The sequence below is a fragment of the Conger conger genome, chromosome 16, assembly GCF_963514075.1.
Source record: "Conger conger chromosome 16, fConCon1.1, whole genome shotgun sequence".
Lineage (NCBI taxonomy): Eukaryota > Metazoa > Chordata > Actinopteri > Anguilliformes > Congridae > Conger > Conger conger.
In genome coordinates, this window is record NC_083775.1 from 10,265,580 (window position 1) to 10,329,005 (window position 63,426).

Consider the following 63,426-nt stretch of genomic DNA (forward strand, 5'->3'; position numbering starts at 1 on the left):
CAGCATGGCGTTGAAACAGACCCCCAAAAGATTGAGGCCCTGAAGACCTGACCTAGCCCAAAGGACCTCAAAGAGTTACACTCATTTTCAGGTTTTGCTGGGTATTACCGGCGATTTATCCATAACTATTCTAAGATAGTTAAGCCGTTGAATGACCTCACTGCTGGGTACCCACCCCTTAGAAAGAGCGACAAATCCAAAGAGAACACCGGCCAGTACTTCAAAGCAAAAGAGCCTTTTGGAAAATGGTGGACTGACAGCTGTCAACATGCATTTGAATCTATCATTGACAAAGTCACCACTGCTCCAGTGTTAGGATTTGCTGACCCAAAGCTGCCATATGTGTTACACACTGATGCGAGCACAACTGGATTAGGAGCAGCCCTATATCAGGAGCAGGAGGGAGTCATGCGTGTTATAGTTTATGCAAGCCGTGGATTATCGAAGAGCGAATCCCGTTACCCAGCTCACAAACTTGAGTTCCTAGCCCTCAAGTGTGCTGTAACTGAAAAGTTTGCTGATTACCTGTATGGGGTCCCATTCACCGTGCTCACGGACAGCAACCCGTTAACTTACCTGCTCACCACAGCCAAGTTGGACGCAACAAGCTATCGATGGTTGTCTGCCCTCTCCACCTTTCAGTTCCAACTGCAGTACAGAGCAGGGAAACGCAACATTGATGCGGATGGTCTCTCGCAACGTCCACATGCTGAACCAGTGAATGATCTCATCTCTCAGAAAGAAGAGGAGCAAATCAGTCAGTTCATACACCACCACTTACATGAGTCTGACAAAGTCACTCGTATCTCCTCCAGCACTGTCGATGCAGTCTGTGAAAGACATCTCGTCTGCCCTCCTACAAACATTCATGAGAACGGCCCCATCAACCCTCTAGTTGCATCTCTTGCTATGATGGCTAAAGCAGTTCCAGACAGCTTTGAACACTGCGATGGGTTTCCTGTCATTTCCAGTATATCGGAGGAAGATTTGAAACAACAACAGAGAGCTGACCCTGCCATCTGTGAGATCCTCCGTCTGATAGAAATTGGAGAAACCCCTCCTCCAGCTGTTAAGAAAGAGCTGCCAGAACTTCCCATCTTCCTGCGAGAGATGAACAAGCTTGAGTTGAAGGATGACATTCTCTACAGGAAGAGACAAGTCGGAGAAGAAACTCAATGCCAGATCGTTTTGCCTGTGAAGTTTAGAGACATGGTACTGAGAAGCCTTCATGATGACATGGGTCACATGGGTTTCGACCGAACCCTTGACCTCACACGATCCAGATTCTTTTGGCCTCGAATGGCTACAGACGTCGTAAAACACCACCAGAAAGGGCAGCGCCCCTGGTCAACATCCCAGTCACAAGACCTCTGGAGTTAGTCTGTATGGACTTTCTATCAATAGAACCCGACAGAAGCAATGCAAATGTGGCCATTAGCAACAACAACCCAGTTCCATTATACCACCATATGTTATGATTACGCCACTCCCATCTATCTGACGGGGATGGGAGAACCCACTGATACTCTACAGTAAAGATCCCTCCCCACGCTAGTGTTATTCAAATGAATGAAAGGATTGGAGGCTGATGTATCAAAAGCAATACAGTAATACTTTATTTATAACATTCGTTCAGAGTAATTAAAATATTTGTTGTGTAAAGGACCAACCTTTACTTAAAGCAGTGTATTAGGGGTATATACATTAGTTCTCGTAAACACAAGTTTATATGAAAGATTCCAATAAATAATGTTGGGCAGCACCCCAATGCTCAATATTGACAGGCAACCCACTTTTGATCCACAATAAGTACAGGGCTCCCCAGTGACTCAACACCCCAAGCACCGCAACCAAGGTGACACCAGGTTAACCATAAAAGGCTTGGTCAATACACACCAATCGTAATCTCACCACACGGGTGGTCCCCGTAACACATTGAGCATCGAGCCCAGCCCACTAAATATGAGAACCCAAGCAAAGCCAATTAAGATTTAGAATAAGTAATGTAGTAACAAGTAAAGAGCATGAAGTGCCAAGATAATCAGTTAGATAGACGATTGTCCAAATTACACCTGCCCACTGGCACCTCCCCTTGTCCCAGCCTTGATATTGCACACTGCCTCCATATAATGGTTGATTACAATAGTACAGCCCACCCTTGGTATTGCACACTGCCCAAACACAACAAGTTGCATCAATAGTAAAACATCAATGATTAAAAGAGCTTATTTTCATAGACATGATATAAATAAATAAACATATACAAACTTCACATGTGGGAAAACAGTGGCTAGCTGTCCAAACAAAATGGCAAAAACGACGAGTGGCGGGGTTCATTCACAAGCCGGCTCCCAGGCCATCCGCCCCCCCCCCACACGCAGCAGAAATCACGATCTGTTGAAAGACATTAAATATGAATATTCTCAGCGCGCACAGCAGGGCACCACTTCGATGCTTTGTTTATCATACATCCCTTACTGCGATTAAGAGGGAATCACTAGCGGAGATTTACGTTCTATTTACCTACAAATTCCACGAAACAGACCATAGCAAAATCACATTACGGCCCATCCCAAGGCTCACATCAAAACCACACACTTTATGGGAAGCATACCTACCCTCGTTAAACCCAACAAAATGCCTCCGTACTTAAGTTACCGGTGACTGCACACACACACCCTTTAACACACGGAACACCAATGCCCGGATTGTCTTTGTCCGTCTGTAATCTACAAGAACCCACATACTTATAAGCGTCGTACTCTATTATAAGGCAGCTAATGCTGGCCTAATATAACAGCATGCCAAACAATTCCAACTTACCGCACTTTCCACTCCGCTCCCCTGGCTAAGCAGCTGACTGATGACGCAAGAATCCTGCCCCTATGCACACCTCGTCATTTAAGCCCTTACTATTCGCCCCTGGGTCCTAAAGTCCCACTGGCTACACAAAGGATATGCTCGTGATCACCGACTTTTGTACTAAGTATGCACTGGCAATTCCAACTCCTAATCAGAAAGCTCGAACAGTAGCCAAATGCCTGTGGGAAAACTTCATAATCCATTATGGCTTTCCTGAAAAATTACACAGCGATCAAGGGCCAGACTTTGAGTCTAAGACAATCAAAGAACTCTGTGATCTAGCAGGCATTACAAAAGTTAGAACAACACCGTATCATCCCAGGGGAAACCCTGTTGAGAGATTTAATAGAACTCTACTAAACATGCTGGGAACTCTAAAAGCTCAAGACAAAACTCACTGGAAAGACTTCGTAAAGCCAGTAGTGCATGCGTATAATTGCACCAAACACGAGACGACCGGGTTCACGCCATACAAACTCATGTTTGGCCGATAGCCTCGGTTGCCTATTGATCTTGCCTTCAATGTCCCATTGAACAGTCGCAATCAGAAGTCTCACCCTGAGTATGTTAGAGCTCTGAAAACCCATCTTCAAAGGAGTTACCAGCTTGCTAGTAAGAATGCTGCCAAGACTGCAGCACGGAACAAAGTCAGATTTGACAGACGTGTCACTGAATCCACCTTGGACGTGGGTGATCGTGTATTGGTCAGGAGCGTTCGTCTGAGGGGAAAACACAAGCTGGCTGACAAGTGGGAAGAAAGTGTGCATGTCGTTGTTAGCCGGAAAGGAGACCTTCCGGTTTACACCGTCAAGCCTGAGAACCAAGACGGTCCCCTCAGAACGCTGCACAGAGATCTCTTATTACCATGTGGTTTCTTACCAGCTTCTGAAGAAGAACCTCCAGCTGTGTCAGACAAACCCTCAAGACCAAGAACACGTCAACATCCACAACCTGATCCTGACGAGCAAGAGACAGAGTTTTACTCTGTTGAAGATGACTTTGTGTCGTATTCCTTTTACGATCCAGTCTCTGAACCGATAAGATTCACCCGGGAGTACAATAGGAATGTGACTTCCAGAGAGCAGCCCAGTTCTTCCGTTGAGCCTACCTGTACTAGCACTGCAGCAGTCTCCAACAGCGCTCCAGAGGAATTTAGTGAAGCCTCATCTGGAAGTCCATCCATACCTGACACTGAACACTTACCTGAAAAGGAACCTGAACACTTACCTGAAAGGGAACCCGTCACCACAGGTGACCAACCTGAAAAAGAAAACTTACCTAGACAATCAGCAGACCCATCTGTGGAAAGAACAGAACCTGACACAGAAGCAACTGATTCTGAATACTTACCTGAGACTTCCAATAGAACAGATACAGAGAGATGTAGTGAGTCAGAACCTGCAGAAAATGGTGAAGCCACACATCAAGTCGAAACTGTGATTGATGAAGAAAGAAATGAGGAAGATGGAGGTGAGATTCAGAATTCAGTAAGGAGATCTTCAAGACAAAGAGAACTGACAAGATGACTGACATATAATGACTTAGGAAATCCCTTAGTGACCATTGTACAAACACTATTTCAGAGTTTGAGTACAGCTGTCACTAAATCCCTTCTAAAGCCTAGTTTTACACCATTATCCAAACCAAAAAGGAAACTATTAAAATATGCAAAGGGACTTGCATAGATTTAAGAGGGGAGGGTGTAACCTAGGTGAAAATAGGTTAAATAAATACATACTTGAACTAATAATAATAAAATACACCTGAACAAATTTCATTATATTGACTGCAATTCCTGTTAATTCCGTCAGATAAATAGGATTAAAATTTATATTTCATTTTTATTAGTTCAACCTGTAAGTTACCATGTTAAAATAGATATCCTGTCACTTTAACAAAGTGCAATTGTCCCAGCCAATCAGAATGCCTGTAATGTTCGCTCACGCGTGAATTCAAAAACTGACGAGATCTATGGTAAAAAAGAAAGACGCCATTGAAGTCGAACCAGTGAGCAACAAAAAGTTAAGACCTGAAACGAAACTGATTGTTGTAAACCTTTATTTTCAATTTTTGGAAGTGTTTCATGTTACCGTTCCGTCTATAGAGGTAGACCGTGTTTTATTTGAACTACGATATTGTTTGTTTGACTGAAGAATCGTTGAGTAGCCTAGAATTGCTGAAGCCGCTTTGCGCTCAACGAGAGAAGATGGCGAGCCTTTCCCAGTAGGAGAAGAGCCACGGACAATCGTTGGCATCTCCCAGCTTCATCTGCATTCCGGAGAAGGAGACACACACTGTTCAAATAAAAGTTGTGGTAGGACTGCTAGATGCCATCATTATCTCGACTACGAACGAATTTCTTTTTCTTTTGAGATATATCGCGGTAAGGGTGGACTCATTCACTCAAGACACGGATGGACTGCATAACGTGGTCAGCTGTGAGCATAGGTTGATTGCACCGACTACAGTGTAACTTGAACTTTAAATTTAAGCTCGAATGCATTTACTACGGCTGAATGTTATTCTTGAATTGCTGAACTGTGAATACTATCTGTGAATGTTATCTTCACGATTGTTATTTTTCTTTCATTGCTATGCTTGCTGGTAATGCAAATGCATTTGATTATGTGCTAGAACTAAACTGAAGCTCACTGGTTTCATTAGCAGATAACTAGCAAAAGCAATACTTGACGGTCAAAGGAAGGAAAATTAGGTAATTTTATATCTGTTCTAATAAGTGAGGTGACCATTTGGGCAAAATTATGAATTCAAATGAAGCTGAATAACAGGAAGGAAATAAGACATTTATTTCCCAAGAGACCTAGCTTCATTGTGAGTCTCATGCGTGAATACCTATTCTTGCATTTGTTTGGGTGGCACAGCTTGAAATATTTTACTTAATTGCCACAGCACCATTTTGAGCATCAAGTGTTGAGAACGCGGTCTTCTGAAATGGCGAGTTCGACTGACCCCTGTGAGTAGTTACACAACTGTTGACTTTGTGACCTGTTCTGCCAAGAACAGAAAGCTGAGGCTGCAGTGGGCACAGGCTCACCAAAACTGGACAGTTGAAGACTGCAAAAATGTAGCCTGGTCTGCCGAATCTCAATTCTTTGCTGAGGCATAAAAATGGTAGGTTCAGAATTTGGCGGCAATGGCATAAATCCATGGACCAAACCAGCCTTGTGTCAACAGTCCAGGCTGGTGGTGAAATGGTGTGGGGAATGTTTTCTTGGCACACTAGGCCTGTTAACCCCTTCCCTGGCGGAGACAAGTATATCCATTTTTTTTATTTTATTTCAACCACAAAAATGAGGAAAAAAATGAAATGCAAGTTCTTTTTCATAATCAGCATAAAAAATACTATATAAATTTTTTTTTTTTTTTTTTTAATCATCTGAAAATGACAGTTTTTTTCCAAAATAATTGGCAGGGAAGGGGTTAATCAATCATCACTTTAATACCACAGCCTATTTGAGTATTGTTGCTGACCATGTGCATTCCTTCATGACCACAATGTACCCACCGTCTAATCGCTACTTCCAGCATGATAATGCAGCATATCACAAAGTGAAAGTAGTCTCAAACTGGTTTCATGAACATGACAATGTCTAAAGTGGCTTTCCCAGTCACTGGATATGAATTAAATACAACACCATTGTGATGTGCAGCTGCAGAAACTGTGCGATCCAATCATATCAACATGGAACAGAATCTCAAAGAAATATTCAACATATTGTCTTTTGAGAGCAAAGGGAGGCCCGACCAAGTATTAGTAATGCAAAAATTCTCAGTGACTGTACAGTGGGAGCAATAATTATTTGGTTTGTCCACTTACAAAGAATGGAACTGTGTATAATTTTAATAGCTACAAGAAAATAAGCAAGCAGCTTGGTGAGAAGTTAACAACTGTTGGAGCAATTATTAGAAAATGGAAGAAACACAAAGTCACCGCCAATCTCGGTCTGGGGCTCCACGCAAGATCTCGCCTCGTGGGATATCAATGATCATGAGAAAGGTCAGGGATCAGCCCAGTACTACACAGGAGGAGCTTGTTAATGACCTGAAGGCAGTTGGGACCACAGTCACAAAGAGAACCATCAGTAACACACTATACCGTGAAGGATTAAAATCCTGCTGCACGCGCAAGGTTCCTCTGCTGAAGAAGGCACATGTACAGGCCCATCTGAAGTTTTCCAAAGAACACCTGGATGATCCAGAGGAGGCTTGGGAGAAGGTGATGTGGTCAGATGAGACCAAAATAGAGCTATTTGGCATCAACTCGACTCGCCGCGTTTGGAGGAAGAGAAATGCTGAGTACAACCCCAAGAACATCATCCCCACTGTGAAGCATGGAGGTGGAAACCTTATGCTTTGGGGGTGTTTCTCAGCTAAGGGGACAGGGCGACTTCACCATATCGAGGAGAGGATGAATGGGGCCATGTACCAGGAAATTTTGGGCGACAACCTCCTTCCGTCAGTGAGAGCACTGAAAATGGGTCGTGGATGGGTCTTCCAACAAGACAATGACCCAAAACATACGGCCAAGGCAACAAAGGAGTGGCTCAAACCTCAAAGAGCACTTATTTTGGAACCGGAAGTGATTTCCCTTGCTTTTTTTCCTCATACATTTAATTTTGAAAAAGAGATATTATCAGGTGATGTCTGAGCTTTGCCCTGTTAAATGAAAAATATTTATCTTTATGAAAGGGAAAAATGTATGTAAAGTACAGTATGACTAAGTGATGATACAAGACCTTCACGTTGTCTTACATAAAAAGATGTCTCCTACATTGCAGTGTCTGATCTGAAGATTGTGCAGCTGGGGAGATCTGGAGAAGAGAAGAGTAAAGTGGGAAATGTCACCCTGAGGAAAGAGGTGCTTTCAGTAAAAGAATCAGCTGCACTTGGAGGGATGGAGGGCTCACTGACGGGGACTCAACAGAAGATGGAGCAGAAGCCACAGGAAATGAAAGGTAAAAAATCAGTCAAAGAAAAGCCATGAGGAAATTAGTTGTGAACTAATTATGAAAATTGATATGAAAGATAACTTAATCCTTAATGCTTCTAAACACTGCATAAAGATATTTTGAACCTGAAAGAAAACCTGGCCTTTTACTGGTGAGAGAAAATATAGGTGCATCACATTGAATTGAAAAGAAAACACAGTAAATGCATCACAGGTTATAGAAAAAATGGTCAACTCACATTGACAACAAATTAATTTCATATTCTTGTTTGTTAAATTTTTGGAGGAGTTTACCATTTGAGATTTACTGCTAAAAATGAATGGAAACTCAACTGACAAATAATTCCTGTGTTTAACTGAAGATGTACTGAAAAGCATACTGGGGAACTGACAATGACAATAATACAGTAAGATACGACTAAGATAACAGACTCTTCCTCTTTATTCCAGTGGCTGGGGGTGAGCGACTGAACTTGGTGTTGTTTGGGAGGAGAGGAGCTGGGAAGACTTCTGCAGTATACGCCATCCTGGGACAGAGGGAGTCCCGTGTGAATCCCAGCCCCTCTTCAGTGTGTGAGAGGAGAGAGGGAGAAGTGTGTGGTCACCTGGTTACTGTGGTGGAAATGGCAGCAGATACCTTTGAGAATCGACAGTGTGCCTCTCTCTGTGGCTCTGGAGTTCATGCCTTCCTCCTGGTCACACCAGCTGGTCCCCTCAATGATGAAGACAAGGCCGAAATCGCAAGGATTCAGGAGTTATTTGGCTCAAGAGTCACTGATTACATGCTGGTCCTATTCACCCATGATAATCCAACTGCTAAACCTGTTCTTGACTTTCTGCAGGGGAATAGAGATATTCAGAAGCTTCTAAAGATGTGTGGCAACAGGTTCTGTGTTTTCAACAACCAGGCCATTGTGAATAACCCAAAAGTTCCAGAGCTTCTGAAGGCTATAGAGGAGATGAATAAAGCAACAAAAAGCTGCTTTTCCCTGGAGATGTACTTGGAGGCACAGCTGGCGAGGAAGGTTCGAGATATAAAGGGCACATCACTGCGTAAGTGTGGAGGGTTTTTTTTATTTGTTTATAATTAATTTTGTGAACAATGACATGACATGTAGTACCCTTATTAAAGTATTGACACCATCTCAGACTAGTACTGAATATACAGTGGGCTCTAGAAAATTCTGGAAACAAAAAAGTAATACCACTGAAGAACTTCTTGTTTCTTCTTCAATACTATAACTGTTTTGTTGCTGGTACTTTGAATCGCGTTTCAGGAAAGAAAGAGTCGTTACTCGAAATTTGAGGGTGTAAGACAAGTTTCAGCTCTTTGTTCGTGGTTCCAGTTAGTGTGCACGTTCTCCTGAGCTTTCACCAATCTTACACAATCATTACTGGGAATGACACAGTTTATATCAGTATCTGAAAGGAAGTGCTTCATCCATTGTGACAAAACACTCCTTTAGATATGATAATGTCTATTGACAGGTTTCCTGGTTAGGCCAAATGGTTGTGCAGACAAATGGTTGTCGGCACCTAGACCTCAAATCAACGCCAGGAAAGGAAATAGAGTGGGGGAAAACAGGGTGATTGTTGGGATATGCATTTGAATAGGAGCAGAACTTGCGTGTCAACTTTTTAGCTGTCACATCTTGAAAAACACCGAAATCTAACACCACTATTGAACTAAACTTTATTTTCCAACATGTTTAATAAAGTTAATGATTCAATGGACATTACATTTAAAAATATATATATATTTCCCAAAAAAACAAGTGCCACAATTATTGCCACCCCTGATTTAATACCACCTCTGGAAAAGATGACAGTCTTTTCTTATAATCTGTTAGAAACAGATTCCTCCATACAAAACTTTTCATAATCGCTGGTTTCAGGGAGCTGCAATGCAATGACCTTTTTCCCTTCAGCCGAAATGGCAAACGACCATGAGCCTATTTGAGTGATTTTGTCTTTAAATTAGTTTTAGTCATGGTAATTCTCTGCATATTATGGTAAGTACAACCAAAACCTAGTCTTAAATCATGTCTCAGTTTCATCGCTAAGCATATTATCAGGTGGTGTGAAAAAGTGTTTGCCCCCTGACTGATTTCTTATTTTTTTGCATGTTTGTCACACTTAAATGTTTCAAGATCATCAAACTAATTTAAATATTAGTCAGACAACACAAGTAAACACAAAATGCAGTTTTTATTAAGGGAGAAAAAAAATCCAAACCTACATGGCCCTGTGTGAAAAAGTGATTGCCCCCCCCCCTGTTAAAACATAACTGTGGTTTATCAAACCTGAGTTCAATTTCTCTAGCCACACCCAGGCCTGATTACTGCCACACCTGTTCTCAATCAAGAAATCACTTAAATAGGACCTGCCTGACAAAGTGAAGTAGACCAAATGATCCTCAAAGGCTAGACATCATGCTGAGATCTAAAGAAATTCAGGAACAAATGAGAAAGAAAGTAATTGATCTATCAGTCTGGAAAAGGTTATAAAGCCATTTCTAAAGCTTTGGGACTCCAGCAAACCACAGTGAGAACCTTTATCCACAAATGGCGAAAACATGGAACAGTGGTGAACCTTCCCAGGAGTGGCCGGCCGACCAAAATTACCCCAAGAGCGCAGCGACGACTCATCCAAGAGGTCACGAAAGACCCCACAACAATATCCAAAGAACTGCAGGCCTCACTTTTGCTGCTTCAGGACCTGGAAGACTTGCTGTGATAAATGGAACCATGAATTCTGCTGTCTACCAAAAAATCCTGAAGGAGAATGTCCGGCCATCTGTTTGTGACCTCAAGCTGAAAGGAACTTGGGTTCTGCAGCAGGACAATGATACAAAACACACCAGCAAGTCCACCTCTGAATAGAGGAAAAACAAAATGAAGACTTTGGAGTGGCCTAGTCAAAGTCCTGACCTGAATCCTATTGAGCTGCTGTGGCATGACCTTAAAAAGGCGGTTCGAAAAGGCTCGAAAACCCTCCAATGTGGCTGAATTAGAACAATTCTGCAAAGATGAGTAGGCCAAAATTCCTCCACAGCGCTGTAAGAGACTCATTGCAAGTTATCGCAAACGCTTGATTGCAGTTGTTGCTGCTAAGGGTGGCCCAAGAAGTTATTAGGTTTAGGGGGCAATCACTTTTTCACACAGGGCCATGTAGGTTTGGATTTTTCTCCCTTAATAATAAAAACCTTCATTTCAAAACTGTATTTTGTGTTTACTTGTGTTGTCTTTGACTAATATTTAAATTTGTTTGGTCTGAAACATTTAAGTGTGACACATGCATTTTACATCTTAGTCATTTGGCAGACACTTTTAATCCAAGGCGACTTACAAGTGCATAGGTTCTTCCACAAGTTAAAGCATCAAATCCATAACTGGTAAAATACACATGAAGTGCTGTTCGAAACAAAAAATACAGTCATCGTAATTTTATTTTATTTTTTTGGTTAGACGAGGGATATCAGAAAAGGGGGGGGGGGGGATCAGGAGAGAGGACTAAGGTACAGTTTGAAAAGATTCTTGGCCATATAGGAGGAGGATACTACAAAGTCCTCAACAGTCAGTGAGAGGTCGTTTGTTGGAGAGGACTTAGCAGGGATGTAGAGAAGCTCAGTCTTGGCAAGGTTAAGCTTCAGGTGGTGGGAAGTCATCCACACAAAGATATCAGCCAAGCAGGCAGAGATCTTTGTGGTGACCTGGGTATTGGGGGGGAAGGAAAGAAAGAGTTGGGTGTCATTGGTGTAAGAATGGTAAGAAACACCATGGGAAGAGATGACAGAACCAAGAGACATGGGAGAAGAGGAGAGGACCAAGAACTGACCCCTGCGGGACTCCAGTTTGTAGGGGGTGGCAGTCAGAGACTGAGCCTCTCCAAGTCACCTGGTAGGAACGACCATAGAGGTAGGAGGAAAACCATGTCAGTGCAGATCCTGTGACACCCATCCCAGTCAGCGATGAGAGCAGAATCTCACGGTTGACTGCATCGAAGGCAGGCGACAGGTGGAGGAAGATGAGGACAGAGGAGAGGGATTTGGCTCTAGCAGAGTGGAGTACCTCAGTGACCGTGAGCAGGGCGGTCTCAGTGGAGTGGCCATTTGTTACGACCCAGGTTCGCGATCCGCTCTGGGTTTTTCTCTTTGAAGCACGGCTTCACCATTCTGGAGGAAGCTCACGTTAGCTCATGGCTGCACGGCGAATGCTCCTTCCTTGCTCTGGCATTGTGTTTTGTGTTTTGTATTTGGTTGTTGGCTTGGACACTTGTTAAAAAGGCCTGTATTTGGTTGTGGGTTTTGACACTTGTTTAAAAGGCTTGCATAAGTCTTCATAAAAGAAAAAATTGATAAATATCTGTAAATTCCTTCACCTTGTTGTTGGTGTCCATTTGATGTTACGGCCAAATCGAGCCTTAGGTCATAACACCACTCTTGAAGCCGGCCTGGATGTGATATTACTTTTATTTGAACATTTAAATCACCTTTAATGCATTTTTCAAATCACCTACGGTCCCAGTGATTCACTGCATAATGTTTTTCATTTGGATACGATTAGATTCATTCAAATTACATCATTTTAACACATCAACCCTTTTCTTAGTTCTTTGCAGTTGTCGAAATTACAATGACCAGATTAACATAATTTGAGATGTTAAAACACTTGTAATTTAGCTAGTTACTCCATAATTGAATACAATTATTCTAAAAAGTCAAGTCAAATTAAGAAAACTTTTAAATAATCAGAAGTGAAAACAAATGTGTACCACATACAATTCAGACAATGTGCAGGTGCAGGTCAAAGGTAAACCTAGGCTTTCTAAATCCGCCGTCATATTAGCAATCCGCCAAGGGGCAAATGCAGTTGGATTTAATGGGAATGGAATACGGATTGGTATATTGTATATTATGCCCAAGAAACACCTATTCATTCATTAAGCCGCTCAGTCTAGCCCATTTGAACCTTGTGCCTACTTTGCACTTGAACTACCCACCCTGAAACTAGCCAAAGTGCATCTGACCATGCACATACCAAAATAGACAACTAACTATGAATATATGACCCATTGTCTGAAACATTGAATTTTTTTTTTTTATGTTTCTCTTAGTTTCCTGTAATTTCTCTCTGAAATATACTGTTTCTTCATTTTGCAGCTCAGAGATCTGACTGTGTGAGGATAGTGCTTGTGGGGAAGACAGGAAATGGGAGAAGTGCCACAGGAAACACCATACTGCAGAGGAAGGAGTTCCTGTCTCAGCCCAGTCCAACACCAGTGACTACCTGCTGTAAGAAAGGAGTAGGGGAAGTAGCTGGCAGGCGTGTTGCTGTAGTTGACACACCAGGTCTCTTTGACACATCTACTAATGAGGAGTTCCAGCAGGAAATCGCCAAATGCATCTCCTATTTGGCCCCAGGACCTCATGTGTTTCTCCTGGTGCTACAGATTGGGAGAATCACAAAGGAGGAGAAGGAGACATGGCAGCTCATTAAGAGTACCTTTGGTAAAATGGCTGAAGAGTTTACCATAGTCATGTTCACAAAAGGGGATGATCTTCAAAATACATCCATTGAAAGTTACGTTCAAAGCGGTGATGCTACAATCCAGAGTCTGATTTGTGATTGTGGAAATAGGTATCATGTCTTCAATAATAATGACATGACAAACATCACCCAAGTCTCTAAGCTGCTGGATAAGATAGACACGATGAAGAAGAAGAATGGAGGAGGCTGCTACACCAATGAGATGTTCCAGGAGGCAGAAATGACCATAAAGAAAGAATGTGAGAGAATACTGAGAGAGAGAGCAGGAGAGATGCGGAGAGAGAGAGAGAAGCTGCAGGCAAAACATGAAGAGGAGATGAAAGAGATGAAGAGAAGGATGGAAGAGCAGAGACTTAAAGAACAGGAAGAAAGAAACCATCGGGAAAAAGAGCTAAAAGAAAAAGAAGAACATTTAAGGAAAGAGCGTGAGGAGTGGCAGAAAAAAGAGGAGGAAGGAAAAGAAAGAAGAGATGAGGAAGAGAAAAAGAACAGAAGGCAAGAGTTAGAGTGGAAGAGGAAAATGGATGAGATGGAGGGAGAGAAAATGAGACTCAGAGAGGAGTGGAAAAGCAAGGAAGAGGAAGAGAATAAGAGGGTCCAAAGAGAGGAGAAACTGCGACAAGAGCTGATGGAAAAACAAAGAAGAGAAAAGGAAGAATTTGAGGAAAAGCAGGCAGAAGAAAAGAAAAAGAGGGATAGAGAGGAGCAGGAGAGGAGAAACCACGAGGAGAGAGAAAGAAGGGAGTGGGAACAGAAAATTAAAGAGGCAGAGAAAGATAAGGAAGAGATACAGGAAGACATAAAGAAAAGAGCTGAGGAATGGGAACAGGAAAGAAAAAATGAACAAATGAGAAAAGAGGAGGTAGAGGTGGAACGGAAGCAAAAAGAAGAGCAAGAAAGAAAAGAGTGGGATGAGAAACAAAAGGAAATGAGGAATGAGTTTGAAAAAGAAAGAGAACAAGAAAGACAAAAGAGAGAAAAAGAAAGGAGATATCAAGAGGAAATAATGGAGAGGAATCTTGGAGAAAAAAAGCAGCTGAAAAAACAACAAGAGGAATGGGACAAGGAACGAAAAGAGGAGAGAGAGAGACGAGATAAAGAGGATGAGCAGCGAAGAGAGGAGGAAAGAAAAAGGCTGGCAAAGCTGCAGGAGGGATTTGACAAAGAACGAGAAGAAAAGGGACAGAAGAAAAAGAAGGAAGATCAGGTGAGGAAAGAAAGTGAAGAGAAAGAACGTAAAGAAATTGAGGAAGACTACAAAACAGAATTGAATGAAATGAAGAGTAAATATGAAGAAGAGGCTAGAAAACAAGCCGAGGAATTTAATGACTTCAAGGAGAAGTACAAACAAGAGTTTCTGGCCTTAAGTGAAAAACATGCACAAGAGCTAATGAAACTAAAACAAGATCATGAGCAGCTTACTCTCAAATCTAAATTGCATGAACACAATGAAGGATCCCTGAAAAAAGAATGCAGCCAGTTGCAGAAGAAACAACAGGAAAAAGACCAGTACAATGAGGCCCTGGACAGGGAAATTGAAGAGTTAAAGTATAAACATAAGAGAGAAATGAAAGCGCTTCGAGAGAAGGAACACAAGTCAAATGAGGCCCGGAAAAAGAAAATTGAATTGTTACAGATTCAACAGGAGTTAGAAATAAAAAAGCTAGAAAAGCAACGTTGGTGTATAATACAGTAAGCGTAGCGTAGTGGTCAAGGTAAAGGACTGGGACATGAAAGGTCGCTGGTTCTAATCCCGGTGTAGCCACAATAAGATCTGCACAGCCGTTGGGCCCTTGAGCAAGGCCCCTAACCCTGCATTGCTGCAGGGGAGGATTGTCTCCTGCTTAGTCTAATCAACTGTACGTCGCTCTGGATAAGAGCATCTGCCAAATGCCAATAATGTAATGTAATGTAAATGCTGCAACATGTATGCTTTCCTGTGATAGGCAACATACCACTGTGAGACAGAGAGAATTCTCCCCTCACAGTGACAAGGCAATAATGTATGTCTCTAAAGACTTTTTATTTGTGCAGAACTTGTCCAGCGCCTACACCCAGTCTGAACTGGGGGTTGGAGCAGTTCCTCCTCCTTATAATCAAAAGGTATCAATGCATGAGCTGCACTTCACGTCTGGATAAGAGCGATTGCTAAATGCTTTGTAATGTAATGTAATGATTGGTTTTAAAAGTGTCCATAATTTTAAATCTCACTGTTTAATGCTTCATTCATATCCATAAAGTAAATTATTTTCCAATATTGTCTAGCTCAGGGGTCGGCAACCCTGGTCCTGGAGAGCCGCAGGGTGTGCTGGCTTTTGTCGTTACTCAGCACTTAATTGATCGATTAAAGCAGTGGATTACACAGTTAACTCGCCTCCCCTGGTTTCTTGGGTATGAATCAGTTGCTGGTATTAAGGCGAAAACAAAAACCAGCACACCCTGCGGCTCTCCAGGACTAGGGTTGCCGACCCCTGGTCTAGCTCTAAAACAGGAAGCAGAATCTTGTCTTTATCTGTCACGTTTTTGGAGTATTCATGGGCAGATTCTCTAAATATAAGTCAAAATTATAAATAACAAATCTACCAAATGTGGACAACTAATCTAAATTATTATTCCCTATTGTGGAGATTCTTGGTCAGCCCGGGCCAGTAAAGAGCGGAAGGCAGAGTGGTACTACTGTCTTTGTATCGTGGTTTATTTATTGGCTGATCTAGACTCTCCGCATAGGGGTCACTAATTTTTAACCCTATTAATATTATTTCAGCAACACCAGAAGGACAAGCATGCTGATACCTTCAGCCCTCACTAAATTCCGTCGTTGGGTTAGCGTGGGGTTTTACAGTTGGTGACCTGATTAGAAAATGAGACAAGAGAGGGGGTAGCTTCTCAAGAAAACAGATGCCTGAGTCTTCCCCCACAGGCCCCTGCCCGTTTGGGTGCGGAGACGGTGGGGGCTAATGGTGTATGCTCCTGGGGTTAAATTATTTTACAGCCACATATTGCCACAGTACCAGAGGAAGCCAGCAAGCTGACAATGAGAGTGACAATGAGAGTGACAATGCCAGATTTGAATAATTTCCGCCTTACACAAGTACTTTTGAACACCCATTAATTTAAATTACCTATTTTATTATTGTAAATCTTCTGCTGTGACCATTGGTATTTTGTCTTGTTTAATCTTTGATTTTATACTTTGTTATATTTATCTATGTGGAGGATATTTTTTTGGCAACTGCCCATCACGTACTAAAAAGCACTAAACAGTATGCATTATGCTTAGAAGACAGTACATGCTTTGAGGAATACAGTAGTTAGGAGTCTGATTCAGACACAGCCCATGTCACAATGCCTGCCTGTAGTGCCCCCTAGTTGTCCAGAGTTCAGGACCACAGAATGCATACCCTCCCCTTTAGACTGCATGGGGACTCATTTCCAGTTCCCACCCCAAGCACTCTACGCAATTACTTTTGGATTGCTATAGCATGCTTTATGGTTTTGTATAAACATCGAACAAAAAGTTTGGAAATTTGTGTTTGGTAGATTATTTCTCTGTTGTAACAATGCTTCTTGGCAATAAATGTTATACCGTAGGAAAGCCTGTTTATGTCCCTTTTGAATGGTCCCCCATGTGTAAGGAACATGCATTTGTGGGATGAGCAGCACAGCTGAGTATGTGGGTTGCGCTTGTGAAAAATTAGCCAAATCTTCTCTGCCAATGCCAAACAGTTTATTCTGCTGTTGCTATTGACTCTTGTTTTGAGCTTCCGCTACCCCTGTAGGGGAAAATTCACAGAACAAAAGATCTCCCTCCTAAAAGCATGATAACCAATCACAAGTCAAAACCTTAGTGAGCAGGCTGGTTCCTCCAAAACTCTCGACGATGTGTGCTAAAAGTTTATCAATATATCTGTATTAAAGTATGATATGTACCCTGTATAGTTTCAAACTGATTAACTTGTGCTAGAATTACACAGCAGCCAGCTGGCAGAGGGGGGGGGCCCGTCTTGAACTGTGTAGACCAAACTGTCAAGGACACGGGCAGAGCAAGATATGACTGTACAGCTGATTTCTCCAGGACTCTCGATGTTTTATGCCAGAAGTGTATCTATTTGACCTAGAACATTAATTATAGCTGAGCTTATGAAAACGCAAGAAACCACAGTGAAAACTGTTGAAATGAGAGCAAAGAATGCTACGTACATTTACTCCCTTAGAAGAGAATAATTAATGAAATGTTTAGTATGTCTGTATATTAGAAAAGTATATTAGAAGTGAATATTAATGAAATGTTTGTCTGTATTTTTTCAATGATTACTGCTGCTTAGTTCGTCTTATAAAAGCGAAAGATAGAGTGACGTGTATGGATGACGTGTTAGAGGGAGGGCATCCAGAACTTTATGAGGTCTGGTAGTTTGCCAAGAGCAGGTGCGGGGTGAAGTGAGGACACGTAGTTGGCAGAATGCCCTGAACTTTGTACAGAGTTGGCAGAGCATAAGGACCGTTGGCAATTTGCCACAATGACGTTGTGGGAGGAGTGTTGGGAGGAGTTATGATAAGAAAAGTGTGGGTGATTTGCCAGAATGAGGTTTGAGGAGGAGTTGTAGGTGGAGTAACTGTGTATAAAATGGGTGTAAAAATGACAGTCGGGGTTCAGTTCTGGAGAGCTGATCCGGCTTTATGCGCTGCTGCTAATAAAGTCTGATTTTCCTGAAGATCTTGCTGCCTGGTGTCATCTTTTCCCTCGCGAAGATGTTTTTCGACAAATTGAAGATTTGGACTCTGTCGTTTCCTAGACATGACACCCCCAGGTGCTGACAATCAGGTGCTGACAGGTGCACCCCCGCAGAGCGTGGTTTATCAGAGACTACCTCCAGAATTTGGGAGTAGAGAGAATGGAATGGCCTGCCAACAGTCCTGACCTCAACCCAATTGAACACTTGTGGGATCAGCTGGGGCGTGCTGTTCGTGCTAGAGTGACCAACACAACCACGTTGGCTGACTTGCGATAAATCCTGGTTGATGAGTGGAATGCCATGAATGAATAAATTGTAAAATTGCCAATATGTCTTGTTCATGATATACTTCAATCATCCAATCCACCAAACAACACCAAACAAGAGTCAATAGCATAATCTTATTCTTTTCATTATACACGTAAATTTATTCAGGCACAGATAACATTGCACTTTTCTCCACAAAATAAATGGTGGGTATCAGAAAATTATTCTGTTTTGTGATGAAAAAAAAAAATGCTAACACAAGATAGAGTTGGGTGAACTTTATGAAGTTCACCCAAAAAATAAAGATAATGTACTGGGATTGATTATTCTGATAGTTATTTAATTATACGTGCACATACTCTCATACAGGCGGCACGGATGGTGCAGTGGGTAGCACTGCCGCCTCACAGCAAGGAGGTCCTGGGTTCGAATCCCCATCGACCGGGGCCTCTCTGTGCGGAGTTTGCATGTTCTCCCCATGTCTGCGTGGGTTTCCTCCGGGTACTCCGGTTTCCTCCCACAGTCCAAAGACTTGCAGGTTAGGCTGATTGGAGAGTCTAAATTGCCCGTAGGTGTGAGTGAATGGTGTGTGCCCTGCGATGGACTGGCGACCTGTCCAGGGAGTATTCCTGCCTTTCGCCCAATGTATGCTGGGATAGGCTCCAGCCCCCTGCGACCCTGTTCAGGATAAGCGGGTTAAGATAATGGATGGATGGATGGATACTCTCATACAGAGTCACATATCCAGCAAACCTGCATACATACAGTGAGCTCAGAAATCAGAATGTTGGTAAACAAAGGTCACTAAGATACTTTGGGGTGCCCTCAGCCGCAGTAGAAATGAATGTTAACATTACTTCAAAATAGACTGAATTTTAGATTTGTAATTAAACCAATAACATTGGTTTCACCATGTCGAAATTATAGCACTGTGTATCCCATTCCAAAATTGAAGGACTGAGGTCTGTTGTTGACCCATATTGACTGTATTCTCCAGTTCCACTCCACCGCAGTAGGTGGCAGTAGGCACCGTCATTTGAACGGACGTGCTTGGTATCTAGGATACGAAGTAGCTACGTTTTTCTGTTTGCTATGTTGGCAACTGCTGAAGCTTTATAAATACATTTATGTTAGCGGATTTGGTTTGTTCAGATGCAGTGGCAGATGTGGAACAAAATGTAAATGCATTGCAGCAGCAGAGGTATGCTCGTTTTGCTCCAAGCTTTCTTCTGCTAACCAACCATCTTGCATATTAGCAGGTAAACTAGCTAGCTAACTATAGTTAACTTTGGAGTGACAAAAGATCCAAGGTCGTTCTCAACAATTAGTTCGTTTGCCTATTCCGAATCAGAACGTGATTTTTTTTGGTGCGATTTGTGTACTGCAGAAATATAAGCGGACCGGAAAAAGAGGTAGCTACTGTCAAAACCCGTTCATTCATTTATTTACCGGTGGGGAATGTACATAAGCCTTTGGAAATGTACAGCCAAAGAAATGAAGCTGCTCAGTATGAACTGTTTAAGGTTCAGGTTTGTCAACAATGTGTTGAGTCATATGTCCCAAAGACGACGTGCTGCCACTTTTATGAATTTTTTATTTTTTTCTATTGTGCGCATGAATCCCTTCTCCCCAAGTTTTTCACTGAACAAAACAATTAAAAACATGTTGGCATTTTGACTTTATCAAGCATTTGTTATTGTTATCTTCGGCCCACATATCCAGAAGACATCAGACTTCTGCAGCACTCCAGTTCTGTGTCTGCATCTGTGTGCGTGTGTTACTCAGCAGGCCCTGGCAGAGGCAGTGTGCAGATGAAGGGGGTGCAGAAGGTGGATGTGGGGTCATTGCTGCAGGTCACCCAGGCTCTGGAGGCAGTGCTGGGCCCCTGCTTCGGGCCCTACGGGGGGCAGGTCCTCTTCACCCGCGACACCGGAGACGTCCTGATCACCAGGGACGGCCGGCATATCCTGAGCTCACTCCGGCTCGACCATCCCATCGCCAGGTAACCGGGCCCTGGAGCCTGTGTCCTCCCTGTTACTGTCACTGCTACCCTGTTACTGTTACACCGGCCGACAGTTTAATTTTGCCCTGCTACACATAAAATATCACTGGCGTTGCTTTGGTGAAGCACGTCCTCTCACAGGTCAGCCAGTGCCCTCCTCCCTACCGTTGCGTGTGGAGTATGGGCTTTTGGCTCGTCTCTTTTGTGATTCCAAATGCTTTAAATAAACCAGTACAACACCAAACACATTTCCGTGTGCTGATAATGGTGCATGGATAGAGGTCTGTGTGCTGATAATGGCGTATGGATAGAGGTCTGTGTGCTGGTAATGGTGTATGGATAGAGGTCTGTGTGCTGATAATGGTGTCTGGATAGAGGTCTGTGTGCTGATAATGGTGTATGGATAGAGGTCTGTGTGCTGATAATGGTGTATGGATAGAGGTCTGTGTTTGTGACCTGGTGGAGTGTGTATCAGCACACTGTGACATCACAGGCGATGGGGCCAAGTCCTTCCTTCTCCTGCTGGGGGCGCTGCTGCGGGGTATCCATGGCGACTGTCTCCGGGGTGTCCAGGTCGGCCGCACGGTGCGTGCTCTGCTCTCCTTCCAGACGCTGGTCCTGGATGATGTGATGGGGCGGAGCCTTGTCCCGCCCCTCCTCCTCCACAGCCCCGCCCACCTGCGGGCACTGACCGACGCCTACTTCCGGGGGAAGACGGCGAGCTGCCACTGGGCGGTGCTGAGCCGGACGGCTTGCGAGTTCCACCAGCGATGGCGCTGTGGGCCGGACGGGGCGGGCCTGGCCCTGCTCTCCCGCCATCTGCCGGCTCTCCTCACGGCCGTGCCGGGCCTGCCCGTCTCCCGGTCCCACGTCCTCCGGGGCCTGCTCATCCACCGGGATTTTGCGGTGCTCTGCCCCGCCGCTGGTGCCGGCCCGCTCAGAGCACTGGCCGTAAGTGAGCCTCTGCAGGCCCCTCTGGCGCCCCCTGGGGTCACGCTGGGCCTGGCAAGCCCGGCGCAGGTGCCTGGAGCCCGGGGCCCAGGTGGCAGACAGGGCCATGGCCTCCCTGCGCAGGCTGGGGGTGGGGCTGCTCCTCTCCGGGGCGAAGCAGTCGGAGCCGGCGCTGGCCCTGGCGCAGCGGGAGGGTGTGTCCGAGCTGGCGCTCTTCTGCCACCTTCCGGATGCTGCAGCGTGTGTTCGAGCCCGTCCAATCACCTCACTCGCAGGGCCCCGTCCAATCACCTCACTCACAGGGCCCGGTCCAATCACCTCACTCGCAGGGCCCCGTCCAATCACCTCACTCGCAGGGTCCCAGCATCAGCGACAATGCCCACCTGAGCACTGACGGCACAGAGACTGGAGGGCCACCAGATAGGGGTGAGGGGCCACAGGCCCTCATTAGGGACCCAAGCAGGGGTGAGGGGCCTCTGTGTGCAGGTCAAAGCCAAAATCCTTTGATCACAGAGCCGAAAGCAAAAATGGCAAGGCACCAGGGGAGCAGCCAGGTGTCCATTTTGGGAATGGGAAGGAAGAAGCATGGGGGAGCTCCTCAGGTGTTCTCATAGCGGCAGGCAGCGTGCTGCCGGCAGGGGGGGCGTTTGAGTTCCTGCTTCACCACCACCTCCTGCAGCGGGCCTCCCAGTGTCCCTGCCCCGACCTACGTGCCGCTTGCAGGCTGGTGGCGGGGGCCGTACTGAGCCTGCCCAGGCGGTTGTACCCGGGCCGCCGCTTCCTGGAGGCCCAGGTGCACTTCCTGGGGCCCTCAGGGGCCGTACCCCCCAGCCAGGCGCCTCGGGGGCTGGAGTCCCTGGCCTGTAAATACCAGCTCCTCCTCTCCGTACTGCACATGCTCAGGAGTCGGAGTCAGACTCGGGAGTCAGACTCGGGAGTCGGTGTCGGGAGTTGGGAGTGCGAGTCGGGAATTTGGAGTCGGTGTCGGGAATCGGGAGTCTGTGTCGGGAGTCGGGAGTCGGAGCCGGGAGTCGGGACTCCTATGTCTGCTGTCTATTAAATAATGATTCACTGTGTTTGTAACAGGGGATTTGCACACAAAGAAGGATCAACATAGAAGATCTAGTGCTGAATTAGAGCATCTAAACTGTAAGTTAATACCACTGAACATTTTTAAATGTACATTTATTTATTTCACTTTTATTTAACCAGGATGTCCCTTGAAATCCTGGCCAAGAAAGCAACTATGCAGTAAAGTCAAAACAAGATTGGCAAGACATACTGTACCGTGCAATGAAATTACTGAATTCATATCTCATCTTAATCAAAGTCAATATATATAGATTTTTAAAAATCACCACTGTGGTATACTGACTACCTGTTTATTATACTTATCTGCAATACCACCCCACACCATAAGGAGGTACAGTTGACCCCTACGGTTATCAAGTTGATGGGTTGACATATAGAGATTAATGATTAATGGCGGATGATTTACACTCAGCTATTGGCTGGATGTCCTTTGTAGATCCCTTAAGGCGCCGCGGAGAGGGGCACCTGAAGAGGGTGTTGAGATGGTGGCAGGCTTTAACGTCTGGCTTGCATGAGATCAAAGTTTGGAGGAAGTCAAGGAGAGATTATGAAACTGACACTGACACCAGTGATGAATAGGTTCATTAAAAACAACATAAGGGCTAGTGTTTTTCCACTCGTATATTAAGATGGTGGAAATTCCCAAACCAGAGGGGCCCATGAAATAAAATATTGGGGACAGTGATTTTGAGGTATGAGAAAATGACAATTGGAAAAACAGAAATAATTAATATGATCATTAAAAAACAGGTTATATAAAAGATAAATGTCTTCCCGCTTGACATAATGGGGGCATTTCTTATCAAAAAAAGTACACTTTTGTATGCAAAAAAGATATATAAGGGATAAGTTTTTAGACCTTAGAGCAGGATCCCAGAATTTGGCTTCAGAAGATATCTACGAGCTGTTGAAGAGAGAGCAACGCAAGACAGTCAAGCTGGAGTGGCGCGCTCCGGATATGGATATGGAGAGAGGAGTGACGTACGCGGTGCGGACTCAGGTGAAGAAAGAGCCACGCAGAACAATTATAACCAAGCTGGAGTGGTAATTATAATCTATATTACTTGTAGAAGTAGGAAAAGTAACATATTATAAGTTTACTTTTATATATCTTTTATTTCTCATTAGGGTACTATATAAAGTAGAAAAATGTAGAGAAGTTATCATATTTAGATAAATATAATATTCTAGGAATAGTTTCTTTTTAAACGTCAAGAAGGGGGAGCTATAGGATAAGGCTAAGGCCAAAGAGGATGGATATAGGAAGGGTGTACCTTGATTTTTAAACATCGTGGTGGAAAGGTAATTTAGAAAGAGCTAAGAGGGGTATATGTAACTTGCATGTGATTAGCAAACTGCAAAAGATGATATGTACACTGTAATCTGTATAACTCTATTCTTTTGATTGATTATAATAAAGTATATCTTACTATAATCATATGTGATAAAGATTCTTTAGAGGAATACATTGAATACAGGACATCGATTACCAGATTTGCATCACACCCTTCACTTCGAGACTGGGCTGGAAGTTCAGTAGAACTTACCAGGGCTCCAGGACGTTCGGAGTACTTGAGTTCGTCCCCGAGACACCTCATTGTGAGGTACTGCTCGTGGGAACGTGAGGTCTGAGCTCGGCAAGGGGTCCGTGGCTCACGACACATGGATCACCCGATATGGATGTAGAGTAAATACTCTCAACTTAAATGGAAATTGCAATAATTTCCATTTGTAAACTGCAAGTTTCAACTGATTTAGTGTATTCCATAAATCTAATGTGAGGCATCAGCTGTAGTCTGACTTCTCATCAATTAAGTATTGCATTTTCTCTGAAAAAGTTTTAAAATACATACCAGCAACCAGGTAAGCTAGGGGAATAAATCACATATCACCCTTACAGGTTATGTGTGCTGGGAAAAGACTATATGAACTGTGTTTCAGAAACACAGAAGAGTCAGAGGAGAGGAGACTGGGTGGCTGGGAGGCGTCTGGCAGTTACCCCCACAACAGATCTGTTTAACTCAAACCTCCCTGAATAGGAACACTCACAAAGGGTTAGGAGGTGTTTGGACCTGTCTGCCCCAGGACCCCATGTGTTCCTGTGGGTGCAGGAGAAGGGGAGCCCTGAGGAGGTTCAAGGAGTCTTTTGCTGATGGAGCTTCAAGATACTCAATGGTGCTGTTCATGCATGAAGACAATGAGGAATATCTCTGTTTTGGTCATTCAGCTAGACCAGGTGATGGTGGTCTGCAGGACTTTATTCAAGACTCTGGGGGCAGGTATCACTTCCATAGCCAGAGAAGCCATACACAAGTCACTGAGCTTCTGGAGAAGATCCAGGAGATTGTGGATGAAAATGAAGGTTACTTCACTGTTAAACAGCCAGATATTGCGTGGAAAGCAAAAAAAGAAAGAAGTGGCTTCCAGAGAAGGACTGTGGGGTAAGATGAATAAAATGAAAAAATTGGAAAAACTACTAATTACTTTAAATATATTTTTCTTGCTTTAGACCAGTGGTTCTCAATCTTTTTCAATCAGCCTCCCCCCTTTAGGAATAGCACATTTTTAAAGCCCCACCTCTCCCCAGCTACACAGACACATATAGAGGTGTCATTTTTGTAAAGGGGGGAGCAGCCAGGGTTGGAGCCTGGAGCGCCACGACAGGAAACTAAAAGCAGGTTAAATAAAGAAAACTAACAAAGGGACAAAATAAAAACAAAATAAAAACAAAATAAAAACAAAATAAAAACAAAATAAAAACAAAATAAAAACAAAATAAAAACGGTTGAGGAAAAAAAGAGTGTATAACCTCTCGGCAGCGCCAACAGAAAACAACCCGCGAGAACTGGGCGAACTCGTAATAAACGAGAAAGAGAGAATAATTTATCTGCAATGCCAACTGATAACAACCCAAAGCAACTGGGCAAACTCGTCAGACGAGGAAGAGAGAATAATCTCTCACCAGTGCAAACTGAAAACAACCCAAAGTAACTGGGCGAACTTGTAAGAAATGTGGGAGAGGGAAATACAAAAGGATCTAGCTAAATACCTTAGTTCCCACAACCTATTGTGGAATCTAAGGGAGCTAAGCTGAGGAAAGCCTCCAGTACTTACACTAAGGAGCTTAAAGGAAGCAAAAAACTATAAACAGAAAAAATAACAACAGAACACAGTAGCTAGTGAGGAGATTACCGACTTCAGGTCGTGGCGATAAGGACACTGAAGTGCTGAGCTATGACTCGGAAGCGTATAAGTAGACCTCCCACAGCTGAAACAAATTACATTAATCAGTGAGAGAGAGCTGCCAGGTAACCACCCACTCGGCAACCCGAAACCAAACTCAGGAAAGGGACGATAACGTCCCAGCAGTAAAATCAGCTCCCAGGCAGTAGTAAAACCCTGACAATGTTATGGTTCTTTTTGAGAATTGGTGACGCCAAGATGAAATCGATCTCTGAAACTATGATCCGTGGGTTAATCACGGCTCCCTCTCCAACTTCCCCATTGTCTTTCTTCGAAAACATGCGCCTGCGTCCTACTTGTGATGGTAAATTAACATCTGTCTCTTCTGAATTGACAGTTATTTGGTTTTTCCAGAACTGATAAATGCTTCTTACCTCATTTTTACCACGTTCACGCATGCTCAGAATAATGGATGTTAGCTTTGATGCTTTCTCAGCTGTGACGCGTTTGTCATCTCCGAAATTCACTCTACTTGTTGGAATTTTAATTTTTTCTGAAAGAGACAGTAAGTAAAATCCAATCTTTACTATGCGCATAGGGTCCATGTTGCATGCAAAAACAAGGACAAAGGTTTTTCTCCTTTGTCTGGATATATGTATGCGCGCAGCGCAGCAAATGTACGCCCCCTTTGATTAATATTCCCAATGATTAATATTCAAAGACAATCCACCACTCTTCTCCATACTACAGATTGTTTATTCATATCTCCCCCGTTCAAGGTACTGTTTATGCAGATGTATGTTCTCAAAACTTTCCAGCGGGATGTATACACAGTATATCTTGTTTTAACTCCCTATGTCCAGGGGGAAGATAATCCCCATGGTAACCTCTGTGGTGAGGTCTTATGTTTTTGGTTCTGCAGGCTCGCAGGCTCCCAAGACAAGATAATATAGAACACACAGTTCATGGCTGTAGCCTTGGAGGCCCACAGTACAGAAAGGGAGAGACATCTCAACTCACACAGTTACAGAAAATAATATTCATTAGCACAAAGCAAGTTATGGTACTTTAATAATTATGTATGATCTGGATCACTCCAGCATAAGCAATTAATAATAGGATAAGCAATTCATAATAAAATAATCACATAAATGTACAATTTCAACAACACAACTCCCGAGATGTCCAGGGCTCATTAAAATCTCTTATTTTTCTTCCTTCTTTTCTTTTTCTTTCTCCTTTCCTTGCCCCTTGCTCCACCCATCGGGAGAGGCTAAGGAAAGATGAAAGAAAAAGAGAAAACGAGAATTAGTCAAATGGAATGTCCTCGCTCCTTCAAATGTCAGTCCAAAGCGATGTCAGTTATAGATGTGGCAGATGCGTGGCAGATCCATTAGTCCACCATTTATACGTCACACTTTAGGAAAAAATACTTCCATAAGGGATGTGCTCATGTTTCCTCACAAGAAAGGAAAGTTCAGGAGTTCTTAACTTCTACTTCTAGCTCCAAGAAGGATTATTTACCAGGTTGGAATGTTCTTAAAGATGGTGGACCTCAATCAATTTCCAGGTCAGGAGCAAGTAAAAGATAAAATAAGCAATTGGAGTGAGCCCCGAAATTCCGACTCAGCATGACCACATTTACAGCCGTTCAAATTTTCCTAATTGGAAGTTGGAAAATGCTGATTTCCGAGATGCCATGATTCACCATTAGTCTTGTTAGGGAGGAGACCTTGTGGAAATCAAGAACATTGGGCACTGCTTTGTATGTCACATGCCTATAGTCATGTTTCTTTTCATGTTTAGTAGACAACAAATGTATTTTTAAGTATTGTAAAGTGTGACATTCACTTACATTTTTTGGAAAGGCCAGTCATATATTGCTGCAGCTTTTCATATATATTGTGATGTCCAGCCACTGCTTATTTTCACACTGCAGCCCACAAACTGAGCTTGCACAGATATGAGTGTGAGAGACACTTGCAGACTGTGGGTGTTTCATTGATCAGCAGGGGTCACTAATGAATGTTGTGACATGATCATCGTATCATATCGTAAACAACTGATTCCCTCTCAGAAAAATGTGTTTACTTTAATCAAAGCATAATAAAGTAAATAACTTGATGATTAGACTGTAATTAAAAGATATTGCATATTGGTCATTTAATCTCACCCATTATCCAATACCCCCCCTCCCCCCCAAATGGGGACTGGGGAATAATGCCTTTGTGCTGATCAATGAAACCTGAGGACGTACTGAAATGCATTCTAGGGAAGTGACTCTCTAAAAAATTAGTGATACGTAAGGGATAATACCCTATGAACGAGTCGGTTAATAATTGCCCGACAGGGTGGTGCTCACGTGGGGAAGTTTAGCACCATGAAGGGCAATTATTTCCTCAAAACTGACTCGTTCATAGGGTATTATCCCACTTATACCACGGCTTGCTAGTTATGGAAAATGTATTTTTGTTTAGAAATAAATGTATTAATTGAAACACAATGGGAAGGGGAGAGAAAGTAGTCCCTGTTGCTTCACGCAGCCTAAAATTGCCTGCTGCAACTAAAAGCCAACTACATCATCACCAAAGAAAAGTTCACTAGCTCACCATCACCGAAAGGGAATAAAAGCCTATAAGTAATGTTAGCTTGCAAAATAATAGTTAGCAATTTATATTTTACGCTGTATTCCAGACTTCCATGCAACTGAACGGAGCCCTTCCCATTCACAAATTCCCAGTTCAAATTTGAACTGAAGCATAGAAAGACCTCAGTATTTTGTTGGGTTGTAAACTTTCTAAGCATGAATTGGGATTTGTACATTTACGGAAACTTTGATTCATGTGTATGCTCATTACGGATGCAGAAAAAATAGCGACTCAGTAGTGAGATAAAGAAAATATGTTTCACTCAATTATTTGGACTCCATATAAAATTTGGAGACCAGCTAATAATATCACGTCTGAGCACGTTGGCAGCTTCCTGCTGCCTTTGAGTTTATTTTTGAGTTACGTTTACTTTAGTAGAGCAAGGTGTTTCTTTTTGTCACTTTAAAAACGAATTGTTTTCATTTTTGTCAGAGTTATGTATGTTATTGTACATGTAGCACTAAGTCTTAATTCACCACTGTCGGAGGTAACATCCTTATCGGGGAGTTTTGCGCACCTCCGATATTTTGGGGATCTGTTGTACATCCTCGTGGCGGATTGCATTGTTAGGTTACGTCCGCATAAGCCTCATGCCCAAGAGGCTTATGCTTTTCCTTTCCGTCTTAGTGCAGGTCTGTTTTATGTATTACACTATGGTTATCTACATTTGTTTTGGAGTTGTCGCCCCTCCCGGTGGGGAGCTTTGCAAACCTCCAATAGCCCAGGCCTCTACGCCGGAGACCCTTGGTGCAGCTTGTGTTTTTAGCTTGCTTTCTCGTAGGTCTCTTGCACGGTTAGTTGAGCCTAGGTGAGCGTCTGGTGAATATCAGTGGTTGCTGACTTTCGTAACTGTCAAGTGTACATGGTCGTTGGACTATCGTCTCTCTCAAAGGAGAGTTTGTGAACGCACAAGAAGCTCTGGGTTCCGTGACTGAGACCCCCGTCGATGTTTATGTACACTTCCTACCTTTGTATTATTCCTGCTGCGTCAGTTGAATTAGATTGTTAATGTGTTTCATGGATTTCAGTCTCTTTTTTAAAGTAATCCTGCTTCGTCACTTGAATTAGATTGTTAATGTTTTTTCGTGTATTCTAGTGTTCGGGTCACTATTCCTGCTTCATCAGTGGAATTACAGACTTGTGTGTCTTTCGTTATCACTGCTGTTCCTGGTCCTATTGGGAGCCTGCGTAGTTGTCTCCCTGGCGCTATGGGCGTATCAACTTCCTACTCACCTAGCCTTACAACACTGTAATCAGTAGGATGTGAGGTTGAGTTTCCCTGCCATTAGCTATTTCCTTACTCAAGTTTGATTAAACTTCTCAACCGTTTTGATAGGTTGTTTTATTGGTTGCCGGGGAGTTATTTATTCCCTTTCTTGTTTTTCCCTTCCGTCTCTGGGGTGTATCCCTGTCTCTAGGGATGCCCCCAGAAAATATTAGTGGTTATCTCACGTCTTGTGGGAAACATTTAGAACCCAACTTGGTCGCGTTTGTTTCTCCGACCCCGCTCCCAAAGGACTTTTTCTTCACACCAGTCAGTGAAGCACTCCACTCTTAAACCATTGATTGCTTGCCTTGCCCACAGATTAAGCTATGATAGCTTACACTTCTTTCAGAATAACAGATCTAACATTTACTGTTATCAGATGAAATCATGTGAATGTGCGGAGTGATTCTACACCGTATGGTGAAGAGGTGTGTTGCACCATATGTGTTACTTACTGTGCCATGGATTAGAAAATGGCTGCATTGACCAATCAGGATCCAGGAATGGAGCTATCAGTTTTATAAGGCACAAGATAACCCTATTTCTCTTTATTCCAGTGGCTAGGGATAACTGACTGAACTTGGTGTTGTTTGGGAGGAGAGGAGCTCAAAAGACTTCTGTAGTAAACACCATCATGGGACAGAGGGAGTCCAGTGTGGATCCCAGCCCCTCTTCAGTGTGTAAGAGGAGAGAGGGAGAAGTGTGTGGTCACCTGGTTACTGTGGTGGAAATGCCAGTTCTGTGTGAAACTCAGCTCTCTACATCCACTGTATGTCACCTCTTTGCCTCTCTCTCTGGTTCAAGAGTTCATGCCTTCCTCCTGGTCACACCAGCTGGTCCCCTCACTGATGAAGACAAGGCAGAAATAAATAGGATACATAAGTTATTTGGCACAAGAGTGAATGATTACATGATCAGACTATTAGAAGAACACATTCGGGGCACATCAATGGGTAAGTTTGGAGGGGTTCTTTATTTGTTTATAATTTATCTTGTGAAAACAATTACATGACATTGCATTTCAGAGTATTACTGAATATATACAGTGGACTCTAGAATTACTGACACCCTTGATAAGTATGCATAAAAAATATTAGAAACACAAAAATAATACCACTATTGAGAATCACTGATATCCTGGAGTTTGCCCTTATGGATCCCCCCCTCCAGTTCAGAACATAGGTTTTTGATGGGATTTAATTCTGGAGATTGAGATGGCCATTGCAAAACATGTATGTTGTCCAGCAGAAAATCTAATTTTCAGTCAAAATGTCCTGGTACTTTGTTGAATTAATTGACCCATTGATCTTAAATAGTGCCCCTGGACCACTGGCAATAAAACATCTCCAAAACAACAATGACCCACATATTTGACAGATGAGGTGCTTATCCTTGTATGTATTCCTCTTTTGCTGCGAAACATGTTGATTGTGTTTGTTTATGGGCAAAACATTGCATTTTGGTCTCATTTGACCAAAGCACTCTCTTCCAGTCATAATTACAGTGAGGTTTGCCAAACTCCCGATGCTTGACTTTGTTTATTCTCAGTAAGGGCTGTCTTTGTGCCAACCATCAAAAAAAGAGTTTGTTGGTATGGAGGTGCCATTTTATTGTTCTCCAATGGTTGGCATTTATATAGCACCTTTATCCAAAGTGCTGTACAATTGATGCTTCTCATTCACCCATTCACACACACACTCAAACACCGACGGAGATTGGCTGCCATGCAAGGCGCCGACCAGATCGTCAGGAGCATTTTGGGGGTTAGGTGTCTTGGCTCTGGGACACTTCGACACAGCCCGGGCGGGGGATCGAACCGGCAACCCTCCGACTGCCAGACGACTGCTCTTACTGCCTGAGCCATGTCGCCCCATTTGCTCCATACTAGCAAACTGTTTGGATGGGTGTCACAAAGAGCACAATAAACAAAACCAAGCATCTTGAGTTTTCCCAACCTCATTGTAATTATGACTGGAAGAGAGTGCTATTGTCTGATGAGAACGTTGGATGTTTGGCCATACACACCATCGACATTGGGCAGCAAAATGGAATGCATTCAGTGAGAAGCATATCATAGTTACTGTGAAATATGGCTTTGGGTCATTGATGTTTTGGAGATGTTTTGCTGCCAGTGGTCCAGGGGCACTATTTAAGATCAATGGCACAATGAATTTCACAAAGTATCAAGAAAATCATGGCAGAAAATCTGGTTGCCTCTGCTTGGAAGCTGAGTCTTGGTCATGGGTAGATTGTCCAGCAGGACAATGACAAAAAAACAGGATTCATTCAAATGACATAATTTAACAGTTTTTAACCCTTTTCTTAGTTCTTTGCCATTTTTGAAATTATAGTGGCCAGATTTCCATACTAAGATATTGAAACCCCACTGATTTCACCAGTTACTTCATAATTGAAGGAAATTATTCTAAAGAGAACTAAAAATCAGATCCAAAGCAAAAACAAATGTGTCCCACATTATACAATTGAGGCAATGGTATAGGATTCTTTTTCCTCAGAGGTAATCCTGTCTGTTCCACTTCTTTCTAAATCCACCAAGGGGCAAATGCAGTTGACTTAAAAGGGAATAGAATGGCATTCTGATTGGTTTATTGTATATTATGCCCAAGATACACCTATTCATTCATTAAGCCACTAAGTTCAGCCCATTTGAACCTTGTGCCCTATTTTGCATTTGAACTACCCACCCTCAGACTAGAAAAAGTGCAGCTGACCATATACATACTAAATAGACTTGTGTGCTAACTATGAAAATAGGCCCCACAGTCTGAAACATTGAATATATATATATATATATATATATATATATATATATATACATATCTAGATATTTAGGATTCTGTTAGTTACACTGACTGATTCTCCATTTTGCAGGTGTTGATGGTAAACATCAGAGCTCTGACTGTGTGAGGTTTGTGCTCGTGGGGAAGACAGGAAGTGGGAAAAGTGCCACAGGAAACACCATACTGCAGAGGGAGGAGTTCCTGTCTCAGTGCAGATTGACATCAGTGACTACCCGCTGTAAGAAAGGAGATGGGGAAGTAGCTGGCAGGCGTGTTGCTGTAGTTGACACACCGGGTCTCTTTGACACATCATTTACTATTGAGGTGGTCCAGCAGGAAATAACCAAATGCATCTCCTATTTGGCCCCAGGACCTCATGTGTTTCTGCTGGTGGTACAGATTGGGAGAACCACAAAGGAGGAGAAGGACACATTGCAGCTCATTAAGAGTACCTTTGGTAAAATGGCTGAAAGGTTTACCATAGTCATGTTCACAAGAGGGGATGATCTTAAAAATAAATCCATTGCAAGTTACCTCCAAACAGCTGATGCTACAATCCAGAATCTGATTGAAGTCTGTGGAAACAGGTTTCATGTCTTCAATAATAATGACATGACCAACATGACCCAAGTGTCTGAGCTGCTAGATAAGATAGACATGACGGTGCAGAAGAACGGAGGAGGCTGCTACACCAATGTGATGTTCCAGGAGGCAGAAATGACCATAAAGAAAGAATGTGAGAGAATACTGAGAGCAGGAGAGGGCGAGATGCAGAGAGAGAGAGAGAAGCTGCAGGCTAAATATGAAGAGGAGATGAAAGAGATGAAGAGAAAGATGGAAGAGCAGAGACTTAAAGGAGAGGAAGAAAGAGCCCATCGGGAAAAAGAGCTGAAAGAAAAAGAAGAACATTTAAGGAAAGAGCGTAAGGAGTGGCAGAAAAAGAAAAAGAAAATGGAGATGAGGAAGAGAAAAAGAGGAAGGAAATACACGAATCGGAGTGGAAGAAAAAAATAGATCAGATAGAGGGAGAGAAAAGCAGAATGAAAGAGGAGTGGAAAAGAAAGGAAGAAGAAGCGAAGAGGGTACAAAGAGAGCGGCAAGAGCGGCAAGAGCAGCGGCAAGAGCTGATGGAAAAACAAAAAAGAGAAAAGGAAGAATTTGATGAAAAGCAGGCAGAACAAAAGAAAGAGGGATAGAGATGAGCAGGAGAGGATAAACCATGAGGAGAGAGAAAGAAATGAGTGGAAACTGAAAATTAAAGAGGCAGAGAAAGAGAAGAAAGAGATACAGGAAGACATGAAGAAAAGTGCTGAGGAATGGGAACAGGAAAGGAAAAAGGAACAAAGAAGAAAAGACAAGGAGGAGAAGAAAAGGAGAGAGAAAGAAGAGCAAGAGAGAAGAGCTTGGGAAGAGAAGCAAGATAAAATGAGGGATGAGTTTGAAAAAGAAATAGAATGAGAAAGACAAAGGAGAGAAAAAGAAAGGAGAGATAGTGAGGAAATGGAGAGGGAGCTGGAACAAAAGAAAAGGCAGTTGAAAAAGCAACAAGAGAAATGGGACAAGGAACGAAAAGAGGAGAGAGAGAGACGATATAAAGAGGATGAGCAGAGAAGAGAGGAGGAGAGAGAAAGCCAGGCAAGGCTGCAGGAGGAATTTGAAAAAGAACGAGAACAAGAGAGCCAGAAGAGAAAGAAGGAAGATCAGGGCAGCTGAGAAAGAACGTAAAGAAATGGAGGAAATCCACAAAACAGAAAAGAATAACATAACGAGTAAATATGAAGAAGATGCGAGAAAACAAGCAGAAGAAATGAATGCCTTTACAGAGCAGTTCAAAAAATTGTGGGTAACATTAAGGATTTAGACATCCTAATAAGCATGCGAGATGCGCTAAAAGGGGTAGCACTGCCGCCTCACAGCAAGGAGGTCCTGGGTTCGAATCCCCGTCGGCCGGGGCCTCTCTGTGCGGAGTTTGCATGTTCTCCCCGTGTTTGTGTGGGTTTCCTCCGGGTACTCCGGTTTCCTCCCACAGTCCAAAGACATGCACGTTAGGCTGATTGGAGAGTCTAAATTGCCCATCGGTATGAGTGTATGAGTGTATGAGTGTGTGAGTGAATGGTGTGTGTGCCCTGCGATGGACTGGCGACCTGTCCAGGGTGTATTCCTGCCTTTTGCCCAATGTATGCTGGGATAGGCTCCAGCCCCCCCGCGACCCTATTCAGGATAAGCGGGTTAAGATAATGGATGGATGGATGCGCTAAAAGGTGAAAAAATTAAGCGCTTATTGAATTCCTGGATGATAAAGGCAAAAAAAGACAAAAGACAAAATATCTTTGGCTTTAAAGGTATTCTATGCAGGATTGAAAATATTATAAAACAAACATGCTCAGTCATTACTATGATACACTGGCAACCTGTGTGTATGGCTCACTTTTTCCCAATACCGTGCTTGTCTCCTTGTATTTGTTATTTTAAAAACTCCTTGGGCCTCTTCTGGGCATGGACATTTTATTTTATTTTTTTCTGTATTGTATTTGAAAAGCATGTGCAATACACTGAACCCTTAAGCGTTATGATCCAATAGAAGTGGGTGGGGGACTATTGGCTACTACAGTGGTTAGCTGGGTTTGCGAGAGATTAGCCTTGGTGGCTAACCATTATCTAATCACGTGGCTGGCCAGCTTTCAGTCACATTAATTCACTGCCGTGCCGTATTATACATTTTGTTTTGTCCCTCAGCTGGCTGGCTATGTTAGCTGGGTCTCACTGCACAGTACTAACTTTACTGCTTATATTTTTGGGAGATTCTCCGATCACATTTCCTCTCCTGGTCAGGGAGCTCATGCCTAAATCCAAAAGAGTCCCAGACTTTCAGAAAACTTGAGCTGTCTGATGACAATAGAAGTGACAATGAATGAAGCTAGCTAAATGACCTGTGCAGAAAGCGACTACTAAACTTGATGTTTTACGAATCTTATTAAACTGCGGTTTCTCAGCTCACTGCTAGCATGGCACACAGTCAGAGAACAGAGAGCCAACAGAGAGGCGGGGTTGAGAATAGGGCGTAGATGTTTTTTGTATACAAACACAGGAGCGAGAAATCCTGCATGGTACCTTCAAGTATCGTTAGTTTGAGCATGAGTTTTCAATAAAAACAATTCAAAGTATAAAAATGTGTTATTTGTTGCAATAAAAAATGTAAAAACCGAACCCTCTCCACACACATACTCCATCCATCCATCCATCATCACCCGCTTATCCGGAGTCGGGTCGCGGGGGCAGTAGGCAAAGCCGGGTATTCCAGGCGTCCCTCTCCCCAGCAACGCATTCTAGCTCCTCCTGGGGGATCCCGAGGCGTTCCCTGGCCAGGAGAGATATCTCCAGCGGGCTCTGAGTCTCCCTCGGGGTCTCCGCCCAGTTGGACGAGCCCGGAAAACCTCCAAAGGGAGGCGCCCGGGAGGCATCCTTTCAACGTGAAGGAGCAGCGGCTCTACTCCGAGCTCCCTCCGGATGTCCGAGCTCCTCACCCTATCTCTAAGGCTGAGCCCGGCCACCCTACGGAGGAAGCTCATTTCGGCCGCTTGTATACGCGATCTCGTTCTTTCGGTCACTACCCAAAGCTCGTGACCATAGGTGAGGGTTTGGACGTAGATCGACCAGTAAATCGAGAGCTTCGCCTTCCGGCTCAGCTCCTTCTTCACCACAACGGTCCGGTGCAACGCCCACATTACTGCTGACGCTGCACCGATCCGCCTGTCGATCTCACGCTCCCTTCTACCCTCACTCGTGAACAAGACCCCGAGATACTTGAACTCCTTCACTTGGGGCAAAGACTCGTTCCCAACCCGGAGGGAGCAATCCACCGTTTTCCGGCAGAGAACCATGGCCTCGGACTTGGAGGTGCTGACTCTCATCCCGGCCACTTCACACTCGGCTGCAAACCGCTCCAGTGCGTGCTGAAGGTCACGGTCCGATGAAGCCAGCAGAACCACATCATCCGCAAAAAGCAGAGATGCGATTCTGAGGTCACCAAACCGGACACTCTCCTCACCTCGGCTGCGCCTTGAGATCCTGTCCATGAATACCACAAACAGGACCGGTGACAAGGGGCAACCTTGGCGGAGTCCAACACCCACCGGAAACGTGCTTGACTTTGTGCCGAGAATGCGGACACAGCTCTCACTTTGGTTATACAGGGACCTGATGGCTCGTAACAACGGCCCCGGTACCCCATACTCCCGCAGTACACCCCACAGGGTTCCCCGGGGGACACGGTCGAAAGCCTTCTCCAAGTCCACAAAGCACATGTGGACTGGATGGGCAAACTCCCATGACCCCGCCAGCAACCCTGCCAAGGTAAAGAGCTGGTCCACTGTTCCACGGCCAGGACGGAAGCCACATTGCTCCTCCTGAATCCGAGGTTCGACCGTCGGTCGGAGCCTCCTTTCCAGTACCCTAGAGTAAGCTTTCCCAGGGAGGCTGAGGAGTGTGATACCCCGGTAATTGGAGCACACCCTCCGGTCCCCCTTCTTGAAAATGGGGACCACCACCCCGGTCTGCCACTCTACAGGTACTGTCCCCGATCTCCACGCGACACTGAAGAGGCGTGTCAGCCAAGACAGCCCAACAATGTCCAGAGCCTTCAGCATCTCAGGGCGAATCTCATCTACACCCGGCGACTTGCCACTGAGGAGCTTTTTGACTACCTCAGCAACTTCCGCCAGGGATATAGGTGCAGATTCCCCCGAGTCTTCAGGCTCTGCCTCTTCCACAGAGGACGTGTTGTTCGGGTTCAGGAGCTCCTCGAAGTGCTCTTTCCACCGCCCGACAATATCCCCAGTCCGGGTCAGCAGTTCTCCTCCCCTGCTGAAAACAGCCTGAGACAAGCCCTGCTTTCCCTTTCTGAGTCGTCGGATGGTTTGCCAGAACTTCCTCGAGGCCAACCGAAAGTCCTTCTCCATAGCCTCCCCGAACTCCTCCCATACCCAGGTTTTTGCTTCAGCGACTGCCGAAGCTGCAGCCCTTCTGGCCACCCGGTACCTGTCTGCTGCTTCAGGGGACCCCCGGGCCAGCCAAGCCCGAAAGGCCTCCTTCTTCAGCTTGACGGCCTCCCTCACCGCTGGTGTCCACCAGCGGGTTCTTGGGTTGCCGCCCCAACAGGCACCGATGACCTTCTGGCCACAGCTCCTGCTTGCCGCCTCTGCAATGGAGGCTTTGAACATGGCCCACTCGGACTCCATGTCCCCAGCTTCCCCCGGGATGCGTGAGAAGTTCTTCCGGAGGTGGGAGTTGAAGACCTCGCGAATAGGGGCCTCCGCCAGATGTTCCCAGTTCACCCTCACTACACGTTTGGGTTTACCGGGTCTGTCTGTCCACACACATACTTTTTTTCTTAAATTTTTGTATGGGTCCATTGCCTACATTCACAACACACACTCTTCCTGTCCAAAATGCAGTAATGGGTGTGACATCATCCCGAGGAAAAGGAAGGCGTCATGGAGAACAGGAGTTGGTGAGGAAGAACCACTTGTCTGTGCTATGTGCTCATTATTGTAGCAGCTGAGTAGCAGTTTTTATATCTCACAGCAGAGGAGGGGCACTTTATGGCTGCAGGAGCTTGGATAGCAGAGTGTTGATGGTCGTCTGGCATCCAGAAGAGGCACGTACCTGCGTTTCAGATGAGTGACCCGTTCATCTCTTCCTTTGTTTCAAACCCCATGTTTAGTGCCCACATATTTTTGGTTTTTATTTTGCTCTTTATTCTTTAACTTTTTATCCTTGATTTTTCCCAAACCTGAACTCAGCAGAACTTGTTCATCTCGTTCATCTCGGCGACATTGGCTCAGGTGGTAAGAGCAGTCATCTGGCAGTCGGAGGGCTGTGTCGAAGTGTCCTAGGGCAAGACACCTAACCCGTTGGTGTGTGAATGTGTGTATGAATGGGGTTAATAAGAAAGATCAATTTTGGATAAAGGCGCGATATGACATGCCATTTACCATCTCCCAGAAGCAACCCCTCAGGTCAGAAGGAGAGGGCAGACACGTGGTTGGCACCTATTCTCGCTATTTTCCACACTGCAGACGCACCGCCAATCATGTATTGCCCATCAGCACATACTAGGTCAGCATATCCTCTTGGTTTGTGCTCAGGAATGACCTCTTGAAATTGCCATAGCCAGTAATGGGGGGACTGGAACACCCTGTTTTTGACCACTGCCTGCCTGTACCACAAACTTTTGCCTGCTGTCTTTGTGCTTTTGCCCCGCAGGGCGGACTTCAGTCTTGACTCTTGCACGGTCTTCGACTCTGAGCCTGCCTACCGGCCGTCTGCACTGCTGCCCCTCAAGAACGCAACGCAAGAAACCACAGTGTACACTGTCGAAAAGTGAGCAAAGACTGCAGGCTAAAGAAATACATTTACTCACCTAGAAGAAAGTATTAATCAGATATTTAGTAGTATATTTTCAATGATTTCACTGATGTCTATCATATATTTTCTATGATTTTACTGCTGTTCAGTATGTCTGTATACTTTCTATGACTTAGTAAAATGATTAATATGAGGTGGAAGGCACCAAAAATGATCTACAGGTCGTAGAATGTTCTGGAAACACTATATAGTAAATGGCACCGTGTTTTACATGTTTCCCATGTTAATTATTCCAGTTTGTTCGAAAAAATAGCCTACAAAGCAAGATGTATGTAATAAGATCCTTTATTGTTTTGGAAATCAATAGGGCGATTCGCCACGATGGTTTCAGAACCGAGAAGTAAATACCTGTAACGTAGCCAAGTCATATGATGGTTTTTGAGAAAAAAATCTGAGGATTTGAACCGGCTGTTGTGCACGTGTGCCACAATAAAGTCTAATTTTCTTAAGAGCTTGCTGCCGTGGGATCTTTGCCTTCTTGGAGTTATTTTACAACTGATTGGAGATTGGACCTTGAGAGCTACCGTTTCCTAACAACGACACCTTCTCCCTCGGTACTGTACTTTGGTTTTGACTGGATTTAACGTGTATGAACTTTGCTTGTTTTTTCGACCACGCTCATTGGACAATCCCTTATTAAAGCTCTGACGGGACTTAACTACACCTTTTTTTGTCTGAGTCATGCATTTTGGGTCCAACCCCCACGCACCCGTCTCAGTATGAATTCTATAGGTTGCGATTGGTTCGAAATCCATTCAAATAAACATCGCAATGTTGCGCAACCAATTAAATATTTCGCGATACAAGATTAATCGGACTTTTCAAAAAGTATGTAAATTGATTTTGGCAATAGAGACCCTCGAATCGTAGCCTAACGTTTTATTAAACCTTACCTTATCTTGATGACTGTTTGTCGTGACGACGCCAAGCTTATCAAGTAGTCACAATTCTAGTAATGCAAGACTAATTTTCAAACATTAGGTAGTTCATTTTGGCAACATAGAATGATTTTTTTTTGCTTAGCTCGCGCAAAAACGACGACCAAACCTGCGATTTTTTTAAGAAGCTCATGCACTGTAATATTCACATGTAACAATATCATTGCAGCTCCTGTCAGGAATCTGGCAGCTGGGCTGAATTTGCCGGGGAATTCATTGGGGCTCGGCGTGCACAGGTATCCATGCGTGTGTGACGTGCCAGCTACCGACCGGGGTTGGGGGCGTGGCGCAGCGTGTTTGCCTGACTTTTTCTGTTTGTTTGAGTGGTTTTTGTAAAAAGAATAAATAATAATATATTTTTTGCCTCTTACCTGCTTTGTCCTGAGCTCCTTGTGGTGGGTGGGTTCTGCACAGAAAATAATAGGACCGTGGAGGGGCGGGAGTTAGCTGGTGCTTTTCCCGCTGCTGACACTCATGCATATTTAAAAAATATATTTTTCAGCCCTCCCTGTCGAACTTCCGCTATTCGCCTGGGGAGCGCATTGTCGAGAGAGTTGTAGCGCGTCATGTGCAGTCGAGGATGCAGTGTATTACCATACGTTGGGAATTAAAGTAGGCTTATGTCCTAAATTAAATTCATATTTTATAAATGTATTTCCAGCAAACTGATATGCTGATGGTATTGTTATTTCCAGAGAGATATTGCTTGATTGTGTGGGTCTTAGCCTGTGCTTGTTTTTTTTGGGTGGCGCAGCTTTAAATATTTTACTTTCATTTTTAATTTTCACAGCACCATTTTGAGCATCAACTGTAGATAACGCGTTCTTCTTCTGAAATGGCAAGTTCGACTGATCCCTGTGAGTAGTTACACAACTGCTGACTGTTGATTTTTTACCTGTAGAATGTAATGCAAACAATTTAAATCCTGAAAATTCGTTAACATTTACAAACAAGATTATTTGCTTTCAGAATATCTATAAAATAGGCCTACTCTCTTTTTTATAAACCAGTCAAAGTTTAAAATGTGACATTAACATTTTAAATGGACTTGTTTTAGTTTTTTCTTCGACCGTTTTAGTGGTTTATTCATTGTGTGATGCTGTGGTTAAACATTCAGAAGAGCAATGGAGGAGATGGTATTTTATTTGTAAATTAGTTACAAGTGAGGAGACAGTTAGGGAAAAAATGTTGAATTCATAATTGGATTGTATTTTAATTGTATTTCATTTAGACAGTAAATATTGTATTTCATAACAGTAGTTAATGTAATGAGGCTAAGAACATTTCCAACTGGAGTTTCATGAATAAATAGTTATTTTTCTTAGAATTGTAAGAAGTTGCATTCTCAGAAGATCAAATCAATGCATTTGACCACTGGCTTCATATCTAAATATTCCAAAGCATCAACCTAATGGTTCTCTACCTGCAGCTCTTTTAATGCATGCTTTTAATGACACAACAAGGAGCTGTTGGAGCTTGCCTGATTTTGCTATGCAAAAGAACAGGCAGGTTTTTTCTGCTTCCTGTTTTCTCAAAATTATGCTGGCTTGAAAAGTAAAGATTATATATCTGGAAAAAGTAGCTAACTTCGTACATGAACAATTTAAAACATAGCAAGGAATTCATAATGTAAAATGTAATGTATAGCAATTACTAGGTCTATATTGTTACTGATTATTTATGAATGATAACTACTTTCATACATATAATCCATTGCATAGACCGTATTATACATGTGGTGAAAATTGTATTTTAAATGATTAAAAGTCAAGAGGAGTTACATACACAGCATGCATAAAGAAAAAAAGGATTCATATTTCTCAGCGCTTCCTGACTGAGAGAGCAAAGAGAAGAGAGAGCATTGTCGAGCGAGTTGTCCGCGTCAGGTTTACTTACTTTGTTGTGTGACGGACGAAATAAGATAGTCAGAAATGCAATCTACAATTACCTTGCGTTGGGAATGAAAGTATTTCTGAAGTGAAACTAATATTTAGGAAATTAAACAGACAGTATTTCCCGAGAGAAATAGCTTGATTGAGTGTGTTCTTGCGATCTTTCGAGTGGCGCAGCTTGAAATAGTTTACTTTCACTATTAATTTCCACGCCATTTTGAGCATCAACTGGTGAGAACGCGTTCTTCTGAAATGGCAAGTTCGACTGATCGCTGCGAGTAGCTGCACAACTGTCGACTTTGTTGTTTGTGACCTGTAGAATTTAATGCAAACAATGTAAAAAATAAAATTAAAAAAATTAAAAAAAATGTTCACAAACAAACAAAAAATTTTTTGCTTCCGGAATATTCATAAGCTCGGCCTATTCTATTTTTTAGAAACCGGTCAGGGTTTAAAATGTGATTTCGGGCTTATTTAACATTTTAATTTGACTTGTATTACACTATGTTTCTGAGACCGTTTTAGCTATTTATTCATTGTGTGATGCTGTGGTTTACTATTCAGAAGAGGAATGGGAGGGTATTTTATTCTTAAATCAGTTACAAGTGAAGAGGCAGTTTGGGGGTAAATGTTGAATTCATAATTAACTGAAATGAAAGAGAATGTGGTTATTATTATTGCTATTATTTTAATAATAATAATAATAATAATAATAATAATAATAATAATAATAATAATAATAATAATTAATAATAATTAATAATAATAATAGTACTCATCATCAGTTAAAAATTACATTGAGTGAAGGTGCATATTCTGAGGTAGGTAGGTATTCTGATAATGTATTATAAAAGTGCAACATTATTCCAGTAATCAAATATAGGGGATCATTTATTTTGAAGAAGTTTATTTTGTATTTGCAGATTATATTATATGTTTGTGACATTTTTCTTTTATTGTTGTGTGTTAAATGATGTCTCACTGTGTTAGTGACAGGGGATGTAAAGACCGAGCAGGGTCCATGTGGAAGACACAGCCCTGAATGGGAGCGTCCAAACAGTAAGTCAGTATCACTGATCTGTTCTGTGCTGTGGTGTAAAATAGCCTGCACGCGTGGAGATTATAAGAGTAAAATAGATTTTAATAATTCTTATATTCATCTTTCAAATAGTTCAAGGAATATTCTAATAATTATAGATGGCTAATATCAGATTCAAAAGAAGAGATAGAGAACAATTTACACACCACAATTTATGTTAAATCAACTGAAGTGAAGTTGCTGTCACAATGCAATGCAATTCACCTTTCATTCATATGTCATTATTAATTCAGGACATATGATATATCATTATCTATCTGCCTGTATAAATCACAGTTTTTATAGGTAACCTCACACGCGTGTATTTTAAAATCACTTCATAGACTTTTTAAATTGAAATTTATTTTACAGACTGCTGATGATTCCCCTACTCGAAGACTTGTTTTTTTTGTCATACATTTATCATTATGAAAGAGATATGTATATCAGTCAGCTGATGCCTGATTAATTGAAGTTATGCCCAGTTAAAAAAAAATGTATACAAAGTACAATATGACTAAGTTTGTAGTATTAAAATACAAGGCCTTCACACTGTCTTACAGAAATAAATGTCTCCTACTTTGCAGTGTCTGATCTGAGGATTGTGCTGCTGGGGAAGTCTGGAGCAGAGAAGAGTAAAGTGGGGAATATCATCCTGAGGAGAGAGGCTTTTGAAACGGAGCCCTCCTTCTTTTCAGTAAAGCAGCAGTGTGAGAGAATTAGTGGACTGGTGGATGGGAGACATGTGACTGTGATCAACACTCCAGACTTACTGCATCCCCAGATCTCTCAGTATGACACAGAGAAGCAGATGGAACTGTGTGTCTCTCTGTCAGACCCTGGGCCCCATGTGCTTCTGCTGGTCCTGCAGCCTGGAAGATTTACAGAGAAGGACAGAGACAGAATGAGGAAGATTCTGAATGATTTGGGTGATCAGGCCTTTAAGTACACAATGGTACTGGTCCCCCATGAAGGCTACAAAGCAGATGTTTTTATTGGTGAACAGAAGGATCCCATTGAGTTGTTTATTGAAGAATGCAGAGGAAGGCATCACAGGTTCAGCAACATAGACACGACTGACCACAGCCAGATTACTGAATTTATGGAAAACATTAACATGGTAGTGAAGGGGAATGAAGGAAAATATCTCACCTGTGACATATACAGGGAGGTAGAATCAGGTCATTCATCAACATCTGAGGTGTCTCTGGCAGGAAGTGAGCAAGGTATGGAGGGCGAGAATGAACCACAGGCCTTGTCTAGAGGAGACCAGAAAACGCAGGAAGAAAAATTGGACATCTCCAGTGAGTATGTGTAATTAAACATTCAGAGTTTAAATAAACATTTTGTTTGATTAAATATTAGGTCTAATTGGGTATTAAACATTTCAGGATGTGTAATACTCATGAATCATGTGTTGTTTGTTTGGTCAACTACTGTAGTTTGTTCATTTTTTCCATTTCCAGCCTGGCTGTATTTTGTGTATTCCACATTTTGTGTTTCTTGTGTCGTATAACCTGTGGAGTTACAAGCCCAGTGCCCTACAGTGCTGCCTGCCTCACCAGAGCAGGATGTGTTTTCGCCAGGCAGGGTTCCTCAGGGTAACACTGCAGTAGTTCCTCTCCTCTCAGCTCCTGGTTATCAGTGAGAGATGTGTCTCTCCTCCTATTACAGTAAAGTGGAATTCAGGAAAGGATGGTTGCTGAACCACAGTCTGACATTATATCAAGTGCCATGGTAATGATTTGGGCAATAACATCTTTACATATAATCAAAGAGTAAAAATTAACTTGATATCAACTCAAGATGCAAGCTATATTTTGAGTGGTAATGTGTAACTTTCTGTGGCTAACACATACTGGAATAATTCTGTCAGGGATTGGACAAAGGGAACCAATCGCAGGCAGGCTTTAATGACAAAGGGGCAGATCCAAAACGTAGTCGAAAAACAGGCAATGGTCATAATCCAAGCAGACAGGTACATGCAGGGCAGGCACAGCGTAATCGGGAAACAGGCACAGTTCAAAGACCAGGAAGTCGAAACAAGTGAAGGTACAAGTACAAAAACCAAAACACAGAGTCCAAAAACTAGGCAGAGATGAAAACCAGAAAATCCAAAAGCAAAGCAGAACAGAGCAGAGCAGAATTAGACAAAATGAATAAATAACAGGGGACAGGTACGGGGACGCTAGAACCGGGGTAGGGAGCAGAATAACAGAAAGATTAACTAGCAACAAGAAACTGAAAAAGGTTTAAATGCACTACTAACGAGAAACGAAATCGAAGACAGGTGAAGCAAATGACAGGGAATGAATGGGGAGACAGTCAGACTACAGAAAGCACAAAGGTTAAAGGCAAAAACACTGGGGAGTTAAAACATAACAGAATAACAAAACCTCAAAAATACAGTAACCCTGGTGTCTTACTTTGCACTGTCTGATCTATGTGTATGTATGTGTATTCCATATTTTCTATTGTGTTTAAACAGAAGATTTCTTAATTGGGAAGGTTAAATGGCAACGTTACCCTAATAACAAATTAACGTACAAATGTGCAATGGAAGGAGTAAGATACAGTATGTGTATTCCATATTTTCTTGTGTTTATTGTGTATTAAATATTGACTCGTACTGTTATTACAGGGGATGTGAACACATTGGAGAACAGAAGAAGTAACGAAAACGACTTTGAGCGTCCAAACAGTAAGTTAATACCACTGATCTGAACTGTTCTGTGCATTGCTTTCCCATGCTTTAAGACAGCTAGCTCATTTTAACATAACAGTTAATTTTACCAAAAAGGTGTCCAAAAGGAGACCAAAAAGCAGCCCCAACTTTCAGTATCCAAAAAGTTAATGGTCACTGACCTCTTCAATTGGCCACAATGTGTTAATGTGTTTAACACATAAAAAATGTCAGTTTATCTGATTGTCTGACTAACTATTTATAAAGTAAAAGTCCCTGGAATCTTCTTTGTACATATAATTTTACTTTTTTCGATCTACTATCATCGCCGAGTTTGTTTTGGAACCTGAAGTGATGTCAGGGTTTTTCTGCGTATTTTAATTGCAAGACCTTATCACTTATCAAGACCTATACACCAGGGAGACCCCTCCGTTCTGCCACTTCGTGCCGTCTGGTGCCTCCCCCTCGCCACACCTGCACTTCTCGCTCACGACTGCTGTCTGTCCTGGTCCCTCCTGGTGGATGTCAGAACGGCAGAGTCTCTGACCTCTTTCAAGCGCTTCACCTTTCCCTCCCTAACCCACCACCATGATTATCCTTACATATGCCATAAACTGTAATGGCACTTTTTGTATTAGCTATTGTATTGTTGTACTCTGGGTATTCATAACTATACTGTCCTCTCAGGTCCTCTTCGCACTTGTACTTGTGTTTGAAGTTCACCATTTGCTTCTTCTGATGCCTAATCATTGGCCAGTTTTTTTATTTTTATCAACGGGCAAGGATGTATACAACGTTCTAAAAAGTTTACAATTTAACAAGTGCAATGTTTTGAACTGTCTTATAGTAAACTGTGTCTGTCTTTGCAGTGTCTGAGCTGAGGATTATGCTGCTGGGGAGGTCTGGAGAAGTGAAGAGTGAAGTGGGAAATGCCATCCTGAGGGAAGAGGTGCTTTCAGTAAAAGATCAGTGTGAGAGAGCACAAGGTCTGGTGAATGGGAGGCCTGTGGCTCTGATCAACACTCCAGATTTACTGGACCCTCAGTTCCCTGTCAGGAAATTATTCAATCACATAGAGAGATGTGTGACCCTGTCTGCCCCAGGTCCTCATGCACTTCTGCTATTGCTGCAGAAGGGGAGGTTTACAGAAAGTGAAAGAAAAAGACTAAAGCAAATCCTAGGCTTTTTCAGTGATGAGGCCTTTAAGTACTCAGTAGTACTGGCTATACAGGATGGTAAAAAACACAACCTGGGTAAGGGTTCTGTTCACAAAGTTGTTGATAAGTGCAGTGGAAGGTGTCACACATTGAACACAGAACAGATTGACTGCACCCAGGCTGCTAAACTAATGGAGAAAATAGAGCAGATGGTGAAGGAGAATGGAGGAGGTTTCATCAGCTGTGAGATATTCCAGGAGCCACCGGGAGGGATGGATGGAGAGGAAGCAGAAGCCTCAGGAAATGAAAGGTAAAAAAAGAACCAGTCAAAGAAAAGCCATGAGGAAATTAGTTTGTGCAACTAATAGTGAAAATTGATATGATAGATAACCTAACCCTGAATGCTTCCAAACACTGCATAAATAAAGAACTTAATCCTGAAAGAAAACTTTAGGTGCATCACATAGAATTTAAAACACTGTGGATATATATAAAACTGACAACTCACATTGACAACAAATTAATTGCATATTTCTTATTCGGCAAATTTTGGAGCAGTTTACTATTGGGATTTACTGCCAAAAATGGATGGAAACTTAACTGAGGAATAATAGATGTTCTGAAGATGTACTGAAAAGCATACTGGGGAACTGACAATGACAATAATACAGTAAGACAAGATTGTAAGATAACAGACTCTTCCTCTTTATTCCAGTGACTGGAGGTGAGCGACTGAACTTGGTGTTGTTTGGGAGGAAAGGAGCTGGGAAGACGTCTGCAGTAAACGCCATCCTGGGACAGAGGGAGTCCAGTGTGGATCCCAGCCCCCCTTCAGTGTGTGAGAGGAGAGAGGGAGAAGTGTGTGGTCACCTGGTTACTGTGGTGGAAATGGCAGTAGATGTTACCGATGAGACTCGACAGTGTGCCTCTCTCTGTGGCTCTGGAGTTCATGCCTTCATCCTGGTCACACCAGCTGGTCCTCTCACGGATGAAGACAAGGAAGAAATAACAAGGATTCAGGAGTTATTTGGCACAAGAGTGAAAGATTACATGATCGTCCTTTTTACCCATGAAAGTCGTACTGCTACTGTTCTTAACATTCTTAAGGGGAATAAAGATACTCAGGAGCTTCAAGAGATGTGTGGCAACAGGTTCTGTGTTTTCAACAAGAAGCACTTTCTGAATAACCCAATGGTTCCAGACCTTCTGAAGGCTATAGAGGAGATGAATAAAGCAACAAAAAGCTGCTTTTCCCTGTGTAAGCCGGTCATAAGGAACATTTGGTCTCATGCGCTGGTCAGCTTGCTGACTTCCCCCCCCTCCTACATTGTTAGCCCCCACCATTGGCACACATGCCTGTGGGGGAGAGCTAGAGAAGGATTTTCTCACATTCCAGAACAGGAATATTGGAGATGGTATAAAGATGTTTCATGATAATCCCAGGTCAGAATATAGTGATGTTTGGTGTTATTCTGATTGGTTCAGTGCGACTGGTGTAATGGTCTAGTTTTTGTAACAGTCTACCTTTTGATATCACAACCATTCAGGAGCCGAGGGGAAACTGGACAAAAAGTCTCTGTAGAAGCCAGGTGTTTTAGCCCCCTGCCGGGTGGGCCTGGCTGTAAATTATAGATGGGTGACTCACTTTTTAGAACTGGATTTCGGAGATAAGGAGAAGAAACCAAACAGTCTGGGATGTCTCCTTTCCTTTCATTCACCCAAATCAGGTTTATCCAAAAGGTATATTACCATGAGAGGCACAAAGACATATTTACAGCATAATGCAGTTATCATGAAAACTCCCAACTACAGCATTCATAGATATGATGGGGCTGCCATCTGTGAAGAGCCTGTGAGCTGGGGGTTGACTCTGCCATTTGTGAGGTGGGGGTTCTGGGGCGTGTCAAAAGGGACAAAGGACAATACTGTTTGTAGTACCTTTTGAGGAGTTCCAGACCAGTGACACCAAGATGATAAAGGAGAGATATATGGTGGGTGGATGAGCGGTTCCCGGGCAATTAGGCCATGTGGGCCATTAAAACTCCCGGGAAAGGAATGTGCCTAACATCTTATGGCCCCACACCTGGTCACTTCCAGGGGGAAAGACTCCGGGCAGTACCACAGTGCCCTCCTTTGGGCACTGCTGTCATTACCCCAGGGACTACTCTCTTGAATGAAAACCTCAAAACTGTTGTTTAGATGGTAAATAGACCCGGTAACACCTTGAAAACATTGCCCATGTGATCCTTGTATTATTGCATTAAGTCTTATGTAATGGTAACAGGAATTGCATGTAAAATGGATAATCAGGAGGGAAGTTTCATGATAACTGCACCATAACAAAACATTAGGATAATCTGTTTGGTATGGATGTGATCCAGTAAAGTCAACGAATCAGATGAGATACATTTCATACCAAATGGATTTTAATTAACCATAGTTTCAATAACTCAAGGGAAAACCTACACGTCCTCTCCTGGTAATCATCTCATTTTCCCTACTCAACAACCCCCAACGGTGGGGGTCTAAATTCCAGATTTGACCACCCCTCCAGGTTGATTTATGGCACTGCCGCCTGGTTTCAAACGTGTGATTTGGCATAAAAGCAAGGGAGACAGACCAATCGGGGAAGATCGTATTCGACTTCCCACACAACATGTCTTGGGTATGTATGTAGGTATGTGTAGCAGTGGAAGATCGTATTCGACTTCCCACACAACATGTCTTATGTAGGTATGCGTGTATGTAAGTATCGGGAAGATCGCACTCGATTTCCCACACTGTGCATACTTTGTATATGTGTGTAGCGAAAGCAGGCTGGGTAAGATTTCACTCTATTCTATTTATCTTTAATTTGTCTATTGACTGTAATTGACTGTTTTATTCTACGCTAACTGCCTACCCGTCTGGAAATAAATTATTTTGTTTGTAACTTGCGTGATCTCCATGACTCTAATTCATCTTGTACCTTTTCAGCCTAAATTACAACTGAATATTGAGGGGGACAATGGGGACCAAGGACTGACCGATCGGCAGTCCCGTGGTACAGGTGATAGTTCTAAGCTGTGAGGCCAGCAAGTTTCTGCCACCGTAAAGGGTCGGCTATGCAAGGCTTTTGTGGTTTGATGTGAAGGGAACCCATGGGCGTTAATGCGCCGGTTTCTGTCGAACTATCTCTAAGGAGCCCAGTTAATGCTACGCCGACCTGGGCTCACAACTATCATGACTGTGTTGCATGTATTGTGTTGACTGGACCCTCAGCCTCTGAGTTCTACACCGAACTGAGAGCTTGGTACCCCTGTGATAGTTCTAAGCTGTGAGGCCAGCAAGTTTCGGCCAACGTAAAGGGTCGGTTAGGCATGGCTCTTGTGATTGGACGCGAAGGGAACCCATGGGCGTTAATACGCCGGTTCCTGTCTAATTAGCTCTAAGGAGCCCAGTTAATGCTGCGCCGACCTGGGCTCGCAACTATCATGACAGTGTTGCATGTATTGTGTTGACTGGACCCTCAGCCTCTGAGTTCTACACCGAACTGAAATATTCAGCAATAATGTTAAATCGCGAGAACATATATTGAGTAATAGTGGCGCAGGTACGAGTCGAGTGTAATCACTCCCGAGGTTCGCGTAAGTTGCACACCCAAATTTCTAAATTATATATCTTAAATGGAGTCAGATCAACGAGTGGAACGAGAGTAACCACTAAGCTTTCAAAACGGCCCCGTTTACGAACGGAGAATATTAGGAATATTACTGATCTGTTTCAGGCCAGTTGTAAGCGGGATATGGGGCAGGTCAATCCATATCCGACCCGTGGCAACAGACCCAGTATATTCCTAAACATAATTGTGCTCTGTTCGTGTGCGGAGTTTGTTAATTAAAATCTTTCATTCAACAGCCAGGAAAGAACACGTCGTCCCTTCACCTCCAGCTATTCCCTCATTGGTCGAGCTGTGCAGGTTCTACACCTGGATATGTACTGGGAGGCACAGCTGGAGAGGAAGGACCGGAAAATAAGAGAATTAGAAGAACGCATTGATGGCACATTCCTGGGTACGTTTGGAGGGGTTCATAATTTCATGAAATGGTAATACACTCAGTGACCGCTTTACTGAGTATTTATTATGCCTGACTTTTTAATACATTGCTTTTCTGCTGCTGTAGCCCATCCATTTCAAGGTTTGTGTGTTCAGAGAAGCTGCATATCACTGTTGTATCTGCATATCACGGTTATTTGAGTTACTGTGGCCTTCCTGTCAGCTTAGCAGGGCCAGTCTGATCATTCTAACCTCTCTCACTATGAAGTGACAGAACCCACCCACAGAACTGCTGCTCACTGGATGTTGTTTGTTTTCCACTCCATTCTCTGTAAACTCTTGAGACTGAGGTGTGAGAGCCTGGCACCAACAATCATTCCACGGTCAAAGTCACTTACTGTAGATCACATTTATTCCCTGTTCAAATGTTTGGTCTGAACAAGAGCTGAACCTCTAGACTAGTGTTTCTTAAACTCAGTCCTGTATATGCTGGTTCATTTGCATGTACATTTTTCTAAATTAGGTACATGTTTTGAGGGATTATTTACCCTCTTAAACCACATTATATCTGAAATTGCTGTGCATGCCATAACTATTATGTCCCTTAAATGTTCATACTGTGCTATATTGCAAACAATTACATAAAATTACATCTTTTAACTGATCAAATTAAAGTCTGACATTAATCACTCAGCTCCTCATTCGGTTGCTGTACACGTGTTTAGGTTCTGTCATAATTTTTCCTGTCAACCTATTGACACAATGCAGGTTTGACTCGTAATCGTTTTCTTAGTACGTCCTACATTATCTAACAAATGCCTAGTTTTCATGGCCAGTTGTCACCAGTTCTGCAGAATCGGGGTCAGTTACTTGCTTTCTGAAATTGTTTGCAATATAGATCAATAAGCACAATGTGAACATGGGACTTTTATTCTTCATGGCATACATAGCAATTTTAGTAAGATGGCTTTTCATGAATACTACTTTGTCATAGAAGGCTACCACTTTAAGCACAGTACACATTTATGATGTCAGCTAATTGATGTGAGTTAGGATGTAAGGAAAGCAGAAAAAAAGATTTTCAAAGGTAAATACTGTATATCCATTGATCACATATTAACTGCAGTACGTTCCGCTAAGCATAGTTAAAGGTAATACTTGCATTTAAATTGTTCAACTATTTCTCTGCTTTGAACACTGTCCGTCAGTGTGCTAGGGTCATGTGCACTGATACTCATGCCAGCATAGTGTCTAGTGCTTGCTCTCTATGATATTTCACCGAATGCAGTGTGACATCCAGGAAGTTTTAGCACACTGTTTTATGCAGCTATGGTTTTGGACATACTCATATTATTTTGACATACTAAATTGTAAGATCATATTCGATTTCAGATGCAGCCCATGTCTGCATGCTTTTTAGGCTTATTAAATATTTGCATTAATGAGCTGGTGTATAGTAGTACCTAAGAAAGTGGTCACTGATTGTATAGTACTTTTAGCAAAGTATTAACACAATGCTTGTCAGAGTGTAAAATGAATAAGATAGGAATACCCATCTTAGTCGGATGTTTCCACCTGCATTTTGTCTGTCAAAGGTTGTCCTGCCTACATTCAGGATGGAGTTCTTGTTTATTTGTATACATCCTTCAGTTAGTCATTCTTGATCCTGCCAACTTCAGTCTACCTTATGAAATCATCTGCATAACCTGCAAAGGATAGTGCTAAAACATCATTGTTAATTGCACGTGTATACAAAAGCCATATTTCTCACTATGTGTCAGAATCCAGTTCAGTTTGACACCACTCAGACATGCAGTCTGAAATATGAATAGTTTCTTATTAAATTATACTGTTTTAATTTTTTTATTCTGCAGTTGAGGATAAAGATCAGAGCCGTCTGAGGATTGTGCTCGTGGGGAAGACAGGAAATGGGAAAAGTGCCACAGGAAACACCATACTGCTGAATGAGGAGTTCCTGTCTGAGTCCAGTTCAACATCAGTGACTACCCGCTGTCAGAAAAGAGAAGGGAAAGTAGCTGGCAGGCATGTTGCTGAAGTTGACACACCGGGTCTCTTTGACACAGAAGTGTCTAATGAGGTGGTCCAGCAGGAAATAGCCAAATGCATCTCCTATTTGGCCCCAGGACCTCATGTGTTTCTCCTGGTGCTACAGATCGGGAGAATCACAAAGGAGGAGAAGGACACATTGCAGCTCATTAAGAGTACCTTTGGTACAATGGCTGAAATGTTCACCATAGTCTTGTTCACAAGAGGGGATGATCTTAATAAACCAATTGAAAGTTTCATTGAAAAAGGTGGTGCTACACTCCAGAATCTGATTAGTGATTGTGGAAACAGGTTTCATGTTTTCAATAATAAAGACAAGAGCAACTTCACCCAAGTGTCTGAGCTGCTGGATAAGATAGACATGATGGTGCAGAAGAATGGAGGAGGCTGCTACACCAATGAGATGTTCCAGGAGGCAGAAATGACCATAAGGAAAGAATGTGAGAGAATACTGAGAGAGAGAGAGGGAGAGATGCAGAGAGAGAGAGAGAGAAGCTGCAGGCAAAACATGAAGAGGAGGTGAAAGGGATGAACAGAAGGATGGAAGACCAGAGACTTAAAGAAGAGGAAGAAAGAATCCATCGTGAACAAGAGCTGAAAGAAAAAGAAGAACATTTAAGGAAAGAGCTACAAGACTGGAAGAAAAGAGAGCAGGAGGAAAAAGAAAGAAAAGATGAGGAAGAGAAAAAGTACAGAAGACAAGAGTTGGAGTGGAAGAGGGAAATGGATGAGATAAAGGGAGAGAAAATGGGACTCAGAGAGGACTTGAAAAGAAAGAAAGAAGATGAGAAGAAGAAGGTAGAAAGAGAGCAAATAGAGATACAAAAGCTGATAGAAAAACAAAAAAAAGAAAAGAAAGAATTTGAGGAAAAGCATGCAGAAGAAAAGAAAAAGAGGGATAGAGAGGAGCAGGAGAGGAGAAACCGTGAGGAGAGAGAAAGAAGGGAGTGGGAACAGAAAATTAAAGAGGCTGAGAATGAGAAGAAAGAGATACAGGAAGACATGAAGAAAAGCGCTGAGGATTGGGAAAAGGAAAATGAAAAGGAACAAAGAAGACAGAAGAAGGTGGAGAAGGAATGGAGGCAAAAAGAAGAGCAAGAAAGAAAAGAGTGGGATGAGAAACAAAAGAAAATGAGGGATGAGTTTGAAAAAGAAAGAGAACAAGAAAGACAAAAGAGAGAAAAAGAAAGGAGAGATCAAGAGGAAATAATGGAGAGGAATCTTGAAGAAAAGAAAAGTCAGCTGAAAAAACAACAAGAGGAATGGGACAAGGAACGAAAAGAGGAGAGAGAGAGACAATATAAAGAGGAGGAGCAGAGAAGAGAGGAGGAGAGAAAAAGGCTGGCAAAGCTGCATCAGGAATTTGACAAAGAACGAGAAGAAGAGAGACAGAAGAGAACGAAGGAAGATCAGGCCAGGCAAGAAAGAGAAAAGAAAGAACGTGAAGAAAAGGAGAAAGATTTTAAAAGAAAAATTCAAGAAACAGAGAAGAAGTATGAAGAGGATGCGAGAAAAGAAGCAGAAAAAATGAATGACTTTACAAAGCAGTTCAGAAAATTAACAATAACATTCGAGGTAAATGATTTAGACATCCTAATAAGAATGCGAGATGCGCTCAAAAGTGAAAAAAATAAAACGCTTCTGAATTTCCTGAACAGTAAAATCGAGGAGTTGGAGAAGGAGAAAGGTTGGTGTGTCATATTGTAATGTTGTATTTCCTGTGTTAGGCACTAGAACAGAACATTTCTCAAATGTAGATCAAGTACCAAGATACTGATGTGGAATGCTCCATTTGGACAGAAAGCTGAAGATCAGGTCATTTTTTATTAATGCCCCCCAAATTTATAACGACCAATCACGCTGATGCTGCAGTGCTAATCATAACTCCTGTATACTGTAATACTATACTGTATGATAAAACTTGATTGTTTTGCCTGGTGGCAACATATAATTGTAAGACAGAGGGAATGATCCCCTTATCGTGTTGAGGAAAAACAACGTATATCTGTTTCTGCAGTGTCCAGCACAGCGTCAGACACAGCACTTGTCTCCTTACTGAAAAGGGTACAGTATGAAAACATGATTGTTTTCATAACATGCATAATTCTAAATCTGATTGGCAAATGGTCAATACATAAGCATATACTAAATTCAACAGTGATTGGCTATGTCTAATAGATATGAATCCAACATTCTCTAGGGCTGTGTCCGAAGCAGCCTCCTAACTACTCCTTAAAATATGTAGTTTCTGCTGAACTTACCTGCTACTGCCCCCCCGAATACAGACTGTGCTAAACTTACCTCCTACTGCCCTCCTGAATACAGACTGTGTTAAACTTACCTCCTACTGCCCTCCCGAATACAGACTGTGCTAAACTTACCTGCTACTGCCCTCCCAAATACAGACTGTGCTAAACTTACCTCCTACTGCCCTCCCGAATACAGACTGTACTAAACTTACCTGCTACTGCCCTCCCGAATTCAGACTCCTTAAAATATGTACTGTCTGCTAAACTAACCTCCTACACCCAGCCAAATATAGACTGCTTAAAATATGTACTGTCTGCCGAACTTACCTGCTACTGCCCTCCTGAATACAGACTGTTTGCCATAGCAGCAAGTTGAGTACACTGGTTGGGAAGTTGTAGTAGGTGCAATTTTCTCAAAATGTAGTGTACATAAATCCCTGGACCATGTGAATATACCTGTGGTTTCACTGAGTGTATTCGGAGCACACTTTGGAAGTACATCATACTTGTTACTTGGTCTCACAAAGAGGAAGTGGCGGAGCCATCTTTGGGTCCAATCACAGTAATAATTTAGAGAGGACCTGCCAGTCACTGCCAATCACAACATGACTGCCAATCACAGTGAGGGAGACCAGATTACCGCCTCTGTTGCCCAGGAACACTGGGTGTAGATGGGCTTCCACTGATAATTGTTGCCTCTGAAATGTGCCTCTTTTTTTGTATAGTTGCTGACATTTAAATATCTTTGGCTTTAAAGGCGTACTATGCAGGATTTTCACCTTGAAAATATTATAATATTATATAAATATTATAGTCCCAATACCTTGCTTGTCTTCTTGTATTTGTTATTCTAAAAAATCCTTGGGCCTCTTCTGGCAATGGACATTTTTATTTCTGTATTGTAACTAAAAAGCATGTCCAATACACTGAACTATGATAGTATGCCTTTAAGTATTGTTGGTTTGAGCATGTGGATTTTCAATTAAAATATTAAATACAGTGGTTGCCCCCTTCCTGATTTCTTATTTTTTTGCATGTTTGTCACACTTAAATGTTTCAGATCATCAAACAAATTTAAATATTATTCAAAGACAACACAAGTAAACACAAAATGCAGTTTTTAAATGAAGGTTTTTATTATTAAGGGAGAAAAATCCAAACCTACAAGAAATCAGGAACACTTCACACCACTGTATATATAAATTTGTTATTTGTTGCAATTTTTAAAAAATGTGAACCCTCTCCACACCCATACTTTCTCTCTGATATCTTTTTTATGGGTACATGTTGCCTACATTCACAAAACTCAAGCACTTCCTGTCTAAAATGCAGTAATGGGTGTGACCTCATCCTGAGGGAGAGGAGTGGAGAACAGGAGTTGGTGAGGAAGAACCACTTGTTAGGGGTCTTAGATGGCACATTACAGCCATCTATTGGAATCTAGGTAGTGCTGCATTTGCCTGCTGCATATCACTGAAAGTGCTCTGTAGCCCGGGTGTGCTTGGTACGGTTCTTCACGGACTGGACGTCATTTAACATTCAAAACCCCACTTGTCTTGTAGTGGTGGGAGTTTTGAAAAGCAGGCGTATGTGCTCATTATTGTGATGCTTTTGGATGAGCCCAGCTGAGTAGCAGTTTTTATATCTCACAGCAGAGGAGGGGCATTTTATGGGTGCAGGAGCTTGGATAGCAGAGTGTTGATGGTCGTCTGGCATCCAGAAGAGGCACATACCTGCGATTCAGATGAGATGACCCGTTCATCTCTTCCTTTGTTTCAAACCCCATGTTTAGTGCCCACATACATTTGGTTTTTATTCAGCTCTTTTTATTTGAATCTTATATTTTATCCCTGATTTTTCCAATTTTCCCAAACCTGAACTCAGCAGAACTTGTTCATCTCGTTCATCTTGGCGACATTGGCTCAGGCGGTAAGAGCAGTCATCTAGCAGTCAGAGGGTTGCTGGTTCGATCCTGCCCCCGGGGTGTGTCGCAGTGTCCTAGGGCAAGACGCCTAACCCCCGAATGCTCCTGTCGAGCTGGTTGGTGCCTTGCATGGCAGCCAATCGCCGTTGGTGTGTGTGTGTGTGTGTGTGTATGTATGAATGGGGTTAATGAGAGAGATCAATTTTACAGCGCTTTGGATAAAGGCGCTATATGACATGCCAACCATTTACCATCTCCCAGAAGCAACCCCTCAGGTCAGAAGGAGCTATTTACCACACTGCAGACACACTGCCAATCATGTATTGCCCATCAGCTCATCCATATCATCTTGGTTTGTGCTCAGGAATGGTCTCTTGAAATTGCCATAGCCAGTAATGGGGAGACCGGAACACCCAGTCACAGAGCTCACACTTCTGCTTGGAACGAGCGAGAGTCACCCAGACGCCCTTTAATTTTGCCCTTTCAAAAATCTGAATGTACTGCTCCATCAAATTGGGGAAAAAGAGGAGAATTCCAGGCCCAGGGAAAAGGGCAGAAGGCTGGAAGAGTGTGGGCCAGAGGACTTCTTCCTGCAGCTGGGGTGAGGCCCCCAGTGGTTTGGTTTTTCTTGCATAGTCCAAGCCTTCACTTTTAGTAGGAGGTCATTTTGAAAATTTTTGGAGGTGAAGTAAGGGATAAAACAGAAAAAAACCATTCATAAATAATTACACTGTCATATTTATACTGCATTATCTGTTTTATTTATATTATGTTACAATAAGGGGCGACATGGCTCAGGCAGTAAGAGCAGTCGTCTGGCAGTTGGAGGGTTGCCGGTTCGATCCCCCGCCTGGGCTGTGTCGAAGTGTCCCTGAGCAAGACACCTAACCCCTAAATGCTCCTGACGAGCTGGTCGGTGCCTTGCATGGCAGCCAATCGCCGTTGGTGTGTGAGTGTGTGTATGAATGGGTGAATGAGAAGCATCAATTGTACAGTGCTTTGGATGAAGGCGCTATATAAAAATGCCAACCAATAAATTCAATGCAGCAAATGTAAATAGTTCATTCCCGTACATAAATATAACATTTGTGTTCGCTATATACAGTAAATATTATATTTGATAATACAGTGATCTATGTAATAAGGCCAAGAACATGTTTACGTTTCATGAATAAAAAGTAATTCTTCTTACAATTGTAAGGAGTTACATTCTCAGGAGGTCAAATAAAGGCATGTGTAGTTACGATTGAATCTGCGCTGGGAAACGTATTGATAGAATTAAGCCTATAGTGTGCTGGCCGAGCCGTAATGCCCCTACTTAGACTTAATTATCGAGAGATTCCGAACCTCAGGTGTGTCCTGTGGGCCTAATGGAGAAAGGAAAAACAAAAGGGCGCGGGACTCATCCACCACCGCCAAGCCTTAACTGTTTTCCCCATAGCAGTATTTCTGACTGTCTTCACCCAACCCAACCTTCCTCCCCCCACATCAGTTAGGAGGCCAACATAAATCACCTGTGGAACAGAGTGTGTCCCGCTGCCTGACGTCACAGCAGCAAGTGCCAAAGCGAAAACAAAAATGGGGGGGAAAAAACAGCAACAAAAAAAACAAGGAATGTCAATATGTGTAATTCCTAGTCGTAACAGAGTCTATTGGCTTCATATCTAAATATCCAAAAGCAACAACCTGATGGTTCTCTACCTGCAGTTCTTTTAATACATGCTTTTAATGACACAAGGAGCTGTTGGAGCTTGCCTGATAGTGTTGCACAAAACCAGGGATATGCAAAAGAACAGGCAAGTTTTTTTCTGCTGCCTGTTTTCTCAAAAAGTAAAGATTATACATCTGCATGCATCAAGAAAATAGTATTCATATTTCTCAGCGCTTCCTGTCGCAACTTCCGCTGGAGAGAGCATTGTCGAACGAGTTGTCCGCGTCAGGTTTACTTGAGACGAATGTTGTTCATGTGTTACGGACAAAATAGGCTAGTCAGAAATGCAGTCTGCAATTACCTTGCGTTGGGAATGAAAGTATTTCTAAAATGAAACTAATATTTCAGAAATGTATTTCCAGTAAACTGATCATGCGGACAATATTTCCCGAGAGAAATAGCTTGATTGTGTGGGTCTTATGCTGAACGCCTATTCTTGCGATCTTTCGAGTGGCACAGCTTGAACTTTCACTTTTAATTTCCACGCCATTTGGAGCATCAACTGGTGAGAACGCGGCCTTCTTCTGAAATGGCAAGTTCAACTGATCCCTGTGAGTAGCTGCACAACTGTCGACTTTGTTGTTTGTGACCTGTAGAATTTAATGCAAACAATGTAAAAAATAAATCAATAAATGTTCACAAACAAACAAAAGATGATTTGCTTCCGGAATATTCATAAACTAGGCCTATTCTATTTTCTATTATCCTAGTCCTATTCTTTAGAAACCGGTCAAGGTTTAAAATGTGATTTCGGGCTTATTTAACATTTTGTTAAACAGACTTGTATTACACTATTTTTCTTAGACCGTTTTAGCTGCTTATTCATTGTGTGATGCTGTGGTTTACTATTCAGAAGAGGAATGAGAGGGTATTTTATTCTTAAATCAGTTACAAGTGAAGAGGCAGTTTGGGGGGGAAATGTTTAATTCAGAATTGACCGAAATGAAAGAGAATGTGCTTATTACTATTATTTTCATACTAATAATAATAATAGTAATAATAATAATAATAATAATAATAATAATAATAATAATAATAAAAGTACTCATCATCATCATCATTTAAAAGTGACATTGAGTGAAGGTGCATATTCTGAGGTCGGTAGGTATTCTGATAATGTATTATAAAAGTGCAACATTATTCCAATAATCAAATATAGGGATCATTTATTTTGAAGTAGTTTATTTTGTATTTGCAGATTATATTATATGTGTGTGACATTTTTCTTTTATTGTTGTGTGTTAAATAATGTCTCACTGTGTTAGTGACAGGGGATGTAAAGACCGAGCAGGGTCCATGTGGAAGACACAACCCTGACCGGGAGCATCCAAACAGTAAGTAAATATCACTCATCTGTTCTGTGGTGGAAAATAGCCTGCACTCGTGGAGATAAAATAGATTTTAATAATTCTTATATTCATCTTTCAAATAGTTCAAGGAATATTCTAATAATTATAGATGGCTAATATTCAAAAGATTCAAAAGAAGAGTTAAATCAACAGAAGTGAAGTTGCTGTCACAATGCAATGCAATTCACCTTTCATTCATGTCATTATTAATTCAGGACATATGACATATCATTATCAATCTGCCTGTATAAATCACAGTTTTTATCGGTAACCTCACACGCATGCCCGAATGTGTATTTTCAAATCACTTCATAGACTTTTCATTTAAATTTCTTTTACGGACTGCTGATGATTCCCCTACTCTAAGACTTGTTTTGGAACGTGAAGTGGATTTTTTTCTCACATATTTAATTATGAAAAAGAGATATTTAAATCAGTCAGCTGATGCCTGATTATTTGAAGTTATGCCCAGTTAAATTAAATTAAAAAATGTATACAAAGTACAATATGACTAAGTTTGTAGTATTAAAATACAAGGCCTTCACGCTGTCTTACAGAAATAAATGTCTCCTACTTTGCAGTGACTGAGCTGAGGATTTTGCTGCTGGGGAGGTCTGGAGCAGAGAAGAGTAAAGTGGGAAATATCATCCTGAGGAGAGAGGCTTTTGAAACTGAGCCCTCCTTCTTTAAAGCAGTAAAGCAGCAGTGTGAAAGAGTTAGAGGACTGGTGGATGGGAGACATGTGACTGTGATCAACACTCCAGACTTACTGCATCCCCAGATCTCTCAGTATGACATAGACAAGCAGATGGAACTGTGTGTCTCTCTGTCAGACCCTGGGCCCCATGTGCTTCTGCTGGTCCTGCAGCCTGGAAGATTTACAGAGAAGGACGGAGACAGAATGAGGAAGATTCTGAATGATTTGGGTGATCAGGCCTTTAAGTACACAATGGTACTAGTCTCTCATGAAGACTACAAACCAAATGTTTTCATTGGTGAACAGAAGGATCCCATTGAGTTGTTTATTAAAGAATGCAGAGGAAGACATCACAGGTTCAGCAACATAGACACGACTGACCACAGCCAGATTCCTGAATTTATGGAAAACATTAACATGGTAGTGAAGGGGAATGAAGGAAAATATCTCACCTGTGACATATACAGGGAGGTAGAATCAGGTCATTCATCAACATCTGAGGTGTCTCTGGCAGGAAGTGAGGTATGGAGGGCGAGAATGAACCACAGGCCTTGTCTAGAGGAGACCAGAAAACGCAGGAAGAAAAATTGGACATCTCCAGTGAGTATATGTAATTAAACATTCAGAGTTTAAATAAACATTTTGTTTGATTAAATATTAGGTCTAATTGGGTATTAAACATTTCAGGATGTGTAATACTCATGAATCATGTGTTGTTTGTTTGGTCAACTACTGTAGTTAGTTCATTTTTTCCATTTCCAGCCTGGCTGTATGTGGTGTTCCATATTCTGTGTTTCTTGTCGTATAACCTGTGGAGTTACAAGCCCAGTGCCCTACAGTGCTGCCTCACCAGAGCAGGATGTGTTTACGTCAGGCAGGGTTCCTCAGGGTAACACTGCAGTAGTTCCTCTCCTCTCAGGTCCTGGTTATCAGTGAGAGATGTGTCTCTCCTCCTGTTTCAGTAAAGTGGAATTCAGGAAAGGATGCTTGCTGAACCACAGTCTGACATTATATGAAGTGCCATCGTAACGATTTGGGCAATAAAATCTATGCATTTAATCAAAGTGTAAAAATTAACTTCATATCAACTCAAGATGCAAGCTATATATTCAGTGGTAATGTGTAACTTTCTGTGGCTAACACATACTGGGATAATTCTGTCAGGGATCGGACAAAGGGAACCAATCGCAGACTCAAGGATAATGTAATAAGGCAGGCTTTAATGACAAAGGGGCAGATACAAGCAGGCAATAAAACGGGGCACAGGTACGGGGACGCAAGAACCGGGGTAGGGCACAGAATAACAGAAAGATGAACTAGCAACAAGAAACTGAAAACGACAGGTTTAAATGCGCTACTAATGAGAAATAGGTGAGAGACATGGCAGAAATGACAGGAAGGAGGTACATATAAGGAGTGGGAGGCGGAGACACGAAATAGAAGACAGGTGAAGCAAATGACAGGGAATGAATGGGGAGACAGACAGACTACAGAAAGCACAGAGGTTAAAAAAGGACTTAAAACAGACAACAGAATAACAAAACCTCACAAATTCAGTCTCTTACAGTAACCCTGGTATCTTACTTTGCAGTGTCTGATCTATGTTTATGCATGTGTATTCCATATCGATTGTGTTTATTGTGTATTAAATATTGACTCACACTGTTATTACAGGGGATGTGAACACAGAGAAGGGTTCATGTAGAAGAAGCAGCATGGACTTTGAGCATCCATGCAGTAAGTTAATACCACTGATCTGAACTGTTCTGTGTCGTGTTCGTCATTCAACATTGTCTCTTGGAGGATAACATTTTTTTAAATGATTTGCTTTCCCAAGCTTTAAGAAAGCTAGCTCATTTTAACATAACGCTTAATTTTACCAAAAAGGTGACCAAAAGGTGATGAAAAAGCAGCCCCGACTTCCAAAAAGTGTCCAAAAAGTTAATGGTCACTGACCTCTTCGATTGGCCACAATGTGTTATTGTATTTTTAAAAAATACATAAAAAAAACACATTAAAAATGTCATTTTATCTGATTGTCATTTTATCTGATTGTCTAAAGAACTATTTATAAAGTAAAAGTCCCTGGAATCTTCTATAATTTTACTTTTTTCGATCTACTATCATCGCCGAGTTTGTTTTGGAACCTGAAGTGATGTCAGGGTTTTTCTGCGTATTTTAATTGCAAACGCTATTTGCATCTTCTGATGCCTAATCATTGGCCAGTTAACAAAAAAGATGTATTTATTTTTATCAACGGGCAAGGTTGTATACAACATTCAAAAAAGTTTACAATTTAACAAAAGTGCAATGCTTTGAACTATCTTATAGTAAAACTGTGTCCTACTTTACAGTGTCTGGTCTGAGGATTGTGCTGCTGGGGAGGTCTGGAGAAGTGAAGAGTAAAGTGGGAAATGCCATCCTGAGGAGAGAGGTGCTTTCAGTAAAAGATCAGTGTGAGAGAGCACAAGGTCTGGTGAATGGGAGGCCTGTGGCTCTGATCAACACTCCAGATTTACTGGACCCTCAGCTCCCTGTCAGAAAATTATTCCATCAGATAGAGAGATGTGTGACCCTGGCTGCCCCAGGTCCTCATGCACTTCTGCTGGTGCTGCAGAAGGGGGTGTTTACAGAAGGTGAGAGAAAAAAACTAAAGAGAGTCCTGGGCTATTTCAGTGATGATGCCTTTAAGTGCTCGGTGGTACTGGCTATACAGAGCGGTAAAAAACACAACCTGGGTAAGGATCCTGTTGACAAAGTTGTTAAGTGCAGTGGAAGGTGTCACACATTGAACACAGAACAGATTGACTGCACCCAGGCTGCTGAACTAATGAAGAAAATAGAGCAGATGGTGGAGGAGAATGGAGGAGGTTTCATCAGCTGTGAGATACTCCA

The 63,426-nt window shown here is 42.5% G+C and overlaps 1 protein-coding gene and 2 pseudogenes across 1 annotated transcript; all 3 read left to right on the forward strand.

Annotated features, from left to right (window-relative positions):
- Positions 1–30,157: 30,157 nt before the first annotated feature.
- On the forward strand, positions 30,158–38,709 carry LOC133114026 (GTPase IMAP family member 4-like; annotated as a pseudogene).
- An 11,762-nt stretch (positions 38,710–50,471) lies between these two features.
- On the forward strand, positions 50,472–60,739 carry LOC133114027 (GTPase IMAP family member 7-like). Its single transcript, XM_061223226.1, has 4 exons — positions 50,472–50,550; positions 52,409–53,022; positions 53,151–53,399; positions 60,668–60,739. The coding sequence occupies exons 1-4, from the start codon at positions 50,472–50,474 to the stop codon at positions 60,737–60,739; spliced, it is 1,014 nt and encodes a 337-aa protein (XP_061079210.1).
- Positions 60,740–63,379: 2,640 nt separating this feature from the next.
- LOC133114028 (golgin subfamily A member 6-like protein 22) overlaps positions 63,380–63,426 on the forward strand; it is a 7,741-nt pseudogene continuing 7,694 nt past the window's right edge.

What these genes read in the sequence shown, in the direction of transcription:
- LOC133114027 (XM_061223226.1), top strand. Translation starts at nt 50,472, where the DNA reads ATGTACTGGGAGGCACAGCTGGAGAGGAAGGACCGGAAAATAAGAGAA. An exon ending in AGATGTTCCAGGAGGCAGAA is followed by an intron (nt 53,023 to 53,150) that starts ATGACCATAAGG and finishes AGGATGGAAGAC; the next exon opens with CAGAGACTTAAAGAAGAGGA. An exon ending in AAGAAGATGAGAAGAAGAAG is followed by an intron (nt 53,400 to 60,667) that starts GTAGAAAGAGAG and finishes TCTCTCTGTCAG; the next exon opens with ACCCTGGGCCCCATGTGCTT.